General features: G+C 42.9%; 3 protein-coding genes across 9 annotated transcripts in view; 2 read left to right on the top strand and 1 right to left on the bottom strand.

The window, feature by feature from the left end:
- Positions 1-3,033, top strand: part of LOC139406130 (uncharacterized) — a 6,590-nt gene extending 3,557 nt beyond the window's left edge. Inside the window, exon 5 of the mRNA XM_071148615.1 lies at positions 2,420-3,033. Within this exon, the coding sequence (XP_071004716.1) occupies positions 2,420-2,530 (111 nt within the window). The 3' untranslated portion in view covers positions 2,531-3,033. The remainder of the gene's footprint in view (positions 1-2,419) is intronic.
- A 12,410-nt stretch (positions 3,034-15,443) lies between these two features.
- On the bottom strand, positions 15,444-17,054 carry LOC139406129 (gap junction alpha-8 protein-like). Of its 6 annotated transcripts, XM_071148613.1 has the most exons (3): positions 16,137-17,048; positions 15,918-16,049; positions 15,444-15,695 (listed from the first exon to the last, which is right to left on the bottom strand). In XM_071148613.1, exons 1-3 carry the CDS (start codon positions 17,046-17,048, stop codon positions 15,549-15,551), a joined length of 1,191 nt encoding a protein of 396 aa, XP_071004714.1. In that variant the 3' UTR covers positions 15,444-15,548. The 6 variants fall into 6 exon arrangements, with proteins under 6 accessions (XP_071004714.1, XP_071004710.1, XP_071004712.1 ...); XM_071148609.1 differs by having other exon boundaries at positions 15,444-15,686; positions 15,915-17,054; XM_071148611.1 differs by having other exon boundaries at positions 15,918-17,048.
- A 33,536-nt stretch (positions 17,055-50,590) lies between these two features.
- Positions 50,591-71,522, top strand: LOC139403467 (gap junction alpha-5 protein-like). Of its 2 annotated transcripts, XM_071146951.1 has the most exons (3): positions 50,591-50,649; positions 52,083-52,327; positions 68,639-71,522. In XM_071146951.1, exon 3 carries the CDS (start codon positions 68,671-68,673, stop codon positions 69,847-69,849), a length of 1,179 nt encoding a protein of 392 aa, XP_071003052.1. In that variant the 5' UTR covers positions 50,591-50,649; positions 52,083-52,327; positions 68,639-68,670; the 3' UTR covers positions 69,850-71,522. The 2 variants fall into 2 exon arrangements, with proteins under 2 accessions (XP_071003052.1, XP_071003054.1); XM_071146953.1 differs by lacking the exons at positions 50,591-50,649; positions 52,083-52,327 and adding an exon at positions 67,374-67,484.
- The last annotated feature ends 567 nt before the right edge of the window (positions 71,523-72,089 follow it).

The following is a 72,089-nucleotide window of genomic DNA, read 5'->3' as shown; positions in this document are numbered from 1 at the left end:
TCAGGAAAATTCACCTTACACCATAACATATATTTTGTATCCCTCATTTACATTCCCTAAATTTAAGTATTTCCTTTATTTTGGAAGTTAGCGGTGTGCCTACAGTCAGGATGGACGCAGTTTGGGCAGCATGTGCACCAAATATACAGCTTGTTGCATTGTGTCCATAGACATATAATCCATTGAAGGGTTTTGGAAACTCTTACCCTGGCAATTTGACTGTTAAACTCATGGGTACACTAGCAATAATGGCTGCCAGTCTTGACTTGATGGGGAACACCAGGCCTATGATTTCTTAATCTGGCCCTGAGTGTGTGTAGTTGTCAGCATTACTGTGGTGACCTTGTTCAGAGCCTGCAAAGTTAATGGCTTACTCTTTAGACACGCAAACTTGATTACTAACTAAGTCTACAACTGTGATTATGTACTTAAAGTCGGGAAGCAAGTTCAGGGAATGAATACATTTAATAAATAAAAGAACAAAACAAGAAACACGAACAGCGCACCGACATAGAACAGGAACAATGACGACTGTGGAAGAAACGAATGAGTGAAAAAAAAGGGCAGGTAATCAAGGAGGTGATGGAGTCCAGGTGAATGTCATTATGCGCCTAACGCTGGTGACAGGTGTGCGCCCTAACGAGTAGCCTGATGACTTAGAGGTTGGAGAGGAAGCACAGGTGACAACTTAATTCACATTACCTAAACTCAGCAGGACAGTGTTGTGTTTGTTCTGCAGAAATATAAAAACACACAAAAATGAACCTAAGATTAGACTACCCTTCTTGAGAATGAATACTCAAGACTGTCCTGAAATAACATTCTTCTCTCCCTGCTCTTAGTATACTGTGTATTGAGCAGGTAAATAACTTTGTACAACCATCCGGAAGGCTTGTGAGGTTACATTCTGTTTTGGTGCACAGCAGTAATCAGTCTGGTAATTACCAGGCTAAGAGATAGAACCCTGGCAGTAAAAATGTAAGTTAATGAAGTTATAAATTGCATGAGTACTTACTTACTTAGTCCTCTTTGTCCCGGGTGGTATATATGGCTGCAGCAATCTTCTGCCGCTGGAGTCTGTCTTTGGCCACAGCTAGCGTCCTGTCACATGAGAGACCGCTCGGCGCTTTCTTTATGTCAGGATATGTGAGCTTGTTGATGTCAAAGACTTTCTGCCCTTGCTGTATGACGTGTGGATCGCAGCGTCAGCCTAACCTGGCCGATTAGCAGGTAGTGGTCGCTGTTGCCCCACGGTGGACCATGACTTACACAGAGTCCTTTGCCATTTCTTGTTGATAATGATGTGGTTGATGGTGTGACCATCTGGGGATCTCCATGTTATCTTATGGATGTGTTTGTGAGGGAAGAGTGTTCCACCAATCATACAGCTGTTACTGAGGCAGAAGTTGACAAGCCTTTCACCGTTGTTATTGATGGTACCACAGCAGTGTTACCACAGCCTGTTCACAATCTCCGTTATCGGCTCCAACCTTGGCATTCAAATGTCCCGTTATCATGATCACATCATGTTGTGGGACCTTGGATACTGTTTGCTGTAGCTGCTCCTCCCAGTCATGCTTGTCCACCTCCTCTGCCTCATTGGTGGGGTCATAGCATTGCAGGTTGGTGAACTTGCAGTTCATGGAGTCAAGTCCTGCTTAATGATGGGTTCCCATTCCAAGAGTAATTTGGCAGTTGTTCTACTGATAATGAGGGCTACAACACTAGAATAATCCTTTCCTGAATAGAGTATTGTTGAGCCATCGCTTGTCACCTTGGGTCCAGAAGCAGTCCACTTGCTTTCTCTTTAACACAGGATGTCCATGTTGTACCTGTCCATGTCTCTGTAAACGTGAGCTGAGTTTGAAGGTTCAAACATGGTGGGGACTGTAGATTTGGTCCCTAGAAAGCTCCTGATTTCCCGGGTAGGGCTTTCATCTGAATCTGTCATAGTGCATATCGGTTGCCTGAAGTTTCCTGTTGAGTCCCTTGTTGTAGTTTTCAAAGTTGTTGCAGTTTCTGTAACAATGTGTGTTTTTTTGGTAGCCCCACACCCAACCCCCAACCAGGAGGGCCAGGTGCTGTATTTAGTCAGGCGTCTCACCTGGAACCTGCCAGGCATGGTTGAACCTGCCTGGGGCCAAAACCCCACCGGTATAGCTTTCAGGATCACTGAAACATGCAATCTTCCCCCAAAACGGCAAGGAAATGGCACTTGGAAGTGCTTTTACATGTAATTACCTTTTACTGTGTAATGGTTTGGCACAGGCATCTGTAGGTCTTCATTGGTCAGGTGAGGCACTTCATTATCCTGGGGCCAACTGAAACCAATGTTGAACCGAAGGAGTTCCCCAGTCTGCTCCCAGTCTCTTTATGTTGCATCTCTTGATAATGTCATTCACTTTTCTCGTTTTCTTAGGTGCAGCAGGAATGCAATGAAGAGATGATTTATGAAAACTGTCTAGCTACAGATGCTGCACAACGCTGTCAACATGGACCCACAACACTGAGAGAAAAGGCGGCACATTAAACAGGAGGAGAACAGAGAACGTGACTGAGGGGTGTGTGAGAAAATGTATAGCATTTCTATTTCAGACATTGACGACCTGATAACAACAGTGCTGAGGTGATGGAAATAATGTATATGGACATAATTTGTACCAGAGCATGAGAGACAGATACGTCTCTGTACTATATAGTCAAAAGGTGGTGCTCAGGGGTTTAGGACTGGTTAGACTGTTGTGGGCTAGGATTTGCATAGAAGATGGAAAGCTAAGCCTTGTTTACAGAAAAATAAAAAATAAAATTATTTTATCTATGGATCAAATGCAATGTATCTCAGAAAGTCACACGTTGTTTCTAGATTGCAGTGGCCTCCCTGCATTATTTTTTATATTCAGAAGAACATTGAAATAATGTATCCACCCAGTTGATATGTGTCCAGGCCCTGAAATAGACATAAAGCAACAAGAAGGCCTGGTAGTTGGGTGTAAGGAACTACATTGACATATTAACAGCAACAACAACAAAAAATTAAAATGATGTCTATTATGAAAAAACAATATGACTGATGGACAACTACTGTAAAGTGTACACATATAGAGAAACATGCTCACTGCAGCATGACAACTTAAGGCCACTGGTCACACCATGATGGGAGAAAGACAGTGGTATAGAGAGGCCTGGGAAAGAGTTGGTGCAGGTGTCAAACTTAAATAAATGTTATTTGTGAATACATGTGCAAATAAAAAAATTGTAACATTTCCTGCACTTGGTAAATAAAAACAAATTGTCATTATTTACATTAATCACAGCAGTACAGCTGCTCTTGCATTGTCTCTCCATTGTGTACTAAGAAAGTAGTGAGCAGAGGGACACAGTTCATTGTTTCACAGCAATAAAGCCATGCGAGGTTGAGGCACTGGTTGAGGCACAGTGTTGAGGCACTAATCTACTGTGCCATTTCCATAGGGATCATGTCACGGGCCTTTCCATCACAGCCACTACTCCATATTAGGTTGCATATTAGGGTCAATTCTCTGAGTAACAGCATATTAATCCAGTTAGGAACCTGGCCGGAGGCTTAGCATTCAGTTCAGAATCTGGTGTAGATGGCGGAGGCTTAGCTACTAGCATTCAGTTCAGAATATGGTGTTGGGTGCGAAGGCTTAGCTACTAGCATTCAGTTCTGAATCTGGTGTAGAGGGCGGAGGCTTAGCTAATAGCATTCAGTTCTGAATATGGTGTTGAGGGCGAAGGCTTAGCTACTAGCATTCAGTTCAGAATCTGGTGTAGAGGGCGGAGGCTTAGCTACTAGCATTCAGTTCAGAATCTAGTGTAGATGGCGGAGGCTTAGCTACTAGCATTCAGTTCAGAATATGGTGTAGAGGGTGGAGGCTTGGCTACTAGCTTCAGTTCTGAATCTGGTGTTGAGGGCGAAGGCTTAGCTACTAGCATTCAGTTCTGAATCTGGTGTAGAGGGCGGAGGCTTAGCTACTAGCATTCAGTTCAGAATCTGGTGTTGAGTGTGGAGGCTTGTAAAACAGTGACTTCCCTGAGAGAAAGAAGACCGCTTCAATGTGTGTTCTCTGATATCTCTTTCTTGTGATAGAGAACTAGCAAAATAACTATCACCCCCCCCCCCCCATCTCTGGGGAACAGAGTCATGTGAGGAAGTCACATGTTTTTGCTGTGTCTGCACTGTACTGTTGAATTCTATGTGGTTTGTATTGTATTTACTGCTGTATTATTTAATATTTTTCTTGAACAGGTCTCCCTTTTCTGGTCTCATTTCTCATTTCTGGTCTCATTGGTCTCAATGGGACTTCCTGGTTGAATAAAAATATGATAAAAATAGCAATTATTTCCATTCTGCACACGACACTGCTTTGCTTTATCTTGGCCAGGTCGCAGTTGTAAATGAGAACTTGTTCTCAACTAGCCTACCTGGTTAAATAAAGGTGAACTATTATTTATTTATTTATTTTTAAACTGGTGATTGGCCATGATTAAACTCCTGGGATATAGTCCCCCCAAAATATAATATGAACTTGAACCAACTCAAAAAAACAAAAAAAAAATCATTCATTTTTTTGACAAAGCTAAATTCTGTTTATAATATTACAGTAGTTGACATTACCAAGGAAACTGTCCGTATTTGCACCGATACCATACAAGTGAAGAAGCAGCAGACATAGAATGACAACGAGTAGAACCCAACAGGCAGCAGAGGTCTCTGTGAGGAGAGAGGAGATACAGTTAATATAAGAAACAGTCTGTATTTATAATTACATGTAATCTTGTTGCCCAAGCAACCATCATGGCTTTGATGCAAACACTTTCCTTCAGAAAGCAAAGAGATAGTAGTAGGTGATAAGAAGTGTATGTTTGAAGTAAGAGAAGAGTATATCATGACAATCTTAGTTAGTGCTTATACCCTCCTGTAGAGTGGGGAATTAGGACATAAGTCTAATACTAACACATGCCGTGAAAGATAAGTGAGCCTCTGGCTCAGCTTTGTTATCCATGCTACATCACATTTCTCATAACCTCATATACAATGCTGCTTGAAAGTATGTGAACCCTACAGGGCTGGTCATTATTTTGCTATAAAATATAAAAATAAATATATACAAATCCTTTTTTAAGCCCCAATTTGTTAGAAAGACATTCCAAGTAAATGACAGAAACAAAAATATGATATGTTCATTGTTTATTTAAAAAATTGGTTTATTTAACAGAAACTCATATTTGATGTGTGCAAAAATATGTGAACCTCTTCAGTCAACAGCTTGTGGCACCTCCATAATAAGCGATAACTTGGAGTAAATGTCTCCTATAGCCAGTAATCAGTCTATGACATTTGTTTTGATGGAGATTTGCCCACTCCTCCTTACAGAATTCAGCCAACTGAGTGAGGTTTGAGGGTTGTCTGGCATGAACTGCCCGATTCAGGTCCTGCCACAGCATCTCGATTGGATTTAGGTCAGAACTTCGACTTGGCCAATCCAAAACACAAATCTTCTTTCTCCTGAGCCATTCTTTGGTAGATTTGTTTGATTGCTTTGGGTGGATGTCTTGTTGGAAGAACCATTTTCATCCCAGCTTAGCTTCTTGACTGATGGCCTTACGTTCTGTTCCAGAATCTCCTGGTATACCTCAGATTTCATGGTTCCCTTAATGAGTTCTCCAGGTTCAGAGGAGGAAAAGCAGCCCCAGATCTTGACATTCCCACCACCATGCTTGACTGTTGGGATAAGGTCCTTTTGGTGGTAGACAGTGTTGGGTTTTCGCCAAACATAGCAGTGTTGATTGTGACCAACAAGGTCAATTTCAGACTCATCGGTGAAGTGAATATACTTCCAGAAACCTTCAGGTTTGTCCAGGTGGTCTCTGGCAAAGTTAAGATGGGCAGTTTGGTATTTGTTTGACAGCAGAGGCTTCTTCCTAGCAACCCTCCCATGGATGGCATTTTGATTTAGTGCTCTTCTTATTGTTGAAGCATGCAGTTACCTGAGATGCAGTACGGGAGGTCTACAAATCTCTAGATGTTATGTATGGGTTGGCTTTTACCTGATTTATTATTGTTCTTGTGGAGCTTGGTGATATTTTGGAAGCGTGTCCACTTCTAGGCCGAGTTGCTGTCATGTTAAATGCTGTCCATTTGTAAATTATTTGCCTCACAGTGGATTGATGGAGCTAGAGAGAGAAAGAGAGAGAGAGAGAGAGAGAGAGAGAGAGAGAGAGAGAGAGAGAAATGCTATAGATGGAAGGAAAGTAGTGTGGAAACTTCCTAAAAAAAAACAATTAGGCAACAACAAATTCAATCCCTTTTATACAACTTCTGGGACAAAACGTTCCACTGTAATAGCAAAGGTGTAAACTTGGCAGTAGAAAACCTAAACAGTATATTTGACCTCGCAGCTACCCTATCAAATCTACAAATTTCAAACAGAAAACCAAAGGAAATTAACAACAATGACAAATGGTTTGATGAAGAAATTGAAAAACCTATCCAACCAAAAACATAGAGACCCAGAAAACCTGAGCCAACGCCTTCACTATGGTGAATCACAAAAAAAAAGCACAGCACATCAGAAATCAGTTCAATGTAATTGAAGAATCCATAGACTAACCATTTCTGGGAAAATTGAAAAACACTGAACAAACAACAACACAAAGAGTTATCTATCCAAAACTAAGATGTATGGGTAAACCACTTCTCCAATCTTTTTGGCCCTATAACAAAGAACAACCATCAAAAAAGACTAAAGACTACCAGAACCCACTGGATTCTCCAATTACCTTGAATGAACTACAGGACAAAATACAAACCCTCCAACCCCAAAAGGCCCGTGGTGTTGATGGTATCCTCAGTGAAATGATAAAATATACATACCACAAATTCCAATTGGCTATACTTAAACTCTTTAACTTCTTAGGGCTAGGGGGCAGTATTTGGAAGTTTGGATGACTGACGTGCCCAAAGTAAACTGTCTGTTACTCAGGCCCAGAAGATAGGATATGAATATAATTAGTAGTATTGGATAGAAAGCACTCTGAAGTTTCTAAAACTGTTAAAATAATGTCTGTGAGTATAACAGAACTTATATAGCAGGTGAAAACACTAGGAGAATCCATCCGGAAATAGTTTTTTTTTAGGTCACCACCTATTCAAACACTATGGGATATTCAAAGGAAATCCTCCCAGATTGCAGTTCCTATGGCTTCCACTAGATGTCAACAGTCTTTAGAAAGGGTTTCAGGCTTGTTTTTTGGGGATATAAAGAAGGACTTTATTGAACAAAACGACCATTTGTTGTGTAGCTGGGACGTGTAGATCTTCAAAGTTAAGTGATTTATTTATCGTTATTTCTGACTTTTGTGACGCCTCTGCTGGTTTGTAAAATGTTTTTAATGATTTTGTATGCGGTGCGCAGTCCTCAGATAATTGCATGGTTTTTTTAATTGCATAAAGCCTTTTTGAAATCTGACAAAGCGGCTGGATCAACAAGAAGTTAAGCTTTTAAAAATATGTATGACACTTGTATTTTCATGAATATTTAATATTAAGATTTTTGAATTTTGAATTTCAAGCTCTGCAATTTCACTGGATGTTGTCAAAATGGGTCGCTAGCGTCCCACCTAGCCTTACGAAGTTTTAAACATCATCCTTAGCTCTGGCATCTTCCCCAACATTTGGAACCAAGGACTGATCACCACAATAACTACGGTGGGATATGCGTCAACAACAGACTTGGGAAAATCCTCAGCAATATCATTAACAGCAGGCTAGTTCATTTCCTCAGTAAAAACAATATACTGAGCAAATGTCAAATTGGCTTTTTACCAAATTATCGTACGACAATTAAGTAAAATGTCTAAGCTTTGCTAATGATTTGGTGCTTCTGTCACCAACCAAGGAGGGCCTACAGCAGCACCTAGATCTTCTGCACAGATTCTGTCAGACCTGGACTCTGACAGTAAATCTCAGTAAGACAAAAATAATGTTGTTCCAAAAAAGGTCCAGTCACCAGGCCCACAAATACAAATTCCATCTAGACACCGTTGCCCCAGAGCACACAAAAAAACGACATACCTCGGCCTAAACATCAGCCTAAACATCAGCGCCACAGGTAACTTCCACAAAGCTGTGAACAAGCTGAGAGGCAAGACGGGCATTCTATTCCATCAAAAGAAACATATAATTTGACATACCAATTAGGATCTAGCTAAAAAGACTTGAATCAGTTATAGAGCCCATTGCCCTTTATGGTTGTGAGGTCTGGGGTCTGCTCACCAACCAAGAATTTACAAAATGGGACAACAACCAAATTGAAACTCTGCATGCAGAATTCTGCAAAAATATCCTCTGTGTACAACGTAGAACACCTAATAATGCATGCAGAGCAGAATTAGGCCGATACACACTAATTATCAAAATCCAGAAAAGAGCCGTTAAATTCTATAACCACCTAAAAGGAAGCGATTCCCAAACCTTCCATAACAAAGCCATCACCTACAGAGAGATGAACCTGGAGAAGAGTCCCCTAAGCAAGCTGGTCCTGGGGCTCTGTTCACAAACAGGCCCCACAGAGACCCAGGACAGCAACACAATTAGACCCAACCAAATCATGAGAAAACAATAATAAAGTTCCTTTCAATGTGTCAAGTAATTAACAAAAAAAATAGAACGCTATTTGGCCCTAAACAGAGAGTACACACTGGCCCAAACTTAATGAAAGCTTTGACTATGTACAGACTAGGTGAGCATTGCCTTGCTATTGAGAAAGACCGCCATAGGCAGACCTGGCTCTCAAGAGAAGACAGGTTATGTGCACACTTTCCACAAAATGAGTTGGATACTAAGCTGCACTTCCTAACCTCCTGTCAAATGTATGACCATATTAGAGACACATATTTCCCTCAGATTGCACAGATATACAAAGGCCTACCTTCAAACTCAGTGCCTCTTTGCTTGACTTTATGGGAAAATGAAAATAAATCAGCCAAGACCTCAGAATAAAAATTGTAGACCTCCACAAGTCTGATTCATCCTTGGGAGCAATTTCCAAACACCTGAAGGTACCACATTCATCTGTACATACAAAAGTACGCAAGTATAAACACCATGCGACCGCGCAGCCGTCATAACGCTCAGGAAGGAGACGCGTTCTGTCTCCTAGAGATGAACGTACTTTTGTCCGAAAAGTGCAAATCCATCCCAGAACAACAGCAAAGGACCTTGTGTAGATGCTGGAGGAAACAGGTACAAAAGTATCTATATCCACAATAAAACGATTCCTATATCAACATAACCTTAAAGGCCACTCAGCAAGGAAGAAGCCACTGCTCTAAAACTGCTATAAAAAAAGCAAGACTATGGTTTGCAACTGCATATGGGGACAAAGATCAAAAAGTCCTCTGGTCTGATGAAACAAAAATAGAACTGTTTGGCTATAATGACCATCATTATGTTTGGAGGAAAAAGGGGGAGGCTTGCAAGCTGAAGAACACCATCCCAACCGTGAAGCACCGTGAAGCACGGGGGTGGCAGCATCATGTTGTAGGGGTGCTTAAACTATTCTATATATTTTAATCATGAACCTTTAATACAACATAATAACATTTTCATGACATGTACCACCACCAATTTGTGACAGTGTTTAAATGCATGAAAGTATATTACATCATTAGAAAGACAATAACCAGGTTTCCATCCAACCTCTTTATGCGAGTACATGTTTTATATTCTTTATTTTTATGACAGCAAATGTTCAAATGTCAACAAAACAAAGCATGCAAGTATGCATGATCTTTTTTGTTGAGTTTTGATATGTCGCAGGCGTGTTAAGTAGTACAGACGTAGCTTATCCAAGGGTAATGAGTAAAAACATTTCTGGTTGTGGCGCTGTGGGGCCATAGGGCTTGAACCCCGCCATGGCTGCATGCAACTATGTTATTATTTCATTCTTAGTGTACGTTTGAGTCTGATTCATTGGCCAGAGGAGAGAGTAGTTTTTTCCAAACTCCTCATTAACATCCACAAAGTATGGTCTGTATGAGGTAGGTAAATTCACATGAAGGTTAGTCATTATTATATTATTGGTAATCCCCTGGAGTAACCCGTTCAGTTCTAATAACAAACCTGGCTGTGAAGTTTTAGTTTTATTTTACCATTATTTTACCAGGTAAGTTGACTGAGAACACGTTCTCATTTAAAGCAACGACCTGGGGAATAGTTACAGGGGAGAGGAGGGGGATGAATAAGCCAAATGTAAACTGGGGATGATTAGGTGACCATGATGGTATGACACACAGCTTGGGAATTTAGCCAGGACACCGGGGTTAACACTCCTACTCTTACAATAACTAGTGGGATCTTTAATGACCTCAGAGAGTCAGGACACCCGTTTAACGTCCCATCCAAAAGACAGCACCCAACACAGAGCAATGTCCCCAATCACTGCCCTGGGGCATTGGGATATTTTTTAGACCTGAAGAAATAGTGCCTCCTACGGGCCCTCCAACACCACTTCCAGCAGCATCTGGTCTCCCATCCAGGGGCTGACCAGGACCAACTCTGCTTAGCTTCAGATGCAAGCCAGCAGTGGGATGCAGGGTGGTATGCTGCTGAAGTCATCAAATGAACACAACCATTTCTAAATCAAGGACATGTAATTTCCCTCTATCCAGGACATGCTGCTTAAATCAAACTCACGTCTATCTAGAAACCCACTATACAATTAATTGAACACTGGCCTATGTTATTAACCACAGATATACAATGAACCGTAAATGTTGTGGAACTGTTGTAACACGCTTAATAAGAAAACATGAAGTTTAATCTTGTGAAGGATCAAATGTTTGATTGTTGTCTTTCACAATACTTTGCTCTTGTTGTATGTTAAAAACTAACTGATTTTGATTATCTTGTTTGATTAGCATCTGTCCATAGACTGAGTTGAGTCTTTTGAGTATTGACTCTGCTGGCGTTGTTGTCTTCAGACAGTGTGATCATGAGACTGGGCATTGCTCTCCTGTAGGGGAGAGAAGAGAGGGGAGTAGAAGAGAGGAATGGAGAGAAGAGAGAGGAGCACTAGAGAAGTATGAACACAGTGCATTCAGAAAGTATTCTGACCCCTTGACTTTTCCAAATTTTGTTGTTACATTACAGCCTTATTATAAAATAGATAGAATTGTTATTTTTCCTTTTAAATCTACACACAATACCCCATAATGGCAAAGCAAAACGTTTTTTGTAATTTTTGCAAATGTATTAAAAATAAAAAACTGAAATATGTTTTTACATAAAGATTCAGACCCTTTGCTATGCAACTCGAACTTGAGCTCAGGTGCATCCTGCTTCCTTTGATCGTCATTTATGTTTCTTCAATTTGATTGGAGTCCAGCTGTGGTAAAATAAATAGATTGGACATGAGTTGGCAAGGCTCACACCTATCTATATAAAGGTCCCACAGTTGACAGTGCACGTCAGGGACCTTAACATATAATTGTATGTGTGGGGTACAGAGATGGGTTAGTCATTCAAAAATCATGCTAAGCACTGTTATTGATCATGGAATGAGTCCATGCAACTTCCTATGTGATTTGTTAAACATGTTTTTTTACTTCTGAACTAATTTAGGCTTGCCATAACAAAGGGGTTGAATACATACTGACTCAAGACATTTCAGCTTTTAATTTTGTTATTAATTTTTTTTAAATTTATAAAACCAAGTTTGACCTTGACATTATGGGGGTATTGTGTGTAGATCAGTGACACAAACTCCAAATGTTATCCATTTTAAATTCAGGCTGTAACAAAATGTATAAGTAAAGGAGTGTGAATACTTTCTGATGGCACTGTAGGTACAGTAGTACAAACCAGTTCACACTTGTGAGGTGTGACTTAGCAGGATTTCCTCTGTTCCATTTGAGTTTTTATGGAGAGTTTTGTCAGTATTTTAGTACACTATTGACACTTAAAATGTATATTCAACATGTGACCGGGTATGAGTTTGGTCTATACAGATCAGTCACTTTTGATGTATTCATCAATCTCGTCAACTAATGTATTAAAGTAAGCTGATAACCAGTATATAAACACTCAGCAGGGCTTATTGTTTAGTATTTAGTGAAGCTGTTTCTAACGAAAATGACTGAGTCACTATCTTTACCAACAGAGGGCAGTAGATACTCACTAATACTTGATACAAGTTTAACCATGTACATTTAGAATACTCTGGATACTAATGTACTGTGGCAATAGGCTGCAAAGCATCAGATGTCAACATAGTGTGTGTGTGTGTGTGTGTGCGCGTGCGTGCGTGCGTGTAGTTTGTATAGATACGATGACACAATACTGACCACATGTGACCTTTTATTGCCTTGGTTCACTTTCGAAAAGATGATACTGCCACACAACTAGGAGCATAAGGACTACAGGTTAGTAAAAACACAACTAGGAGCATAAGGGCTACAGGTTAGTAAAAACACAACTAGGAGCATAAGGACTACAGGTTAGTAAAAACACAACTAGGAGCATAAGGACTACAGGTTAGTAAAAACACAACTAGGAGCATAAGGACTACAGGTTAGTAAAAACACAACTAGGAGCATAAGGACTACAGGTTAGTAAAAACACAACTAGGAGCATAAGGACTACAGGTTAGTAAAAACACAACTAGGAGCATAAGGACTACAGGTTAGTAAAAACACAACTAGGAGCATAAGGACTACAGGTTAGTAAAAACACAACTAGGAGCATAAGGACTACAGGTTAGTAAAAACACAACTAGGAGCATAAGGACTACAGGTTAGTAAAAACACAACTAGGAGCATAAGGACTACAGGTTAGTAAAAACACAACTAGGAGCATAAGGACTACAGGTTAGTAAAAACACAACTAGGAGCATAAGGACTACAGGTTAGTAAAAACACAACTAGGAGCATAAGGACTACAGGTTAGTAAAAACACAACTAGGAGAATAAGGACTACAGGTTAGTAAAAACACAACTAGGAGCATAAGGACTACAGGTTAGTAAAAACACAACTAGGAGCATAAGGACTACAGGTTAGTAAAAACACAACTAGGAGCATAAGGACTACAGGTTAGTAAAAACACAACTAGGAGCATAAGGACTACAGGTTAGTAAAAATTGTTATTTTCTTTCCAAAGATGAATCAAAAGTTTTTTAGAACAATAAAGCAAGGTTAACTGTTTTAAATCAAAAACGAACCTGCCCCAGTTTTGGAATATATTTTACAGTGTTGAAATGTGCTAAACTATTCTGCAATTGTGAAATGCCTGTGAAATGCCTGCAATTGTGAAATGCCTGTCTCATTCACAAGGTTGTCACAGCTTTGACTTATGGGAGGCAAAGGAGTGTCTGGGGATCACAAAGGGGTCAAAGCTGCCTTTCTGTCAGAGTTTGTCTAGAGCCATTTGATCATACCCCCAAAACCAACACAGGAAGTGTGTTACGTTTGCATGCACGTGTGTATGCATGTGTGTGTGTGTATGCATGTGTGCATGTGTGTGAGTGTGTGTCTCTGTGTGTGGCTTTTCTGCGCCATTTTAAAATCTGTGTCACTGTATAAACACACTGCTGCATAGAACAACCCAATGCTTTGCTTTAAGGCACAGCACTGACTGAGAAGCAAGTACACTTGTTTGCAGACATACATCCCCCCCAAATGAAGGGTGATGTTGCATACAGTACACAAAGGATTATTTGAATGCTAAAGAAAAATATCTCAAACATGACATTAAAAACATGACATTCACAGTTTTCCCAGAGTTATGTAAGCACTTTAACCTTTACAAAGACATTTGAGAATGTACATTACAGATAAAGCACTGAAAAAATATACACTAGAAAGCAACATAGCCAAGCAATTTAAATAAAGCAGAGAGCGCAAGAGAGAAAAATAGATAAATATTTGGTTGTACTTTAAAGCATCCCTTTCACAGGGCATTGTTTTTGTTAGATTTTTTAAAGTACTTGTAAGATAAACTTCTGCTCTTGTACAACTTAATAATACTAAAAATAGAACATCTCTGGGACAGAGAGAAGACAAGTCAAAAGGTTCTGAAATGCTAGTCTTTGGTAATTATGGAAATAATGCTCAGGTTTTGAAAGGCACTTATTAATTTTCCCTACTGAAACAGTGACTGTAGCAGAGTTATGGAAGTTTTTTCTAGTGTTTAAATAAATAACTGGTAGTTTCTCTATTGGATAAATGAACGATTGTCATCATAGTAATAATAATTTAGCTATAGATTATATCAGAATTTAAACTAAGTGTTCTCAACATAATGTTTGCTATTAGACATCAGATACAATTATACTTTATGTACAATAAGATTCTCCTTTTATATATATTTTTTAGAAAATGTTGTAAACATTGCCCTAACTACTTCATATTTCTACAGGGGAAAGGCCCATCAAGGGCAAATAAAATCAAGTAAAACGATTTCCCCCACAACAATGTCAAGGATGCTTGTTTTCATATATGAGTGGTTTCTTTTATTGTCTGTGGCTCAACAATACTTTGTGCTGATCGTGCGTGATCTTTATCGCCCTGACGCCGGTTTGTACAGCGCTAAAAGAGAGGATTTGGCCTGAGGTTGTTACTATGGTCCAGTCTGTGATCGGGCAAAACCAGCACTCCTCTCTTTTCACAGTGCCCACTTATTATACAGGCAACGAAAGATATAAGCAATCCAAAAGATCAGATGTAGAATCACATTGAAAAGAGACCATTAACATCTGGTCCTTTTTTGGTTTGTTTTTCTCTACTACTCTGCTTTTTGGCTGTACTACTCTGTATGTAGACATGAAAAGGACAGATATGCTCTTGTACTTCATTGCCAATCTGCCTTCAATTGAAAGAAGAGTAAATCGATGCGTAGTTGAGGTGATATGAGGCCTTGCACAGTTCTATATCCTCGAAGAAATGTGTGCAAAAATAACTATTTTCAATCCAAAAATGGACTATCAACTTGGTGTTAAAGAGTCATATGTTTTCTGTGCAACGGACTTGGTGTGCAACAGCCTTTCCACCTGCAACATATTTCCAGCTACATATGAAAGTGATTGCCTGCCTACAGTAATTTTACTGCTTTGCAGACACACAAGAATATATGATCAATCTCTTCCCTCTACCCATTCAACCCCCCAGAATATGTAAACATTAGTAATCTTTCATTGGTTATTGTTGAAAGTCTTTCAATAGAAAAAGGTCGACAGCATGGATTTTCATCAAGTAAAAAATATTTTCCCCTCTTTGCATGTTTGTCCTTTCTACATTTGGTTTCATCTAACATGCTTAATAAAATACATCTATCCCTCCTCTCTTAAAACACAACCTTTTAAAATATTCACTTATCTCACAAATAAGCACAGATCTTTTTGTTGCCTTATTGAGTGATGTTACCCACGTACTAATGGTAATAAGTGTTTGTTGTCTTGAGCTAGGTGTGTGTGTTCTCCTGTGTTCAGTGTTTGTGTGCGTGTAAGTTTGTGTGTGTTCTCTCACAGGTTCATACGGTGAGATCGTCTGATCTGGCCCTGCTGCTGGCTTTGCTCAATCTGCTCAGTGGTCTTGTGTCCTCTATCGTATCCATCACCTCCATCCCCACCTTGGTTGAAGGTCCCTCGTCCCCATCCACCACTTCCTCCTCCACCACCTCCCCCACCTTCTCAACAACTTCCTCCACTACATCCTCCTCCTCCTCCTCACACTCCTCTGCCTCTTTCTTCCTTTCCACCCCCCCATCTACCACATCCTCTACCACTCCATCCACCACATCCTCCACCACCCCATCCACCACATCCTCTTCCGCCACTCCATCCACCACATCCTCTTCCGTCACTCCATCCACCACATCCTCCACCACCCCATCCACCACATCCTCCTCCACCACCTCCTCCTCTTCATCCTCCACCTCCTCCTCCTGCTGCTGCTGCTCCTCCTCCTCTTGGTGTAGTGGTAGTGTGTCCTCCCCTATCTCTGTGGTCTGGGCGTAGGAAGGCAAGGTCCCATCGTACACCTTTGAAATGTCCTCCATGTGCCCCAGTTCCTCCGCTTTCTCCTCCTTGCACTGAAAGGGCGGGGCCAGAGGGATTAGCCTCCCTGCCTCCATGCATGCCTCCGCCAGGGGGTAGTGGTGGGTCTCCTCCTCCAGCAGCCTGTAGCCTTTTGCCCTCTGGAAGGAAGGCACGGCCAGGGGGGGCAGGCTCTTGAGGACCCCACCTGGAGTGGGCAGGGAGCTTGGGCACTCACCCTGGGCTGGCCCTGGGGCTGGCTTGCAGAAGACAAAGCGTATCTTCTTCAGGCTCAGGTGACTAATCTCCACGAAGTTGAGGAAGAGGGAGACGCAGGCCACGGCCAGCATGAATATGATGAAGATAGTCTTCTCTGTGGGGCGCGACACGAAGCAGTCCACGGTGTTGGGGCAGGGCCAGCGGCTGCACTTGTACAGCGGCAGGATGCGGAAGCCGTACAGGAAGTACTGGCCCACCACGAAGCCAACCTCAAACAGCGTCTTGAAGATTATGTGGCAGATGTATGTCCTCAGCAGGGTGCCTTCCAGCCTGAACTTCTTGCTGCCCTTGGTGCTGGTCTCCTTGGTGGTGCGCACACTGCCCTGGTCGGGTGCTAGAGGCAGCCGCTCCTCACTCAGCGCCTGCTGGCGACTCAGCTCAACCTCCTCACGCTCTTTGCGTTTCTCCTCCATGTGGACGTGGTGCACGGCATGGCCTACGTACACCAGAGATGGCGTGGACACGAAGATGATCTGCAAAACCCACAGGCGAATGTGGGAGATGGGGAAGGCCTCGTCGTAACACACATTCTCGCAACCGGGCTGCTGCGTGTTACAGACGTAGTCCGACTGCTCGTCACCCCACACAAACTCTGCCGCCGTACCCAGGATGAGAATGCGGAAGATGAAGAGGACCGTGAGCCACACCCGGCCGATCACCGTTGAGTGCTCATTCACTTCCTCTAAAATATTACCCAGAAAGCTCCAGTCCCCCATGATGGGTCCGTAGCGCTGTAGATAATGAATGGATGGATGCAGGGGGACAGGGAGGGTGGAGGAAACAGAGAGCGAGAGAGAGAGAGAGAGAGAGAGAGAGAGAGAGAGAGAGAGATGCAGGGGGACAGGGAAGGTGGAGGAAAGAGAGAGAGAGAGATGCAGGGAGGACAAGGAGTGTGGAGGAAACTGAGAAAGAGAGATGCAGGGGGGACAGGGAGGGTGGAGGAAACAGAGAGAGAAAGAGAGAGAGAGTGTGAGAGAGAGAGAGAGAGAGAGAGAGACAGAGAGAGAGAGAGAGAGAGAGAGAGAGAGAGAGAGAGAGAGAGAGAGAGAGAGAGAGACAGAGAGACAGAGAGAGAGAGAGACAGAGAGAGAGAGAGAGAGAGAGAGAGAGAGAGAGACAGAGAGAGAGAGAGAGAGAGAGAGAGAGAGAGAGAGAGAGAGAGAGACAGAGAGAGAGAGAGAGAGAGAGAGAGAGAGAGACAGAGAGAGAGAGAGAGACAGAGAGAGAGAGAGAGAGAGAGAGAGAGAGAGAGAGACAGAGAGACAGAGAGACAGAGAGAGAGAGAGAGAGAGAGAGAGACAGAGAGAGAGAGAAAAGTGTTAAAAACAGATGGGTGGAAAGAAGCAAAACTTCAAAAAAGTCCTGCCCCTCACCACACAGTTATCACAATGTTTTAATTTCAGCTGAAAAGCTGTTGCATGTCTAAATCTAAATAATGCCAACAGAACAGCCAGCCATCATGGTAAAGTTAATTTACAGTCCATACACAAGGTCTGTACAGTACACAAGGTACACAGCTTAAAAATGAACCCGCCTTTTAGAACTTTGTATTCTGCATGTTCCCCTTTATTATCCATAATAATCAAACGCCATAGCACAACAGAAACACAAAGCAAAATGGTCTTGCTGTTGTCTCGCTAAAGCACTGTTCCACTAGCCACCAAATGCTACCTAATCAACCATCCATGAAAACTAGCAACAACACACCCATAACCCAAATGTTGACATCTGTAAGGTATGATGGTTAAACTTTATCAAATGGGCAACTTGCCACCGCTGCGGCTCCAGTGAACTTGTAGTGTCCTGTCCTGTTCTCTTGGTACCCGGGGAAATGTGAACTTTATTCTGCCCTCTTTCCCACCTAAAGCCCTGTCCTTGTCGCTCCACTGAGCAGATGAGAATGAATCAGCTCTGATGGTTGGTTTTTAGTTTGCTGCAATATTGAAGCTTGGAGCCAGACAGCCTTTATTCACCGGGTGAGGCGTGGTGACGCAGGAGACAATAGGATCAACAGACCCAGAGAGGGGCTGTATGGGAGACCGGCCTGAGGCTCCCAAAGTGACATGGACGCCGCAGAGCCAGGGCACAGGGTACAGGGCACATCGCCTCTGCACCCTGCCTCACTGCAGCCCTCCACACAGAGAGAGAGAGTTAGAGAGAGAGACAAAACAGCCACAGCAGCTGACCTACCACTGGCCACTGTCCTACTATCAACCTGCAGAGACAGAGTCAAGCTTTAACTCTGTGAGAAGTGCAGGGAGGGGGCAGAATGTCCTCATGGACCTACACTGGGTTTTTGGTTGATGTCTTTTCATCAATGGTCATATGGCTCTATTTTACAGCTGAGTGGGGATGCATTGTCATTGTTGTGCTGTTCATTGCGTAACCTGAGTGGTAACCTGGTGTTATAGTCTAGTGTGCAGCAAAAGTATTTTCTCTAGGCATACTTTTTGCAAATAACTTAAATTAGGACCATTCATATTCTTATACAATTGACAGTATATTATTTGTGGCATGCATGAGATTGACTTTGGAATAGTAAACTTAATATCTTCAGAAAAATATAGTTAATAATGAATTTAGTGGTCATTAAAAAAGTGTATTTACAGGTATGCTCACATTTTAGAAGGACCCAAGTCAGGAAGCAGAGTGACAACACAGTGTGACATCGTAGTAGACAGGAAGGCTATAGATGGTAAGTACGAAAACAATACTGTAATGAGGATTCCCAGTTTTCGTCTACATTACTTTGGTGCATGTGTGACTGTTTATGAACTGAATAAGAATCATGTCATGTGTATGTTCTACACATACCATAGCTCTAGTCAGTGTCATAGGTTGCAATTATCTGTCTGGAACGTGAAGAATTTCAACTATTGAGTGAAAGGGTGTGTAGACAGGACTCATCTTTCCAGGAATAGGTAACACAAATTTTTATCTTTCGATCTACAGTTTAACTTGTCTTGCAGATGATGTAATGTCTACAACATCATGACATCATATGCTATATTTTTATTTTTTATGTATGAGTGCTGTAACATATTTGCAACAGATTTGTCAAATTAAATGACATTCTTTCATGGAATGCTTTTAAGGTCAAAACATAAAAAGGATATGCATTCTCCACAACATGCTCTTACAGTGTATTTATCTCAACCCAGTACCTGGCACAGGAAGATAAATACAATTACAATACAACACATAAACAATTGCCTTGAGCTTCAAACAGTCTATCTCAAACACCACCCACTCATTCATAACAAAGCAACTTTTCTCCCACTCTGCGTGTTTCTGTGACTCTGTTGTTGACATGATTCAGGAGCTCAGCTATAGAGCAGGTGACAAGAGCAGTAAGAGAGGCCAGAGCGTCATCATTCTGAAGGTGATACAGCCTGTCTCAATGGAATGTTTATCACCTGTCACACACACGCAGGCACAAACACACACACATACACACAGACACACACACACACACACACACACACACACACACACACACACACACACACACACACACACACACACACACACACACACATACAAACAGGCACAAACACACACACACACATACAAACAGGCACAAACACACACACACACACATACAAACAGACACACACACACATGCACACACACACACACACACACACAAACAGACACACACACATACAAACACACACACACACATACAAACAGACACACACACACACATGCACACACACACAAACACACAAACAGATACACACACATACAAACATGCACACACACAGACACACACCGACACACACATGCAACCAAACACACACACATGCATACACACACATTCCCATGCTCACAGACTGGTATACACTAAAATATTAGATTATCAGTGGCTAATAGAGAGATATATTAGTGACTTGTCAGTGGCTAATAAAGAGATATATTAGTGACTTGTCAGTGGCTAATAGAGAGATATATAAGTGACTTGTCAGTGGCTAATAGAAAGATATATTAATGACTTGTCAGTGGCTAATAGAGAGATATATTAATGACTTGTCAGTGGCTAATAGAAATATATATTAATGACTTGTCAGTGGCTAATAGAGAGATATATTAATGACTTGTCAGTGGCTAATAGAGAGATATATTAATGACTTGTCAGTGGCTAATAGAGAGATATATTAATGACTTGTCAGTGGCTAATAGAGAGATATATTAGTGACTTGTCAGTGGCTAATAGAAATATATATTAGTGACTTGTCAGTGGTTAATAGAGAGATATATTAATGACTTGTCAGTGGCTAATAGAGAGATATATTAATGACTTGTCAGTGGCTAATAGAGAGATATATTAGTGACTTGTCAGTGGCTAATAGAGATATATTTTAATGACTAGTCAGTGGCTAATTTAATGATATATTAATGACTACTCAGTGGCTAATAGAGAGATATATTATTGACTTGTTAGTGGCTAATAGAGAGGTATATTAGTGACTAGTCTGTGGCTAATTTAATGATATATTAGTGACTTGTCAGTGGCTAATAGAGAGATATATTAGTGACTTGTCAGTGGCTAATAGAGATATATTAGTGACTTGTCAGTGGCTAATAGAGAGATATATTAGTGACTTGTCAGTGGCTAATAGAGATATATTAGTGACTTGTCAGTGGCTAATAGAGATATATATTAGTGACTTGTCAGTGGCTAATAGAGAGATATATAAGTGACTTGTCAGTGGCTAATAGAGAGACATATTAGTGACTTGTCAGTGGCTAATATAGATATATATTAGTGACTAGTCTGTGGCTATTTTAATGATATATTAGTGACTTGTCATTGGCTAATAGAGAGATATATTATTGACTTGTCAGTGGCTAATAGAGAGATATATTAGTGACTTGTCAGTGGCTAATAGAGAGATATATTAGTGACTTGTCAGTGGCTAATAGAAAGATATATTAGTGACTTGTCAGTGGCTAATAGAGAGATATATTAATGACTTGTCAGTGGCTAATAGAGAGATATATAAATGACTTGTCAGTGGCTAATAGAGAGATATATTAGTGACTTGTCAGTGGCTAATAGAGATATATATTAGTGACTTGTCAGTGGCTAATAGAGAGATATATTAGTGGCTTGTCAGTGGCTAATAGAGAGATATATTAGTGACTTGTCAGTGGCTAATAGAGAGATATATTAGTGACTTGTCAGTGGCTAATAGAGAGATATATTAGTGTTATAAACATGAGTATTTCAGTGGAGTCACTTTTTATGATCACAAATATGTGACTGCATATTTTAATTTTGAACTTAGATCAATTCTACACTTAGACCGTGAGTGTCCTCCAACTTGGAAACCACAATCCTACTTCTCACAGCGCAAAGACTTGAGACAGCAGATACAGTACATACAAACCACACTCAGAAGTGGGAGAGGTTTATTTGAAGAAAATAAGTGTTTGTCTGTTATCTAAACTGTTGAAATATTGTGATCCAGAGGGAGCTGTTGATGCATCGATTCAAAGGAAGGGAAAAGTGGTTATGTCGCAGTCAATGTTTCATGCAACCTAGACAGAACATTTATTTAAATTTGTAAAATGTATTTCCTCTGCACAATCTCATTCTCATGACCCAGAGTCGCTCCATGTAGTCAACAAGAGAGTTACTGTATATTACTGTACATTTAGGGTAAAGTTTTTCCATTGTAGTTTAACCCCATACAATATTACAAGCTAAACAAAGATTTTCCTGCAACCACACACTTGTAAGGAAAGATAGAATTGACAAATTTGAGGAATAATTAGATAACAACAATACTTTATTGGGCCTTAAACGGATTGTCTTACTCAGTACCGTTAAAGCCCTAGTAAATAGTGGAGACAAGCCACAACACCTTTCTACACCACTACATCTCCTGTCTTGTTTTACTAAGCCCTCCACTGGGATTTCCTCCCACCAGTAAATGATTATGCCCTGTGTGACATCATTGGTTTGTGGACTGGACCCCACAACCTGGGTCTTCTGTCTCTGGGGTGTCAATGAGTTAGGTATTTGGTCTCAAAGTCTGTATAGCAAGAGCAAACTGCCTGGAACAACAGTACAGCAGTAACCAGAATGGTTTTGACCCAAGAATAATGGCTATTTCCGGACAAAACCAAGACAAAGAATGAATCCTGGTCTTCCTTTATCACATAGTGTTATTACTTATCAAATTATTACATCCACTTGGTACTGGTTCTCCCTGTATATAGTCATGTTATTGTTATTCGTTATTCACTGTGTATTAATTCCTTGTGTCACTATTTTAAAAAATGTTTCTTTAACTCTGTATTGTTGGAAAAGGGCTCGTAGGTAAGCTTTTCACTGTTAGTCTACACTTGTTGTTTACGAAGCATGTGACAAATAATATTTGATTTGATTTGATTCTTTGTCTATGTTACTGATGAGACTTCCAGAACATCAGGTGTCAAGTTAGTGGATATTTTAGGAAATAGTTTTCTGTGCTTCCAGAATTAGGAGGCTAGTCGTGATGTGCCTGCCACTCATCCTCAGATGGGAATATCATTGAAAAATCCCAAGCAAAAGGTTATGATGCACATTTCCTCTCCACCAACCCCAGGAGAACAACACCCTAAAGGAGTTCACTGCAGACCAGCAACCCCAGGAGAACAACCCACTAAAGGAGATAACTGCAGACCAGCAACCCCAGGAGAACAACCCACTAAAGGAGATCACTGCAGACCACCAACCCCAGGAGAACAACCCACTAAAGGAGATCACTGCAGACCACCAATCCCAGGAGAACAACCCACTAAAGGAGATCACTGCAGACCAGCAACCCCAGGAGAACAACACCCTAAATGAGATCAATGCAGAATACACAGGTGTGGTGGAGACCAGGGAGTGTGACCAGAGCAGATGAGCCCATGGTGAGGAAGGGAGTCATGCTGTATACTCAGAGGGCAGGGTAGCTGGGGGACTGGGGGACTCCCTTTAAAGCGCTGTGTGTTGGTATGGTGGCCGCTGGCATTCTGAGCCCTGCAGTGGGCCCGTGAATGGCGCTCGGATTTCACACAAAGACATGGTATCGTGATGGAGGGCACAAACTCTATTGAGCATGTGCGGTGAGGCGTGAGGCAAGATTAGATCCCTGCGGCAGGGCACTAAACGGCCGCTAATCAGAATGCTAACACGCTAACAAACCTATTGTACGGCGATCTGCCAATGCACCACGCACTTCCTGCTTCCAGGTTAGCCTGTTCCAAAAGAGGGAAGGAGAGAGAGAGAGAGAGAGAGAGAGAGAGAGAGAGAGAGAGAGAGAGAGAGAGAGAGAGAGAGTAAATACAGTACGGATAGTAAATAGAGTAAATACAGTGAGTATGGTAAACATAGCAGATACAGTGAGGAGAGTAAACAGAGTAAATACAGCAAGTATGGTAACCAGAGTAAATGCAGTGAGGAGAGGAGACAGAGTAAATACAGTAAGGATAGTAAATAGAGTAAATACAGTGAGTATGGTAAATAGCAGAGTAAATACAGTAAGGAGAGTAAACACAACATAAGGGTTCATGTCATTTGTCATCTAATGGTTTTCATTATGTTATGATGACCTTATGTATGATGGCCAAACAATGCCGACTCCCCTTTTACACACATACCTGTGCACACAAACACATACACACCCCACCCTGACCAGAAAACGACCTCTCGGGTTTCTATGGTTACTACATTATCTTCCATCATTAGTCATTGACCTTGCTGACAGTTGTGAACTCTGCAGCAATACCATTAAGTAAACTATCTCTCTCAATGACTCCACATACATTTACCCAAAGTTAAGAATCTTAAACAACCAGTTCTATGTATTGAGAACTTATAAGACCAATGAGTTAAATCAAATACATGTCATATTAATGCTGTGCTTACAGCTGCAGCCCATAAGACTGACTGAAGATTTCCTTTATTCTCAATGCGATTTACAAACACCGGATTTAAGCCTGACCACTGCTGTAAGTAATACAGTTAATTTACTCAGTTTGTTAGAAATGAAAGATTATATTGGGTTTGCCTTGAGGATGGCATAAATGGGCAGAACATATCCCAGTAGTCACAACAGTCCTGCATATCCCAAGAGAGATTCATCTCCCTTGAATAACGAACCCATGGCTAAGTCTCAGCCTGTCTACTCCTCCTCCTCCTCGCCACATGAGGCAAAAGGAAGGAATGAAACAAGTCTCATAGAACAGATACAGGATGAGTGTCATGAGAGGGGGATGAAAAAGGAGAGCAAAGAAAGAGAGTGATAGAGATGAGTATAAAAATAAGACTGAAAGCCCTGGGCTTGATCCTGTGAGCTTGTTGTTGTCCTAAGATAGCCTACTCACACACTTGAATACTTGATTAGGATCCTTATGGAACATTGTGCATGTAACAACCTACACTTTTCATACAGTACATGTCAGGTGAGGTATCAGTTCTTTATAAGAGGTCTACACAAAGCATCCTCTTTTCCATACAGACAAATGTGGAATTTCTACATCTGAACACACACACACCACATGATCATACATAACTGTGTGGTTAGCACATGCAAGTCTCATCTGTAAGAAACATTAATGGGTTGAAAATCCCAAATTGTTTGCATAGTCAACTTACACACAGCTCTGACACACACACTTATTCCACCAGACATGCCACCAGGGGTCTTTTCATAGTCCCCAAATCCAGAACAAATTCAAGAAAACGTACAGTATTATATAGAGCCCTTATTGCATGGAACCATCTCATATTGCTCAAATAAACAGCAAACCTGGTTTCAAAAAACAGATAAAGCAACACCTCTCCCCTCACAACGCCTCTCCCCTATTTGACCTAGATAGTTTGTGTGTATATATTTATATGTATGCCTTTTAAAAATGTATCTACACACATACCCCATAACGACAAAGCAAAAACAGGTTTTTAGAAATGTTGGCAAATGTATTAAAAATGAAATATCAAATGTACATAAGTATTCAGAACCTTTATCAGTACTTTGTTGAATCACCATTGGAAACGATTACAGGCTCGCGTCTTCTTGGGTTATGAAGCAGTGGTGTAAAATACTTAAGTAAAAATACTTTAAAACACTACTTAAGTATTTTGGGGGGTATCTGTACTTTATTTTACTATTTATGTTTTTGGCAAATTTTACTTTTACTTCACTACATTCCGAAAGAAAATAAGGGCGGCTCTGGCGCCTCTGGACTGACGGGCGGCTCTGGCGCCTCTGGACTGACGGGCGGCTCTGGCAGCTCCGGACTGACGGGCGGCTCTGGCAGTTCCGGACTGACGGGCAGCTCTGGCATCTCTGGACTGACGGGCGGCTCTGGCAGCTCAGGACTGACGGGCGGCTCTGGCAGCTCCGGACAGACGGGCGGCTCTGGCAGCTCCGGACAGACGGGCGGCTCTGGCATCTCTGGACTGACAGGTGGCTCTGGCAGCTCAGGACTGACGGGCGGCTCTGGCAGCTCCGGACAGACGGGCGGCTCTGGCAGCTCCGGACAGACGGGCGGCTCTGGCAGCTCCGGACAGACGGGCGGCTCTGGCAGCTCCGGACAGACGGGCGGCTCTGGCAGCTCCGGACAGACGGGCGGCTCTGGCAGCTCCGGACAGGAGGGCGGCTCTGGCAGCTCTGGACAGGAGGGCGGCTCTTGCAGCTCCGGACAGGAGGGCGGCTCTGGCAGCTCCGGACAGGAGGGCGGCTCTGGCAGCTCTGGACAGGAGGGCGGTTCTGGCAGCTACGGACGGCTGGGAGACTTGGTTCTGGGAGCAGGCACAGGACTCCCCAGGCTGGGGAGACATACGGGTGATCTCTTCAGGTGACCTCTTCCTTGGCCGAGGCACCGGATACACAGGGCCGTGGAGGCGCACTGGCGTTCTCGACCGCATAGCTGCCCAACCCCGTTCTGGCTGGATGCCAGCTTCCACACGGCAAATGCGGGACGCTGGCACCGAGCACACCGGCCTGTGAATACTCGGCCGAGACACAGTGCGCATCACCCCATAGCACGGGGCCCGACCTGTCACCTTCTCGCCCCAGTAAGCACGGGGAGTGGGCTCAGGTCTCCAACCTGACTGCGCCACACTCCCCGTGTGCCCTCCCAAAAAGTTTTTGGGGGCTGCCTCTCGGGCTTCAGTGACCGGGTCTTGTCCTCTACCATTCTCTCCTCCCCGGTCCAACTCCTCCTGCAGGTTGGCACACGCTGGCTTGGTATTCTTGTGGTGGGTAATTCTGTCACGGCCGTTGGTGGAAGAAGGTGAGGACCAAAGCGCTGCGTGGTACATGTTCGTCATGTTTATTCGAAACTGAACACTAAAATGCAAAACAACAAAGAGACAACCGAAACAGCTCCGTCAGAAATTAACTACCCACACCACACAGGTGGGAAAAGGCTACCTAAGTATGGTTCTCAATCAGAGACAACGATAGACAGCTGCCTCTGATTGAGAACCACACCCGGCCAAACAACACAGAAATCCCAAACATAGAAAATGAACATAGAATGCCCACCCTAGTCACACCCTGGCCTAACCAAAATAGAGAATAAAAAGCCTCTCTATGGCCAGGGCGTGACATTTATGAAGGATGGGTACCAGTCTCTCTGGAGCTGTGGGATCCTGGGGCTCGGGGGTGGTCTGCCGGGCATTGGGATGACAACCTAACTCGGGATGAGGAGGGGTTTTAGCAGGTGGAATAGTGGGGACCAATTGGAGGTTAACTTAGTGGCTATGCAATATCATGGTACAGCTATATAGACACTCAATCATCATGTTACTTTTTAATGGTACGTTTACAAACATATATTTTGATAAATAGAATTGGAATTGTGTCTCATTATGTTAAGTGGTGAAATAAGTATAGCCAGTTATAATTGTAATGGCTTAGCAGATAATAAGAAAAGATCATCAGTATTTACCTGGCTGAAAGAGAAGGAATATAATATCTATTGTTTACAGGAAACCCATTCAACAGTTTTAGATGATGTTTTGTGGGAAAAGGACTGGGAGGACAAAATATATTTCTCCCATAGGCAAAGAAATTCAAAAGGGGTGATGATATTAATTAACAGTCATTTTGATCCAAATGTGCAAATTGTCCAAACAGATCATCAAGGTAGATGGACTATTTTAAATATGTTATTGGACAATAAACAGATATGGCTTATTAACCTATACGGTCCAAATAATGATGATCCAAGCTTATTTGAAAATATATATAAGAATTTATCAACTCTACAAGCAACACTAGACTCTATTAATATGTTTAGGGATTTGAATACGGTTTTAAATATCTCTATGGACAGGAAAGGAAATCACACTACAAACAATCACCCTCAGGCACTTAAGGACATCATGAATGTCATGGATATTCTGGAATTAGTGGCTATATGGAGGCTTAAATACCCTGACCTAGTGAGACGTTATAAAATGCCAAGAGGAGTAAAACAAGGTTGTCCACTAACGGCATATCTATTTATTATTGCCATCAAAATGTTAGCTCTTAAAATTAGATCCAACAATAATGCTAAGGGATTAGAAATCTGTGGCTTAAAAACAAAGGTGTCATTGTACGCTGATGATTCATGTTTTCTTTTAAAACCATAATTAGACTCCCTCCACAGCCTCATAGAGGATCTAGACACTTTTGCTAACCTCTCTGGATTAAAATCAAATTATGATAAGTAATATTACATATTGGATCACAAAAAAATGCTACTTTTGTATTACCTTGAAGTTTACCAATAAAATGGTCTGACGGGGATGTAGACATACTCGGTATACAAATCCCAAAAGAAAGAAATCTCACTCCAATAAATTTTTATAGAAAGTTAGCAAAAATAGATAAGATCTTGCTACCATGGAAAGTAAAATACCTGTCTATTTGTGGAAAAACTCTTTAGTAACTCTTTAGTCATATCACAGTTCACCTATTTGTTTATGGATTTGCCTACACCAAGGGACCAGCTTTTTAAATGATATGAACAAAAACGATAAAATTTTACTTGGAATGGCAAGCCAGAGAAAATTTAAAGGGCCTATTTATATAACGAATATGAATTCGGGGGCAGACGTTATTAAATATTAAAGCATTAGACCTCTCACTAAAGGCATAGAATGTGTCTGTAAAATGTGTATTATATGTATAAACAGAAGGTAGAAGCCTAAATGTTATTGTTTATTAATTTACTCTATTGGGGGAGGGGTGGTAGGGTTTGCAGGGAATAATAAAGGTATATTCAAAAAAAGAAGTGTGTACAGTCGTTGCAAAAAGTTTTGAGAATGACACAAATATACATTTTCACAAAGTCTGCTGACTCAGTTTGTATGATGGCAATTTGCATATAATCCAGAATGTTAAGAAGAGTGATCAGATGAATTGCAATTAATTGCAAAGTCCCTCTTTACAATGCAAATGAACTGAATCCCCCCAAAAAACATTTCCACTGCATTTCAGCCCTGCCACAAAGGGACCAGCTGACTTTATGTCAGTGATTCTCTCGTTAACACAGGTGTGAGTGTTGATGAGGACAAGGCTGGAGATCACTCTGTCATGCTGATTGAGTTCGAATAACAGACTGGAAGCTTCAATCATGGTTACCTGCAAGGAAATACGTGCCATCATCATTGCTTTGCGCAAAAAGGGCTTCACAGGAAAGGATATTGCTGCCAGTAAGATTGCACTTTATCGGATCATCAAGAACAGGGTGCCCAAGAAAGTCCAGCAAGCACCAGGACCGTCTCCTAAAGTTGATTCAGCTGCGGGATGGGGGCACCACCAGTACAGAGCTTGCTCAAGAATGGCAGCAGGCAGGTGTGAGTGCATCTGCACGCACAGTGAGGCGCAGACTTTTGGAGGATTGCCTGGTGTCAAGAAGGGCAGCAAAGGAGCCACTTCTCTCCAGGAAAAACATCAGGGACAGACTCTTGTTCTGAAAAAGGTACAGGGATTGGACTACTGAGGACTGGGATAAAGTCATTGTCTCTGATGAATCCCCTTTCCGATTGTTTGGGGCATCCGTTAAAAAGCTTGTCCGGAGAAGACAAGGTGAGCGCTACCATCAGTCCTGTGTCATGCCAACAGTAAAGCATCCTGAGACCATTCATGTGTGGGGTTGCTTCTCAGCCAAGGGAGTGGGCTCACTCACAACTTTGCCTAAGAACACAGCCATGAATAAAGATTGGTACCAACACATCCTCCTAGAGCAACTTCTCACAGCCATCCAGGAACAGTTTGGTGACGAACAATGCCTTTTCCAACATGATGGAGAACCTTGCCATAAGGCAAATTGATAACTAAGTGGCTCGGGGAACAAAACATCGATATTTTGTTTCCATGGCCAGGAAACTCTCCAGACCTTAATCCCATTGAGAACGTGTGGTCAATCCTCAAAAGGCGGTGGACAAACAAAACCCCACAAATTCTGACAAACTCCAAGCATTAGTTATGCAAGAATGTGCGGCCATCAGTCAGGATGGGGCCCAGAAGTTAATTGACAGCATGCCAGGGCAGATTGCAGAGGTCATGAAAAAGAAGGGGCAACACTGCAAATATTGACTCTTTGAATCAACTTCATGTAATTGTCAATAAAAGACTTTGACACTTATGAAATGCTTGTAATTATGCTTCAGTATTCCATAGCAACATCTGACAAAAATATCTAAAGACACTGAAGCAGCAAACTTGATGGAAAATAATATTTGTGTCATTCTCAAAACTTTTGGCCACTGTAGGTATGTATGTATAGTTGAATTCGGAAGCTCACATACACTTAGGTTGGAGTCATTAAAACTCGTTCTACTTTGTGCATGACACAAGTCATTTTTCCAACAATTGTTTACAGACAGATTATTTCACTTATAATTCACCGTATCACAATTCCAGCGGGTCAGAAGCTTACATACACTATTTGACTGTGCCTTTAAACAGCTTGGAAAATTCCAGAAAATTATGTAATGGCTTTAGAAGCTTCTGATAGGCTAATTGACATAATTTGAGTATATTGGAAGTGTACCTGTGGATGTATTTCAAAGCCTACCTTCAAAGTCAGTGCCTCTTTGCTTGACATCGTGGGAAAATCAAAAAGAAATCAACCAAGACCTCAGAAAATAAATTGTAGACCTACACAAGTCTGGTTCATCCTTGGGAGCAATTTCCAAACACCTGATAGTACGCAAGTGTAAACACCATGGGAACACGCAGCCATCATACCGCTCTGGAAGGAGACACGTTCTGTCTCCTAGAGATGAACGTACTTTGGTGGGAAAAATGCAAATCAATCCCAGAACAACAGCAAAGGACCTTGTGAAGATGCTGGAAGAAACAGGTACAAAAGTATCTATATCCACAGTAAAATGAGTCCTATGTCGAAATAACCTGAAAGGCCGCTCCGCAATGAAGCCACTGCTCCAAAACCGCCATAAAAAAAGCCAGACTGCAGTTTGCAACTACACATGGGGACAAAGATAGTACTTTTTGGAGTGTCCTCTGGTCTGATGAAACAAAAATACAACGGCCATAATGACCATCGTTATGTTTGGAGGAAAAAGGAGGAGGCTTGCAAGCAGAAAAATACCATTCCAACCATGAAGCACGGGGGTGGTAGCATCATGTTGTGGGGGTGCTCTGCTGCAGGAGGGTCTGGTGCACTTCACAAAATAGATGGCATCATGAGGAAGTAAAATTATGTGGATATATTGAAGCAACATCTCAAGACATCAGTCAGGAAGTTAAAACTTGGTCGCAAATGGGTCTTCCAAATGGACAATGGCCCCAAGTATACTTCCAAAGTTGTGGCAAAATGAGTTAAGAACAACAAAGCCACGGTATTGAAGTGGCCATTACAAAGCCCTGACCTCATTCCTGTAGAAAATTTGTGGGCAAATCAAATCAAATCAAATGTATTTATATAGCCCTTCGTACATCAGCTGATATCTCAAAGTGCTGTACAGAAACCCAGCCTAAAACCCCAAACAGCAAGCAATGCAGGTGTAGAAGCACTGAAAAAGCGTGTGCGAGCAAGGAGGCCTACAAACCTGACTCGGTGACACCTGCTCTGTCAGGAGGAATGGGCCAAAATTCCCCCAACTTATTGTGGGAAGCTTGTGGAAGGCTGCCTGATACATTTGACCCAAGTTAAACAATTTAAAGGCAATGCTATCAAATACTAATTGAGTGTATGTAAACTTCTGACCCACTGGGAATGTGACGAAAGAAATTAAAGCTGAAATAAATCATTCTCTCTACTATTATTCTGACATCTCACATTCTTAAAATAAAGTGGTGATCCTAACTGACCTAAGACATTGAATTGAATTGTGAAAAAGTGAGTTTAAATGTATTTAGCTAAGGTGTATGTAAACTTCCGACTTCAAATGTATATATGTATGTGTATATGTGTATATGTAGGAATATATATACTGTATATATATATATATATATATAGTTATGTATGCGTATATGTGTATATGTAGGAATATATATACTGTATATATATATATATATATATATAGTTATGTATGTGTATGTATGTATATGTAGGAATATATATACTGTATATATATATATATATATAGTTATGTATGTGTATATGTGTATATGTAGGAATATATATACTGTATATATATATATATATATATAGTTATGTATGTGTATGTATGTATATGGATATATTTATTTACCCAAAATATATGGGGGATTGGAAATGATGCAGACAATTACATTGATGAAAGCAACAATCTGTCTGCAATATTAAAGCCGATCCACAAATAAAAAATATAAAAATAAAAAAGCTAAACAAAATAAAAAATAATTATGTCTGGCTATCCATCAATAAAAAATATAAAAAAATAATTGTGCCATCTGGTTTGCTTAATATAAGGAATTTGAAATTATTTATACTTTTACTTTTGAAACTTAAGTATTTTTAAAACCAAATACTTTTACACTTTTACTAAAGGTGTATTTTACTGGGTGACTTTTAATTTTATTTGACTCATTTTCTGTTGAGGTATCTTTACATGTACTCAAGTATGACAATTGAGTACTTTTTCCACCACTGGTATGAAGCTACAAGCTTGAGACATCTGTATTCGGGGAGTTTCTCCCATTCTTCTCTGTAGATCCGCTGAAGCTCTGATGCTCTGCCAGGTTGGATGGGGAGCGTCGCTGCACACCTATTTTCAGGTCTCTCCAGAAATGTTAGATCGGGTTCAAGTCCAGGCTCTGGCTGGGCCACTCAAGGACATTCAAGTCCCGAAGCCACTCATGCATTGTCTTGACAGTGTGCTTAGGGTCATTGTCCTGTTGGAAGGTTAACCTTCACCCCAGTCTGAGCGCTCTGGTCCTGAGGTCCTGAGCGCTCTGGAACAGGTTTTCAACAAGAATCTCTCTGTACTTTGCTCCGTTCATCTTTCCCTCGATGCTGACTAGTCTGCCACCACCATGCTTCACCGTAGGGATGGTACCAGGTTTCCTCCAGCCTTGACGCTTCACATTCAAGCCAAAGAGTTCAATCTTGGTTTCATCAGACTAGAGAATCTTGTTTCTCGTGGTCTGAGAGTCCTTTAGGTGCCTTTTGACAAACTCCAAGTGGGTTGTCATGTCCCTTTTACTGAGGAGTGGCTTCCGCCTGGCCACTCTACCATTAAGGCCTGATTGGTGGAGTGCTGCAGAGATGGTTGTCTGTCTGGAAGGTTCTCCCATCTCCACAGAGGAACTCTGGAGATCTGTCAGAGTGACCATCAGGTTCTTGGTCACCTCCCTGACCAAGGCCCTTCTCTCCCGATTGCTCAGTTTGGCCGGGCGGTCAGCTCTAGGAAGAGTCTTGGTGGTTCCAAACTTCTTCCATTTAAGAACGATGGACGCCACTGTGTTCTTGGGACCTTCAATGCTGCAGACATATTTTTGTACCCGTCCCCAGATCTGTGCCTCGACACAATCCTGTCTCAGAGCTATGTGGACAATAGCTTTGTTTTTGCTCTGACATGCACTGTCAACGGTGAGACCTTATATAGACAGGTGTGTGCCTTTTCAAATCATGTCCAATCAAATGAATTTACCGCAGGTGGACTCCAATCAAGTTGTATGGAATGGGATGCACCTGAGCTCAATTTCGAGTCCCATAGCAAAGGGTCTGAATTTTTATGTAAATAAGGTATTTCTGTTTTTTGCCAATATGGGGTATTCTGTGTAGATTGATGAGGGGAAAAAATAATGTAATCAATTTTAGCATAAGGCTGTAATGTAACAAACTTTAGAAAATGTCAAGGGTTCTGAATACTTTCCGAATGCACTGTAGATTCAGTTTGCTCCTAGAAGAACTTCGGCTAGGGGAAGCGAACGCCCGTGCTTGTACACTCCCTAAAGTGTACAAAAAATCTTCAATATTACTGTTATTTGTCCCCCTTGAGCCACGGTAGCAAAAACATAACCAGTACATTCAATATAACCGGAATTAATCGAAGATAAATAAAGAAATATGTTGACGTTTTTTCCAAGGAGGTCTTAGTCGTGCAATTTTACATCTACAGTGGGAGAAAAAGTATTTGATACATTGCCAATTTTGCAGGTTTTCCTACTTACAAAGCATGTAGAGGTCTGTAATTTTTTATCATAGGTACACTTCAACTGTGAGAGATGGAATCTAAAACAAAATTATTATTATTATTATTTTTTTTTAAAGTAATTAATTAGCATTTTATTGCATGACATAAGTATTTGATCACCTACCAACCAGTAAGAATTCCGGCTCTCACAGACCTGTTAGTTTTCCTGTTCTCCACTCATTACCTGTATTAACTGCACCTGTTTGAACTCGTTACCTGTATAAAAGACACCTGTCCACACACTCAATCAAACAAACTCCAAACTCACCACAATGGCTTGGATGGGCTACAGGACAATAGGCAAGCAGCTTGGTGAGTAGGCAACAACTGTTGGCGCAATTATTAGAAAATGGAAGAAGTTCAAGATGACAGTCAATCACCCTCGGTCTGGGGCTCCATGCAATATCTCACCACGTGGGACATAAATGATCATGAGGAAGGTGAGGCATCAGTCCAGAACTACACGACAGGACCTGGTCAATGACCTGAAGAGAGCTGGGACCACAGTCTCAAAGAAAACCATTAGTAACACACTATGCCGTCATGGATTAAAATCCTGCAGCAAACGCAAGGTCCCCCTGCTCAAGCCAGTACATGTCCAGGCCCATCTGAAGTTTGCCAAAGACCATCTGGATGATCCAGAGGAGGAATAGGAGAAGGTCATGTGGTCTGATGAGACAAAAATAGAGCTTTATGGTCTAAACTCCACTCGCCGTGTTTGGAGGAAGAAGAAGGATGAGTACCACCCCAAGAACACCATCCCAACCGTGAAGCATGGAGGTGGAAACATCATTCTCTGGGGATGCTTTTCTGCAAAGGGGACAGGACGACTGCACCGTATTGAGGGGAGGATGGATGGGGCCATGTATCGCGAGATCTTGGCCAACAACCTCCTTCCCTCAGTAAGAGCATTGAAGATGGGTCGTGGCTGGGTCTTCCAGCATGACAACGACCTGAAACACACAGCCAGGGCAACTAAGAAGTGACTCCGTAAGAAGCATCTCAAGATCCTGGAGTGGCCTAGCCAGTCTCCAGACCTGAACCCAATAGAAAATCTTTGGAGGGAGCTGAATGTCCGTATTGCCCAGCGACAGCCCCGAAACCTGAAGGATCTGGAGAAGGTCTGTATGGAGGAGTGGGCCAAAATCCATGCTGCAGTGTGTGCAAACCTGGTCAAGGACTACAGGAAACGTATGATCTCTGTAATTGCAAACAAAGGTTTCTGTACCAAATATTAAGTTCTGCTTTTCTGATGTATCAAATACTTATGTCATGCAATAAACACCTCCCTCTGCAACTGGATCCTGGACTTCCTGACGGGCCACCCCCAGGTGGTGAGGGTAGGTAGCAACACATCTGCCACACTGATCCTCAACACTGGAGCTCCCCAGGGGTGCATGCTCAGTCCCCTCCTGTACTCCCAGTTCACTCACGACTGCATGGCCAGGCACGACTCCAACACCATCATTAAGTTTGCAGACGACACAACAGTGGTAGTAGGCCTGATCACCGACAACAACGAGACAGCCTATAGGGAGGAAGACAGAGACCTGGCCAGGTGGTGCCAGAATTTCAACCTATCCCTCAACTAAGGAGATGACTAAGGAGATTATTGTGGACTACAGGAAAAGGAGGACCGAGCAGGTCCCCATTCTCATCGACAGGGCTGTAGTGGAGCAGGTTGAGAGCGTCAAGTTCCTTGGTGTCCACATCAACAACAAACTAGAGTGGTCGAAACACACCAAGACAGTCGTGAAGAGGGCACAACAAAGCCTATTCCCCCTCAGGAAACTAAAAAGATTTGGCATGCATCCTGAGATCCTCAAAAGGTTCTACAGCTGCAAAATCGAGAGCATCCTAACTGGTTGCATCACTGCCTGGTACGGCAACTGCTCGGCCTCTGACCGCAAGGCACTACAGAGGGTGGTGCGTACGGCCCAGTACATCACTGGGGCTAAGCTGTCTGCCATCCAGGACCTCTACACCAGGCGGTGTCAGAGGAAGGCCCTAAAAATTGTCAAAGACCCCAGCCACCCCAGTAATAGACTGTTCTCTCTACTACCGCATAGCAAGTGGTACCGGAGTGCCAAGTCTAGGACAAAAAGGCTTCTCAACAGTTTTTACCCCAAAGCCATAAGACTCCTGAACAGGTAATCAAATGGATACACGGACAATTTGCATTGTGTGCCCCCCCCAACCCCTCTTTTTATGCTGCTGCTACTCTCTGTTTGTCATATATGCATAGTCACTTTAACTATGCATTCATGTACATACTACCTCAATTGGGCCGACCAACCAGTGCTCCCACACAGTGGCTAACCGGGCTATCTGCATTGTGTGTCGCCCACCACCCTCCAACCACTCTTTTACGCTACTGCTACTCTCATATATGCATAGTCACTTTAACCATATCTACATGTCCATACTACCTCAATCAGCCTGACTAACCAGTGTCTGTATGTAGCCTCGCTACTTTTATAGCCTCGCTACTTTTATAGCCTCTCTACTGTATATAGCCTGTCTTTTTACTGTTGTTTTATTTCTTTACCTACCTATTGTTCACCTAATACCTTTTTTTTGCACTATTGGTTAGATCCTGTAAGTAAGCATTTCACTGTAAGGTCTACACCTGTTGTATTCAGCGCACGTGACAAATAAACTTTGATTTGATTTGAACATAAAAAGTAAGAAACCAAGTAGAATTCTTTTTGACACAAATTGACACAAATTGACACAAAAAACCCAGCTGATGCTACAAAGGACAAGGACCTACAGAATGGTCAAGAAAGTTAATGTTTCCATCATTTTCGGACCACTCAACAACTATTGATTTGGAACTACGGAGTAACCACAAGTCACAAAGAAAACAGGAGCTGCTTCCACTATTCCAGCACCATTTCAAATTCAGAATTTTAACATCATCAAATCACCTATGCTTAGTCTAAATCAGTACCAACTAAAAGATACCAAAAACTATTCAGTCCAATCAACATAAGCTAAAAAGACAGAACTGTTTCGGTTGTTTCTTTACTGTTTGTTATTCAGTTTTTTCATTAAATAAGATGAACACTTACCACGCTGCGCTTTGGTCCTCACCTTCTTTGTGAGTGTTTGTTTGTGTTGCACTGCTTTGCTTTATCTTGGCCAGGTCACAGTTGTAAATGAGAACTTGTTCTCAACTAGCTTACCTGGTTAAATAAAGGTGAAATTAAAATTTTTAAAAATACAGTCGTTTTGGCAATGATGTGACAGGGGTAGGATGTATCTGTCAGTATGTCTGTTTCAGCCTGTGTCAGTGTGTCTGTGTCAAAACAATGTGATACTCTTTTGGATCAGACAGTTTCAGATAGACGGCCTACACGTATAAAGACAGACAGAGGGGCGCTGTTTTGCTCGTTCGGATGCTTTATCTGGTGAGATTCATTCCACCTCTTGCGAACTGAAGCAAAATTTGTATATTACATTTCTTCTTGGTCAATTTTTGAGAGAAGCCTGGCTTCCATTGGCATCCATGAATACACACTACTGCATAGCACACAATCATGACCAATACAGCAGTAAGATTACTATACACTGAAATTATGCACTAAAGGGTCATGTGACATCTGATTTTAACTTACGAAGAACCTATGTACACTAGCAGTCAAAATATTTAGAACACCTACTCATTCAAGGGTTTTTCTTTATTTTTCTATTTTCTACATTGCAGAATAATGGTGAAGACATCAAAACTATGTAATAACACACAGAATAATGTAGTAGCCAAAAAAGTGTTACACAAATATATTTGAGATTTCAGGTTCTTCAAATAGCCACCCGTTGCCTTGATCATAGCTTTGAACACGCTTGGCATTCTCTCAACCAGCTTCACCTGGAATGCTTTTCCAACAGTTCCCACATATGCTGAGCACTTGTGCTTTTCCTTCAGTCTGCGGTCCGACTCATCCCAAACTATTTCAATTTGGTTGAGTTTGGGGGATTGTGGAGGCCAGGTCATCTGATGAAGCACGACATCACTGTCCTTGGTAAAATAGCCCTTACACAGCCTGGAGGTGTGTTGGGTTATTGTTCTGTTGAAAACAAATGATAGTCCCACTAAGCCCAAACCAGATCGGATGGCATATCGCTGCAGAATGCTGTGGTAGAAATGCTGATTAAGTGTGCCTTGAATTCTAAATACATCACAGACAGTGTCACCAGCAAAACACCCCACACCATAACACCTCCTCCTCCATGCTTTACAGTGAGAAATACACATGCGGAGATCACCCTTTCACCCACAACACGTCTCACAAAGACACGGAGGTTGGAACAAAAATTCTCCAGTTTGATCTCCAGACCAAAGGACAAGTTTCCACCATTCTAATGTCCATTGCTCATGTTTTGTGGCCCAAGCAAGTCTCTTCTTCTTATTGGTGTCCTTTAGTAGTGGTTTCTTTGCAGCAATTCGACCATGAAGGCCTGATTCACACAGTCTCCTCTGAACAGTTGATGTTGAGATGTGTCTGTTACTTGAACTCTGTGAAGCATTTATTTGTCGCTGCAATTTCTGCGGCTGGTAACTCTAATGAACTTATCATCTGCAGCAGAGGTAACTAAAGGTCTTCCTGCCTCATGAGATATGTTCCATAATATGTTCCATATTGACTGACCTTCATGTCATGATGGACTGTTGCTTCTCTTTGCTTATTTGGGCTGTTCTTGCCATAATATGGACTTGGTCTTTTACCAAATAGGGCCATCTTCTGTATACCACCCCTACCTTGTCACAACACAACTGATTGGCTCAAACGCATTAAGAAGGGAAGAAATTCCACAAATTAACTTTTAAGAAGGCACATCTATTAATTGAAATGTATTCCGGGTGACCACCTCATGAAGCTGGTTGAGAGAATGCCAAGAGTGTGCAAAGCTGTCTTCAAGGCAAAGGGTGGCTATTTGAAGAATCTCAAATATAAAGTATATTTTGATTTGTTTAACACTTTTTTGGTTACTACATGATTCCATGTGTTATTTCATAGTTTTGATGTCTTCACTATTATTCTACAATGTATAAAATAGTAAACATAAAGAAAAACCCTTGAATGAGTAGGTGTTCTAAAGCTTTTGACCGGTAGTGTATGTATCTTTATTAAGGGTCTTAGAAGGCTTCATTTACAAGTAAAATCATGCTACGGGCAGAGAGTTTTATATGGTCATGGCAGATCTAACCTGTCTCACACCTCTGTGAGAACAAATCACCTCTCTCTAACCCTGAGCAATTTCGTGTTTCCTCTAAGAACCCAATAATCATTACTTTCCAAAAATTGTTTTTAAGATTGAACAGACCACACAAAGGCATTTCCGAAACTTCATACTCACCAAAGCAAACAGAGCCAACTGTTTGTACATAGAGAGAACTGGCATCAATGTCGGCCACGTCAAACTGGTGATAAGACTTTTCAATCTCACTGTTTGAACTGAAACCCCATTTGGACCAAGCTCCTATGCCAGATAAGCAGGAGGGGTACACACACAAACCCACACACACACACACAGCTTGGGTTATGAAAGGTCTTGTAGCTCTTCAGCTGGTCACGGACCATACCTTTGTGTTTAAGAGTGTGGATCTGTTGTTGCCCAGTTGGACTTGGGAGGTCAGGTTTGTTGGGTTTGGACGAGCACTCTGTCCCTCCTTCTACTGGAGCAGGCCTGGTTGATATCCTCACTGGACCTGCTGACATAAATCAGACAGGGCATAAGCCAAGGCCATCACACACACACACACAATTACACACATACAAACCAAGCATCCTTCCTTTTAAGTGTTGTATTAGAGCCAAGCAAAACAAGGAAATTAATCTCACAAGCTAATCCTTATCGTTTAGCCATTGATAAATATTTGTGCTGACCATCGTTACATGGTTTGTTAGAGAGTTAAATACTGCTAGATTGCTTGTTAGATTGTAAAAATTGTCAGATAGTGTTAGATGGTGAGAGGGTTGGGTTGTTTGGGCTCACTTGTGTTTGTGCTCGAGGCTTTCCTTCCCATGTCCTGCCACAATGCGAACACAATGCTAACACAAACCACACTGGGTGTTTGTGAGTGGACAGAGTTCCTGTACCTAACGCCCAGAGTGTCGAGAAGGCCTCTATTGTCCTCAGTGTGTGTTAACTGTGTTACTTCCACCCCAGACAAGTATGTTTAGGATCTCTAGTGGTTTATTGGTCCCCATGGGACATACTCAAGGCTGCTGGGCAAAAGCTTACTTTAGACCAGGGCCTGCTTCCTGCCATGTACACACGTGCATTTAGAGGTAGCTATGTAGAGGAGAACTTACCTAAGCAGGGGACACAAGCAGGCAAGGCAGGGAAAACACTGGACTTTGTGTCCATGCATAATCTAGGCTACATTCCTCAAATGTTCACACTTAGTGAGGGCTCAGTCCTGGTCCTGGAGCCAGGAAGGATGAGTGAGTCATAGTCCTGTGGTCAGCCCTCACTGCAGGTTCACAAGACCAAACCCTGCTTCAGGAAGACTGAAAATTAAATTATGCCATTAAAAGGAATTCCAGCTAATACTCACAGGCCTAAGGAGGGAGAAAGATGAAGAGAATGAGTAGAGGAAGAGAGAGTGAAAGAGAGAAAGAGAGGGATTGAGTGTTCTCAACATTCTGACAGGAGGTGGAAGGACAGCTTCCTCTCTGCGTACCGCCGGGCCCATTGGGACAGAGAGGAGGATCGACACACAATAGAGGAGAGCAAGAGGGCGAGTAGGACGGGGTGGAAGAGAGGTGAGCAGGTTCAGTGTGTGATAAGATGATAAGGAGGGAAAGAGAATAGAGGGTAGGGAAAATAAGACACAGAAATCCATTGCTGATGCATTTGAGGAGTTGGGGTGCAGGGAAGAATGCATAAGTGTAGGGTTAAAATTAGGTATTGGGGTGACCACAGATTATCAAGCAATCTTTTTAGATTTGGACATATATTATTTGTTAACCCAACACAGGATGAATACAGTATTTGTGGCACAGGTACAGAACATGGGTGGAGAAGTGAGAGGGTGTGGGATACGAGTGAGTAAAGGTTTCTGAGAAATGCAGAGGAGGAGCAGAGGGATGTAGGGGGGTGAAGGTGGATGTAGGGGGGAGCAGTCAGATGCAGGGGGATGTAGGGGGGTGCAGAAGGATGTAGGGGGAGTATGGAGATGTAAGGGGATGTAAGGGGAGCAGAGGGATGTGGGGGGAACATAGGAATGTAGGGGGAGAAAGGGGATGCAGGGGGATGTAGGAGAATAAGAGGGATGTATTGGAGAAGGGGGGAGCAGAGGGATGCAGGGGGAGCAGAGTTTGTAGGGGGAGGGGAAAAGGAAGATATACAGGGAAAAGGGAGCTGTAGAGGGGAGTAGGTGGACGTAGGGGGGAGCAGAGGCATGTAGGGGGGAGAAGGGGGATGTAGGGGGAGCAGAGCGATGTCGTGGAGAATAGAGGAATGTAGGGGGAGCAGAGGGACATAGGTGGATGTAGGGGGCATGTAGGGGGATAAGGTGGATGTAGGGGGATTTGGGGAATAGGTAGATGTAGGGGGAGAAGAGGGATGTAGGGGGTGAAATGGGGATGCAGGGGGTGTAGGGGGTAGCAAAGGAATGTAGGGGGAGCAGGGGGATGTAGGGAGATTTGGGGGAGAAGGTTGATATAGTGGGAGAAGGGGGGTGAAGAGGGATGTAGGGAGGGCAGAGGGATGTAGGTGGAGAAGGGGATGTCGGGGGGAGAAGGGGGATGCAAATTGATGTAGGGGGGAGATGGGGACGTAGGGGGAAGAAGGGGGACGTAGAGGGGAACAGAGGAATCTTGGGGAGGAGAAGGGGGATGCAGGGGACGGTAGGGTCGAGCAGGGAATGTAGGGGGAATTAAAGAGATGTAGGGAGGAACAGAGGGATCTGGGGGAGAAGGGGATGTATGAGGGAGAAGGGGATGTAGGAGGGAGAAGGGGAAGGCAGGGGGATGAAGGGGGGACCAAGGTATATAGGGGAGAAGGGTGGAGAAGGGAGATGTTGGGGAGAAGGGGTATGTAGGGAGAGAAAGGTGATGCAGGGGGAGAAGGGAATTTGGAAGGAGCAGAGGGGAGGGATGTAGCGGGAGAAGGGAGATGTAAAAGGAGTAGGGGGGAGCAGAGGGATGTAATATATGTAAGGGGAGGGGAGAAGGGAGATGTAGGGGTAAAATCTAATCATTTATTTGTCACATGCGCTGATTACAACAGGTGTAGACATTAACGTGAAATGCTTATTTACAAGCCCTTATCCAACAATGCAGTTCAAGGAAGAGTTAAGTTAAGTTAGTTAAGAAAATATTTACCAAATAAACTAAAATGGTAATAAACAGCAAGTAGCAGCAGTGTAAAAACAAATGGGGGGGTCAATGTAAATAGTCCAGATGTCCATTTGATGAATTGCTCAGCAGTCTTATGGCTTGGGTTAGAAGCTGTTAAGGAGCCTTTTGGTCCTAGACTTGGCAATCTGGTACCGCTTGTCGTGTGGTAGCAGAGAGAACAGTCTATGACTTGGGTGACTGGAGTCTGACATTTTTTTGAGCTTTCCTCTGACACCACCTAGTATGTAAATTCTGGATGGCAGGAAGCTTGGCACCAGTGATGTACTGGCCCGTACGCACTATACTCTGTAGTGCCTTACGGTCAGATGCCGAGCAGTTGCCATACCATGTGGTAATGCGACCGGTCAGGATGCTCTCGATGGTGCAGCTGTAGATGTTTTTTAGAATCTGGGTACTCATGCCAAATCTTTTCAGTGTCCTCAGGGGGAAAAAGTGTTGTCGTTCCCTCTTCCCGAGGTGTGTTTTGACCATGATAGTTTGTTGGTGACGTGGACACCAAGGAACTTGAAACTCTTGACCCCCTCCACTATAGCCCCTTCGATGTTAATGGGGTCCGCCTTTTCCTGTAGTCCACGGTCAGCTCCTTTGTCTTGCTCACATTGAGGGAGAGGTTGTTGTCCTGGCACCACACTACCAGTTCTCTGACCTCCCTATTGGCTGTCTAATCATTGTCGGTAATCAGGCCTACCACTGTTGTGTTGTCAGCAAACTTAATGGTGTTGGGGTCGTGTTTGGCCCCGCAGTCGTGGGTGAACAGGGAGTACAGGAGGAGACTAAGCACGCACCGCTGAGGGGCCCCAGTGTTGAGGATCAGCGTGGCAGATGTGTTGTTGCCTACCCTTACCACCTGGGGGTGGCCCGTCAGGAAGTCCAGGATCCAATTGCAGAGGGAGGTGTTTAATCCCAGGGTCCTCAGCTTAGTGATGAGCTTTATGGGCATTATTGTGTTGAACACTGAGCTGTAGTCAATGAACTGCATTCTCACATAGGTGTTCCTTTTGTCCAGGTGAGAAAGGGCGGTGTGGCGTGAGATTGAGATTGAGATTGCCTTATTTGTGGATCTGTTGGGGCGGTATGAGAATTGGAGTGGGTCTAGAGTATCCGGGATGATGCTGTTGATGTGAGCCATGGCCAGCCATTCAAAGCACTTCATGGCTACCGACGTGAGTGCTACAGGGCGATAATCATCAAAGCGGAAGCTCTAGCCTTTAGCTCGATGCGGATGTTGCCTGTAATCCATGGCTACTGGTTGGGATATGTACATACGGTCACTGTGGGGATGACGCTGTTGATGCACTTATTGATGAATCTGATGATTGAGGTGGTATACTCCTCAATGCCATTGGATGAATCCCGGAACATATTCCGGTCTGTGCTAGCAAAACAGTCCTGTAGTGTAGCATCCGTGTCATCTGACCACTTCCATATTGAGCGAGTCACTGGTACTTCCTGCTTTAGTTTGGTGGCTTTAGGGGGAGCAGGTGGACATAGGGTGGAGCAGAGGGATGTAAGGGGTAGAAGGGGAAGGCAGGGGGATGTAAGGGGGAACAGAGGGATGTAGGAGGGAGTAGGGTATAAGGGAGGGGGAAGGGGGATGTAGGGGTGAGAAGGGGGATCTAGGGGGGCTTGTCGGGCTTGTGCAAAAGGTACATAGTGTAGTAGTAAGTGAAGGGTAACACCCTTTCCCTGTCCTATCTGAGGAACACACGTCATCCAGGGTAGTATTTCATCCCTGCTGGTGCCTTCAGCCAGGCAGACAGACAGCCAGCAGCCCAACACAATGTTATCAGCGGATACGAGTGTGTGGACACACAGTTACAAGCCTCCCGTTCCCCTCACACACACGCCCGTACACACATTCTCACAAACGTGTACAGCGTGTAATAAAACGTGTTCATTACTGTTCGTATTTCCTGAAATGCGACTGAGCCACTTTAGAAGACCCAAGTTGAAGTTAATAAAACATCACCACATGTACAAGAAACAGCATGTCAATGCAACACAAAACACATAATAAGACTAGCAACAACAAGCTCTTTCTGTTAATAGTATCCTATGAGACATGTATCAATCTAATCCATCATTAACCCGTGTGGTCAATTACTTAAGGTGGTGAAATTTCTGGAAAAGCCCCAATTCATGAATCTTCAGTCAACCCCTATGTCAGTGACTGGGTATTGTGCGTTGCGTGATGCAGTGTATGTTTATTGGACACGTTGATGAGCGATGCCCTCCTCTCCTCTGTTTTCATGGACGTATAGCAAACACACACACACACAATACACACCCTTTTCTGTCTTCAATAACAAAAGGAGCCATGTCTGTCCACACACACATACACGCAAACACACACACAGTGCATGTTTCTCCGCATATCTGAGGTAGTTGCCTTGGGCGAGGGAGTCTTGTAGATACACCTCTTCCTGCGTTTGTTATCCCTCTCCTACTCTATATGGTGAAACTGAAGCTTCAAGCTCGATGGAGATAAATATAGCATTTGAGCCCAAATTACCTCCTGCTTTCCCTCAACCTTGGTTGCCTTGTTCTCATGGAGGTACCGACAGGGGCCAATTTACATTCCTGCTTGTTTTGATTTGACTAAAAGTCCAGTCAGTTATGTTGGGAAAACTCATGTAGGTCAGAAAAGTCATGGAACATTTTAATAAGATCTGAATTTCTATAGCAATGACCCAGCAATGTACGATATACATTTTTCATCAATGACTGATGAAAGAGACATTCCTAAGAAGCACGCTAATTGTAATATATTGGTACAACCTATAGCTGTTGGATATCAATATCATGGTTATTTTCATAACAACTTAAAGGGGAAATCCACTCAAAAACTAGATTTTGGTATTTTGGTTTTGGTATCTTCATAAATCCACTGTTGATACAACAGTGCCAAAATGTCTTGCATGTCAGCAGTCAAGTTTTCAAGATGTTGGACTTTCAAGAAGCAAAGTGTTACCGGACACATCATCATCATTTTCTATATGGAAAAAGTCTAGAATGGTCGTTGAGAGGCTGAAAGGAAAACACACACACACATAAACAGGATGAGCTGTCTCCAGTGTTTAGCGGCAATGTGAGAGAGGTGAAGGGATGGGGTTGGAGGGGGAAACTGCCAGTCAACCTTGACACACATTATAAGACTCAAATGACCCACATATTCTTTCCATCCCTCAGGTCTGGGATAACAACACTATAATGAGTACAGAGGTCAGAGTTCACTGTGTAAGAATAGCAGGATCAGTCTAAAAATGAATGGTCCAGTAGACAGATCTGAGCAACGGCCACGTGTCTGGTCGACAAGGAGAGAGACGGCAAAGTGCGGCCCGCTGTGACATTGTCACCAATCACCTCCATCCCTGTCATCTGGTCTGACTGGTCACCTGCACCTCACCTGCTCTGACAGTGTCACCATGGTGCAAACAAACAATGCATTGACTAATTTACTGTTAGCAACGCAGACAGTGTTATCTAGATAGAGTGGCTGTCAGTATGTGCATTAAGGTAAGCTCTAACCAAAAGCACCCGTGACTTATCAGACACTTACTCTGACATACACAGACTTGTAATCAGCACACACTCCATCTAAAGACTGATTGTGTCCTTTGTTCATGTCAACAATAACACTCCCCTACTAAGTAGGTCATGTTACTGGTGACACAAAGAAAGAGAAAGCAACAGGGCCCATGCAGGAATAGGAGCAACATTCTGTATTCTCTCCAGGTGTGGCTGTGGAGTGACAGAGAGAGAGAGAGGCTACAGTAGAACAACATCGTTAACAGGATGCCTACTCAGGTCACTATGTGGTCTACAGTATGTGAGGTAAGGTGTGTGAAGTTGGTGTGTGACCCCACATGGGAGAAGAAAGCAGTACACCCTGGCAAATCACTCAGCGCACACTTAAATAGAGCACTTATTTCACCTACATACAGTCTGTGTGAACACATATGCATGCACACACATTAACACACATGTGCAAGGTTTGGTGATTGTATCATTGTGTATCACAGCATATCACTGTTCGTGTCACTTAAAAACCATAGTCAGGTCAGCTCATGGCAGTTGTGCAAATTGTGTGTGTTGTACTGAACGTTTGTCTGTCTGTGTGCCTTAGATGTTCCACAGTGGTGTAACCTAGGCCTACAGTGGTGTGAGAGGGAGTTTTGGGGGCATTTTGGAGGGTGACTGGGGATGAGGTGCGTTTAGGAGACACAGAGAGTGTCCATCAAGTCTGGTTTTCCTCAGATACGGGTGCAGCAGGGCTGATATCGGGTCGGGTCACAAGCAGGGGTGGTAGGTGGAGGGGTTGTGTGGTTATGTTAATACGATCTGGCAGGTTGTTTTTTCCCACACACACATACACATACACAAACAGAGACACACACACACTCTTCCACACACACAGCCCACACCCTGGCAGTGCTGTTATGTTGTAAATGGTGAGATTAAGTTAAGTTGTGGAGCGTCACCTCTCTGTTCCAGATCACTTGATGCTGTTTGACTGAGTAAACAAACTGTGCTCTGACCATAATCCTGCCTGATGAACACTAAAGAGGGGAAAGACAGGGTTGAATATCCCTTAGAATGAAAAGAGGGTGATTAGGAATTAACTACATCTTTTCTTTCCTTGAAGATTTCCATTAAGAGTATTACTGATTGATTGAGCCTCAAGAAGCTAAAGGGAAGATTTGTTAAGTTTTTACAGTAATAGAGACTTAGCTCTGATTGGCTCTGAATTTGCTTTGGGGTTATACTGGAGTTACATTAGGTGAAAGTCAAATACTGTATATCATTATTTTCTGTGTGTGTGTGTGCGTGCGTGTGCCTGTCCATGCATGAAGACAGCTACAGTGCATTCGGAAAGCATTCAGATGTCACGACTGGCTGAAGGACTGGACCAAGGTGCAGCATGGTAAGTGTACATTTGAACTGTATTTAAAAATCACGCCGACAAAACGAAGAACAAAAAAACAACCGTGAAGCTTTGGGCCCTGAACAACTACAAAGTTAACTTCCCACAAAACAGGTGGGGGAAAAGGGTACCTAAGTATGGTTCTCTATCAGAGACAACGATAGACAGATGCCTCTGATTGAGAACCACACCCGGCCAAACACTTAGAAATAGAAAATCATAGAACATAGAACATAGACTGCCCACCCAAATCACACCCTGACCTAACCAAAATAGAGAATAAAAAGCCTCTCTATGGCCAGGGAGTCACATCACAGCTCTTGACTCTTTCCACATTTTGTTACCTTACAGCCTTATTCTAAAATGTATCAAATCATTTTTTTCCCTCATCAATCTACACACAATACCCCATAATGACAAAGCAAAAACTGTTTTTTATACATTTTACCAAATAGAAATACCTTATTTATATAAGTATTCAGACCCTTTGCAATGAGACTCTGAGGTGAGGTGCATCCTGTTTCCATTGATCATCCTTGAGATGTTTCTACAACTTGATTGGAGTCCACCTGTGGTATATTCAATTGATTGGACATGATTTGGAAAGGCACATAACTGTCTATATAAGGACCCACAGTTGACAGTGCATGTCAGAGCAAAAACCAAGACATGAGGTCGAAGGAATTGTCCGTAGAGCTCCGACACAAGATCGGGTACCAAAAAATGTATGCAGCATTGAAGGTCCCCAAGAACGCAGTGGCCTCCATCATTCTTAAATCGAAGAAGTTTGGAACCACCAAGACTCTTCCTAGAGCTGGCCACCCGGCCAAACGGAGCTATAGGGGGAGACACAGACACTGACACAGACACACTGACACAGGCTGAAACAGATATACAGACAGATATATCCTACCCCTGTCACCTCATTGCCAAAACTACTGTATTTTTTTCACCTTTATTTAACCAGGTAAGCTAGTTGAGAACAAGTTCTCATTTACAACTGTGACCTGGTCAAGATAAAGCAAAGCAGTGCGACACAAACAACAACACAGAGTTACACATGGAATAAACAAGCGTACAGTCAATAACACAATAGAAAAAAAGAAAGACTATATACAGTGTGTGCAAATGGCGTGAGGAGGTGAGGCAATAAATAGGCCATAGTAGTAAAGTAATTACAATTTAGCAAATAACACTGGAGTGATAGATGTGCAGATGATGATGTGCAAGTAGAAATACTGGTGTGCAAAAGAGAGGAAAAGTAAATAAAAACAATATGGGGATGAGGTAGGTAGATTGGGTGGGCTATTTACAGATGGACTATGTACAGCTGCAGCGATCGGTTAGCTGCTCAGATAGCTGATGTTTAAAGTTAGTGAGGGAAATATAATTCTCCAGCTTCAGCGATTTTTGCAATTTGTTCCAGTCATTGGCAGCAGAGAACTGGAAGGAAAGGCGGCCAAAGGAGGCGTTGGCTTTGGGGATGACCAGTGAGCTATACCTTCTGGAGCGCGTGCTGTTATCGTGACCAGTGAGCTGAGATAAGGCGGAGCTTTACCTAGCAAAGACTTATAGATGACCTGGAGCCAGTGGGTCTGGCGACGCATATGTAGCGAGGGCCAGCCGACTAGAGCATACAGGTCGCAGTGGTGGCTGGTATATGGGGCTTTGGTGACAAAACGGATGGCACTGTGATAGACTGCATCCAGTTTGCTGAGTTGAGTGTTGGAGACTATTTTGTAAATGCCATTATGTACAGTATATCTTACCTTATACCCTCTCTCTGTAAGCTATGGTGTCATTTGTTATCATATCTTCATTCCTAAGATGGAAGATGATCAAAAAGATGCAGATAGCAGACCTGAAGAGGAACACATTGAGGAGAAGAGAAAAAGAAAGGGAGAGAGATCCAGGAGTGCTGATGTCACAGGGTCACGAGGAGCCTAGCATGGCTGGGGGGCACGGCATGAGATCTGCATCATGAACTAGTTTCCCAGATATATATATACACACAGAGGCATTATCTACAGGCTGCCATCAAAGACACACTTGTTACAGGGAGAACGGGAGACAACAGGCTCTTTTAGATGGTCCATAAGACTGTGACATTAGCATGACTCTGCAGATCTTACCCACAGAGATCTGGCTGATCTGGGACTAGCACAGACAGCACCTACTGTAGGGAGCAGTATAGTCTCTGGGGCCAGCACAGACAGCACCTACTGTGTAGAGCAGTATAGTCTCTGAGGCCAGCACAGACAGCACCTACTGTGTAGAGCAGTATAGTCTCCGAGGCCAGCACAGACAGCACCTACTGTAGGGAGCAGTATAGTCTCTGAAGCCAGCACAGACAGCACCTACTGTAGGGAGCAGTATAGTCTCTGGGGCCAGCACAGACAGCACCTACTGTAGGGAGCAGTATAGTCTCTGGGGCCAGCACAAACAGCACCTACTGTAGGGAGCAGTATAGTCTCTGGGGCCAGCACAGACAGCACCTACTGTAGGGAGCAGTATAGTCTCTGAAGCCAGCACAGACAGCACCTACTGTAGGGAGCAGTATAGTCTCTGGGGCCAGCACAGGCAGCAGCTACTGTAGAGAGCAGTATAGTCTCTGGGATGATATGAACTAAATGGCAAAAAAAATATTGATATATTACTTGACTAAACTAACCATACATGGGAAAAGTGAGTGAGGGGAAGTCCAGGTGGCCTAAACCGTTATTGCCTTTAGGAGGCTAATCAATGGTAGATTAGAGCTGGCAAGAAAGATGGAAGGTGATAACACCCACCTAGCATTTTCCATGTGTGCATGTGTGTTGTCGGGACAAGGTATTTTTCCATGTCTCCTCTCACTCCTCTCATTGTAGATGAAAACAGAGTTCCCACAAGGTGATGGAAAGCAATGTCACATTCGACAGAGGTGCCCCTGCCACTAAATTAACATTGTCATGATGTATGTGCGTGTACTGTGTGTGCATGCGTGACCATGTACACGTGTGCACACTTGTGCATGTGTGGCATTCGGTGTGTGTGACATTCAGTGTGTGTGTGTGACATTCAGTGTGTGTGTGCCCCCACCACATAATTACAGTTATTTGAACAGGCTGCATTTGTGCACACTCGAGCCCTGCAGCAAGGAGGAATCACAACATAAAAGATTGCCATTATATAATGTTGTCATATATCTGCGGGCTCATACATCTACAACAGTGGAACCAGCCAGGCCAGACACTGGCTCTGTGTACAGGACAGGAGGAGAGAAAAAAGAGAGAGGAGGAGGAGGAAGAGGGTGAAGAGGAGTATCGGCCGGTATCCCAAACTTTGTCTCCTGACTCGAGAGCAGGACCGTGTTTGACAGCAAGGGAGGAGGGAGAGAAGACAAGACATGACCAAAACAGGTATTCTCACCACAGAGTGGAAGGGGTCGATTGTTGTTGGCATCTGTGGGGCATACTGTATTATACAGTAGGAAAGATATGCTTGTAATATCGCTGACTTCATGTTTACAGAGTAGTTGAACAAGGGTGAGGTATCCGATTCTGGCTCATTTAAAATGGTTATTGAATTCTGATCAGCGTTCATATTTTTTAAAGTTTGTTACCTATTAATCATAATCAATATTTTTTTTGTAAATGTGTCATAAACATTCAACCTGTTTCAAATATAACAATGACATTATCTACTGCAAATAACACACTTGAAACTTTGCAACGCTAAACATTTTCCACAAAACTTTTTTAAAGCTCGAAGACACAATATTTCATAACTACTTGCAGTCATCTGAAATCCTATTTATTTCCCAGTAGAGTGATTCTACTACGTATATTCCTTGACATAACTACTCATGTTACCTACACATTTCACAACTGAAAAATTGCAGTAGTTATATAGTAAGCTGGGACAGAATGTATTGCTGTCTGAGGTTTATGCTGACTGCCACATACAGACTATACTCTTGATGGTAGTAAACAACAAAAAAACACAATAAAAACTAAATAATGCAGCTGGAATCTTTGTCAGAACGGAATTCCTATTGATCCCTGAACACAATTATACTTTCCTTCCTGATGTTAAGGAATTCTTCCCACCAAAATACTGTTAAGTGGCAGGAAGCCAACCAGGGAATCTGGGAGAGGGATGTAGCTTGAGGAGACTGGGAGGGAAGTAAGGAAAGAAAGAGGAGGAGGATATGGAGGAGGAGAGAGAGGGAGGAGGGCAGAGAGGAAACGCTCTCTCGTGATGCCCCTGCTTTTCTTCCCATGCCCCCTGCGCAGGCTAGCATTCTCACCCTGGGACGGCACAGTGCTCCAGCACTACTACACTCTACTCTATAAAGATACTACTCAACTCTACTCTACTCTATTCTACTCTACTCTACTCTACTCTACTCTACAAAGATCCTACTCTACTCTACTCCGATCCTATCCTAATCTACTCTACTCTATTCTACTCTACTCAGATCCTATCCTATCTACTCTACTCAGATCCTATTCTATCTACTCTATTCAGATCCTATCTAATCTACTCTAATCTACTCTACTCAGATCCTATCCTATCTACTCGACTCAGATCCTATCCTATCTACTCTACTCAGATCCTATCCTATCTACTCTACTCAGATCCTATTCTATCTACTCTATTCAGATCCTATCTAATCTACTCTAATCTACTCTACTCAGATCCTATCCTATCTACTTGACTCAGATCCTATCCTATCTACTCTACTCAGATCCTATCCTATTTACTCAACTCAGATCCTATCCTATCTACTCTAATCTACTCAGATCCTACTATACTCTGCACAGATCTTACTCTACACTACTTTACCCAGCTCCTTTTGATGACATCTGATGCTGTCTGCAAGAGGTACGACTCAGCATCACTGACCTCCACCAACCTCTGTCCTCCAAGCCAGCACATCTCCACTCATCCGACCAGGTCACCACTCCTCTACGTCCCGGTCCCATCCTCCATCCTCCACTCCATCCATCTCTGAGGGGAAGACATTGCTAAGAAGCAGCTCCAAGGACCCTCTTCCTCAGTGTTGACAGCCATCACCATCTGCAGCAAGAACAGGTAAATATCACCACATCACCTTCGATCGTGCATACAAACATAAGGGGGACACTTCAAAGGAGATAAAGGAACCTCAGCCCACTGGGCACTGACGTCATTTCAACATCTAGTTGTGATTTACATTTGGTTGAGTTGTCAACTACTGTGAATTCAATGTGAAATGAACTAAACATTTCACCATGTCATTGAATTTAGGTTAAAGGTTGGGGAAAAGAAGTCACACTTCCCTTACGTTGAAGACTTCTTGCAAATCCAATCAGTTTTCCATGTTGATTCAACATCATCACGTAGATTTATTTTGTTGATAATGATGTGAAAACAACAATGTTGATTCAACCAGTTTTTGCCCAGTGGGAGGGAAAGAGTCTCTTTTCTTAGGTGCACTCCACAGGCATCATACAGGTGTCACTCAGTGAGTGTGTGTGAGGGTTGTAAAGAGGCATCCTAAATAACTTCTGTCTCTTTTATTAATTCTGTATTGTTGCTGTGCCACTAAAGCATCATACGCAGTGTCTCTGTCAGTTACTATTTGAGACAGAGCATTTACAGGGCGCTGGTCCATAGCCGTGAAGTCTCTGTCACAGACAAGAGTGTAGGGACAATTTCTAGGGGTTCTGGTGTGCATTAGTAGCTCTATTGTCCCAGAAACACTGTTACTCTCAGTCCCTCTCCTCCCGGTCTCCCGTTCTCTTTTTCTCTTTCTTTCTATCTCTCTCGCTCTCTCTCCCTTTCACTTTTTAGTCTCTCTCTCTCCCTCACTCAAACTCTTTGCTGTGTTTCTCTGTGACACCAGCTCCAGTCATATACCTCTCCTCCAGAGTATAATTCATCCAGCCAGCAGCTCAAGAGGCAAATATACTTTAACAATGTATTGACCTGCTGTTTTCGACTCTCTCTCTCTACCGCACTTGCTGTCTCTAACATTGAATGCTCGGTTATGAAAAGCCAACTGACATTTACTCCTGAGGTGCTGACCTGTTACACCCTCTACAACCACTGCGATTATTATTATTTGACCCTGCTGGTCATCTATGAACGTTTGAACATCTTGGCCATGTGCTGTTATAATCTCTACCGGGCACAGCCAGAAGAGGACTGGCCACCCCTCAGAGCCTGGTTCCGCTCTAGGTTTATTACTAGATTCCTGCTGTTCTAGTGAGTTTTTCCTAGCCGCCGTGCGTCTACATCTGCATTGCTTGCTGTTTGGGGATTCAGGCTGGGTTTCTGTACAGCACTTTGTGACATCAGCTGATGTAAAAAGGGCTTTATAAATGCATTTGATTGGAATTTGATTGAACAAACTACTTCAACGTTCAGCTGTGTAAAATGACACAGCTGAAATATCAAACCTTACACTGAGTGTACAAAACATCTTTCCATGACATAGACTGACCATGTGAATCCAAGTAAAAGCTACAGTATGATCCCTTATTGATGTCACTTGTTAAATCCACTTCAGTCAGAGTTGATGAAGGGGAGGAGACAGGTTAAAGAATGATTTTTAAGCTTTGAGACAATTGAGACATGGATTGTGTGTGTGCCATTCAGAGGGTGAATGTGCAAGACAAAAAATATAAGTGCCTTTAAACAGGGTATGGTAGTAGGTGCCAGGCTCACTGGTTTGTGTCAAGAACTGCAACGCTGTTGGGTTTTTCATGCTCAACAGTTTTCTGTGCGTATCAAGAAGGGTCCAGAAGGGGGGGGGGGGTATTCTTAATGTTTTGTACACTCAGTGTATATTACAAAAGGTTTCTTTCTTGTGTTTATCAGTATGCTGCTGACAATGAGGGATATTCATACAGCTATACCACCATTAAAAATCGACAAGAAATTATCCATTGTCATCAAATAAGTAAACTAAAAAGGCATGAAATATCATGAAATATCAAAACGGCATCATTAACAAATACAAGACACATACCAATTTGGCATTAAAGAGTACCCATATGTTCTACAGCTTAGGTGACAGATGTCTACCTTTTTCAGTGATGTAGCTATAGCTCTTTGTTTACCTCGTAGACGCACATAGTCTCATGACACGACACAGCACCTTGTCATTAGAGTTTATATAGAAGCCAGGCAGAGATGGGCAATCTTCACTTCCTATCATTTCTAAACACAAGAGAGAAAACTGACACAGTAAATGATCACAAGCATGCATTTCAGTGCAGATGGAAATACTGATGCTATTGATAAGAAAGAGCATTATAATAGTGTTAATGTATGGCACAAACATTCCATGGTCTGACACAACCCTGTTCACTAGAAGAACCTTTGGAAACGGAGTGATAACAGTAAAACATCTGAAGTAACACTTGGTCTCTGTTCTGTATGCTACTGACATTGTCTCACTCTCTACCCTCTTTTCCATGAAAACAAACTAGTGACATAAAAACAAGTAAATTATGGATTTAATTCAATTTGATAATCCTGATAACCACAGAAAATATGAACCTCAACTTTATAATCAAACTAGAAATATGTGCAATAACAGAACATTTCCTTTCAAAACTTAACTTAAATAAAGGTACTTGATAATCAAACATCAAATAGATAAGATCAACTGTCTTCCCCTCTGGCAACAGGCTGGTGGTGTCTGGTCTGAGCGACCCAGTAACACTATGCAGTTAAAACAATAGCTCATGTGGGTCTGTACAGTTAGTGGGCAGATGAGAAGGCAGACCTCCATGTAAGGTAGCAGATCATCTGGCTAGCTGTGTGGTGTCTGGAGGGGTGAGACTGTGACTGATTTATGGCTTCCCAATCCCCATGACCTGCTGGTGGCTCACTGCTCTGTAAGTAGCAGTCATGTGGCCCCCCTGTCACCCTCTATCCCCACCCATTCATGATTAAACGAATAGTCAATGTTAATCCAGGGGATGCTCCCGGTGCTTAGAGAGGAGGGTCACTCAGACCTCAAACAGTTTCCATCTCATACATATACAGTACCAGTCAAAAGTTTGGACACACCTACTCATTCAAGGGTTTTTATTTATTTTTACTATTTTCTACATTGTAGAATAATAGTGAAGACATCAAAACTATGAAATAACACAAATGTAGTAACCAAAAAGGTTAAACAAATCAAAATATATTTTATATTTGATATTCTTCCAAGTAACCACCCTTTGCCTTGATGACAGCTTTGCACACTCTTGGCATTCTCTCAACTAGCTTAATCTGGAATGCTTTTTCAACAGTCTTGAAGGAGTTCCCACATATGCTGAGCACGTTGACTGCTTTTCCGTCACTCTGCGGTCCAATTCATCCCAAACCATCTCAATTGGGTTGAAGTCGGGTGGAGGCCAGGTCTGATGAGGCACTCCATCAATCTCCTTGTTGGGTCATTATCCTGTTGAAGAACAAATGATAGTCCCACTAAGCCCAAACCAGATGGGATGGTGTATCGCTGCAGAATGCTGTGGTAGCCATGCTGGTTAAGTGTGCTTTGAAGTCTAAATAAATCACTGACAGTGTCACCAGCAAAGCACCCCCACACCATCACACCTCCTCCTCCGTGCTTCACGTTGGGAACCACACATGCAGATATCATCTGTTCACCTACTCTGCGTCTCACAAAGACACGGCAGTTGGAACCAAAAATCTCAAATTTGGACTCATTAGACCAAAGGACAGATTTCCACCGGTCTAATGTCCATAGCTTGTGTTTCTTGGCCTAAGCAAATCTCTTCTTATTATTGGTGTCCTTTAGTAGTGGTTTATTTGCAGCAATTCACGCAGTCTCCTCTGAACAATTGATGTTGATTTCTGAGGCTGGTAACTCTAATGAACTTGTCCTCTACAGCAGAGGTAACTCTGGGTCTTCCTTTCCTGTGATGGTCCTCATGAGAGCAAGTTTCATCATTGCGCTTGATGGTTTTTGTGACTGCACTTGATGAAACTTTCAAAGTTCTTGAAATTTTACGCATTGACTGACCTTCATGTCTTAAAGTAATGATGGACTGTCGTTTCTCTTTGCTTATTTGAGCTGTTCTTGCCATAATATGGACTTAGTCTTTTACCCTTACCTTGTCACAACACAACTGATTGGCTCAAATGCATTAAGAAGGAAAGAAATTCCACAAATAATTTTTAACAAGGCACAATTGCTAATTGAAATGCATTCCAGGTGACTACTTCATCAAGCTGGTTGAAAGAATGCCAAGAATGTGCAAAGCTGTCATCGAGGCAAAGGGTGGTTACTTTGAAGAATTCCAAATATAAAATATAATTTGATTTGTTTAACACTTTTTTGGTTACTACATGATTCCATGTGTGTTATTTCATAGTTTTGATGTCTTCACTAATATTCTGCAGTGCAGAAAATAGTAAAAATAAAGAAAACCCTTTTTACTGGTACTGTCTGTTAAAACCAAAACAACGATTGGGCACCTGGTTTATTTCAGGGTGAGTGTGGCATCCTTATCCAACATCTTTGTTCTCTAATGGTACACCAAGCAGTGCACTGGGACTTCAAAGAGAAAGGTGGGAGGAGGGGGATTTGAAGTTTTCTTAATATTTCCCTGAGGTTGTGCCGCTGTTGCTATGCTGTCACTGCACAGTACATGCAAGCGGGACTGTTATTAGTTGGGATATTTCAGTTTCAAAGCGTCGTTGGCAGAGGTTTGTATACATCTACTTAAAGTGCAAACTGTGGCATACAGTGACATGGTATGCTTTGTTTCTACAGTGGTATAGATAGACCTTAAAACATCCAGGTCAAGGACTACATAAAAATAATAAAGAAAACTGTGTTAATGGCCATGGGTGTTTAGTTCAGTATGTTACCAGATTTGTCAATGTCTTCCATCTTAAACAGGCACATGCAGTAACATGGATACAGGACATTACAATCCTTGGTCTAGCAACCAGACATACAGTAACATATACCATCTGACAAAACGGGCCCTTTCAGCCATTCATAATGGCACTAATACATACTTAATGGACAAGGCATATTGCTTCTTTGCTAGGCGTTTCATTTGAACATATAGCATTGCATGGAATCTCCCAGTGTAAACCTATGGCCCTTAAAGTGAGGGGCTAAATGTTTTTAAGATGCCGTGGTAGTCAAATTGTTGTTCTATATATTGATGTTATATACTGTATATTGTTGTTCTATATATTGTTGTTCTTTATATTGATGTTATATATATTGTTGTTATATATATAGTTGTTCTATTTACTGTATATTGATGTTCTTTATATTGTTTTTCTATATTTTGTTGTTCCATATATTGTTGTATAGTATTGTTGTTCTACAGTGCATTCGGAAGTATTCAGACCCATTGACTTTTTCCACATTTTGTTACGCTACAGGCTAATTCTAGAATTGATTAAATAAATACAAATCCCATCAATCTACACACAATAACCCATAATGACAAAGCGAAAACAGGTCTTTAGACATTTTTGCATATATAATAAAAATAAAAAACAGAACACAGTGGCCTCCATCATTGTCACGACTTCTACCGAAGGTAGCTCCTGTCCCTGTTCGGGCGGCGCTCGCCGGTCTACTAGCCATCACCGATCCCTTTTTCCTTTTCTGTTTGTTTTGTCTTTGGTTCTTTTTCACACCTGGTTTCATTTGCGTTAATTTCTGTGTGTATATATGTACCCTGTTGCCTGCCTAGTTTGTGCGGGATTGGTCTTTCATTGTGATGTGCTCGGTGAGGTTATACCGTTATTTGTTTTCACATATTCTTAAGTGTGTGATTGTCGAAACTTTGTTTGTTCCTCCGTGCATTTGTATGGGTTCTCTGTTGTCGAGGGCGTTGTAACTTTTTCGATTGTGCCATTCCTGTGTTGGTGGACTTTCTTATTAAAACACGCTTCTCAGACATCCTTGCTCTCCTGCGTCTGACTCCTACACCTACCACCTAGACGCAACCTTATCACAATCATTCTCTCCATCACTTCATCCAAGATGGCGTAGCAGTCAGACGTCCTTTGTCCTCGTCGTGTCCCGTGTATATATATTTTCTTTCTAAAAACGTAACTTCAAAACACTCTCCTGCAACCCGCCTCACCAAATGTGGTGCGAATCAGTTTGTTTCTTTTAAAAGTATTATTCACCTCAAATCTGAAATCCACACAGAAGCTAGCCGGAAGTTAGCCAGTTCACTAGCTAACGTTAGTATTCAGCTAACCATGGCTAGCAGTCATCAGCTATCCTTAGCTCAGAAAGCTATCGCCAGTCTTGTACAACGCGACTCAGACCAGAGCATACCGGACCTATTTTCTCTCCATATACCCTGATTCCTACCGCAAGCTCTGGACATTTTCACCTGGAGCTTGCAAATAGCAATTATCCTGGAGTTAGCCAGCTGAAGAGTTCCATCAGCCACTCCTGGGCTTCAATAACCTAGCCGGACCCGTTTTACTGCCGATGCGGAGCCCCACCGGGCCTTCACGACTGGACTACCAACGTTATCTGCCCGAGGGAGTTATTCAACTGGCCCCTCCGTCGTGACATAACCTGAACGTCCATCTGCTAACTGTGGCCCATAATTCGTTAGCTGTCTTGAGCATATTGGCTGCTAGCTGAATAGGTCTATGGGACAATTTTTCTGGGTCACTATAACTATAACTATTTTGCCAATTGGATTGGTCCCCTCTACCACACGGAACCCCACTAATCTACCAACGGAAACACACAAGGTGGCAAAAACAGACCTCCATCTTATGCTAGCTTGCTACCCATGGCCCAGCTAGCTGTCTGAATCGCCCGTGACCCCAAACAACCTCACTACTCACTGAACCCTTATGATCACTCGGCTAAGCAGGCCTCTTCTTAATGTCAATATGCCTTGTCCATTGCTGTTCTGGTTAGTGTTTATTGGCTTATTTCACTGTAGAGCCTCTAGCCCTGCTCAATATACCTTATCCAACCCTTCAGCTCCACCACCCACATATGCGATGACATCACCTGGTTTCAATGATGTTTCTAGAGACAATATCTCTCTCATCATCACTCAATGCCTAGGTTTACCTTCACTATATTCACATCCTACCATACCTCTGTCTGTACATTATACCTTGAATCTATTTTATCGACCCAGAAACCTGCTCCTTTTACTCTCTGTTCCGGACGTCCTAGACAACCAATTCTCATAGCTTTTAGCCGTACCCTTATCCTACTCCTCCTCGATTCCTCTGGCGATGTAGAGGTTAATCCAGGCCCTGCAGTGCCTAGCTCCACTCCTATTCCCCGGGCGCTCCCTTTTGTTGACTTCTGTAACCGTAAAAGCCTTGGTTTCATGCATGCTAACATTAGAAGCCTCCTTCCTAAGTTTGTTTTATTCACTGCTTTAGCACACTCTGCCAACCCAGATGTCCTAGCCGTGTCTGAATCCTGGCTTAGGAAGACCACCAAAAACTCTGAAATCTCCATCCCTAACTACAACATTTTCAAACAAGATAGAACGGCCAAAGGGGGCGGTGTTGCAATCTACTTCAGAGATAAACTGCAGAGTTCTGTCCTACTATCCAGGTCTATGCGCAAACAATTTGAACTTCTACTTTTAAAAATCCACCTCTCTAAAAACAAGTCTCTCACCGTTGCAACTTGCTATAGACCATCCTATGCCCCCAGCTGTGCTCTGAACACCATATGTGAACTGATTGCCCCCCCATCTATCTTCAGAGACTGTGCTGCTAGGTGACCTAAACTGGGACATGCTTTAACACCACGGCCATCCTACAAGCTAAGCTTGTTGCCCTCAATCTCACACAAATTATCAATGAACCTACCAGGTACCTCCCCAAAGCCGTAAACACGGGCACCCTTATAGATATCATCCTAACCAACTTGCCCTCTAAATACACCTCTGCTGTTTTCAACCAAGATCTCAGCGATCACTGCCTCATTGCCTGTATCCTTACTGGTTCAGCGGTCAAACGACCTCCACTCATCACTGTCAAATGCTCCCTGAAACACTTCAGCGAGCAGGCCTTTCTAATCGAGCTCATTCCGTCAGTAGAGGATGCCTGGTTATTCTTTACAAATGCCTTCCTCACCATCTTAAATAAGCATGCCATATTCAAGAAATTTAGAACAAGGAACAGATAGAGCCCGTGGTTCTCTCCAGACCTGACTGCCCTTAACCAGCACAAAAACATCCTGAGGCATTCTGCATTAGCATTGAACAGCCCCTGTGATATGCAACTTTTCAGGGCAGTTAGAAACCAATATACACAAGCTGTTAGAAAAGCCAAGGCTAGCTTTTTCAAGCAGAAATTTGCTACCTGCAACACAAACTCAAAAAAGGTCTGGGACACTGTAAAGTCCATGGAGAATAAGAGCACCTCCTCCCAGCTGCCCACTGCACTGAGGATAGGAAACTCTGTCACCACCGATAAATCCACTATAATTGAGAATTTCAAGAAGCATTTTTCTACGGCTTGCTTTCCACCTGGCTACACCTACCCCCACCCCGGTCAACAGCACTGCACCCCCCACAGCAACTCGCCCAACCCTTCCCCATTTCTCCTTCTCCCAAATCCAGTCAGCTGATGTTCTGAAAGAGCTGGAAAAATCTGGACCTCTCAAAATCAGCTGGGCTAGACAATCTGGACCCTTTCTTTCTAAAATTATCTGCCAAAATTGTTGCAACCCCTATTACTAGCCTGTTCAACCTCTCTTTCGTGTCGTCTGAGATTCCCAAAGATTGGAAAGCAGCTGCGGTCATCCCCCTTTTCAAAGGGGGGGACACTCTTGACCAAAACTGCTACAGACCTATATCTATCCTACCCTGCCTTTCTAAGGTCTTCGAAAGCCAAGTCAACAAACAGATTACCGACCATTTCGAATCCCACCGTACCTTCTCTGCTATGCAATCTGGTTTCAGAGCTGGTCATGGGTGCACCTCAGCCAGCGTATTCATTGACCTGGCCAAGGCTTTCGACTCTGTCAATCACCACATCCTCATCAGTAGACTCAACAGCCTCGGTTTCTCAAATGATTGCCTCGCCTGGTTCACCAACTACTTTTCCGATAGAGTTCAGTGTGTCAAATCGGAGGGCCTGTTGTCTGGGCCTCTGGCAGTCTCTATGGGGGTGCCACAGGGTTAAATTCTTGGGCCAACTCTTTTCTCTGTATACATCAATGATGTCGCTCTTGCTGCTGGTGAGTCTCTGATCCATCTCCACGCAGACGACACCATTCTGTATACTTCTGGCCCTTCTTTGGACACTGTGTTAACTACCCTCCAGACGAGCTTCAATGCCATACAACTCTCCTTCCGTAGCCTCCAACTGCTCTTAAATACAAGTATAACTAAATGCATGCTCTTCAACTGATCGCTGCCTTCACCTGCCCGCCCGCCCAGCATCACTACTCTGGACGGTTCTGACTTAAAATATGTGGACAACTACAAAAACCTGCAGTCTATCACAGTGCCATCCGTTTTGTCACCAAAGCCCCATATACTACCCACCACTGCGACCTGTACACTCTTGTTGGCTGGCCCTTGCTTCATACTCGTCGCCAAACTCACTGGGTCCAGGTCATCTACAAGCTCGCTAGTCACCATAGCAGCACCCACCCGTATCACGCGCTCCAGCAGGTGTATTTCACTGGTCACCCCCAGGGCCAATTCCTCCTATGGCCGCCTCTCCTTCCAGTTCTCTGCTGCCAATGACTGGAACGAATTACAAAAATCTCTGAAACTGGAAACACTTATCTCCCTCACCAGATGTAAACACCAGCTGTCAGAGCAGCTCACAGATCACTGCATCTGTACATAGCCCATCTATAAATAGCCCAACAATTTCCTCATCCCCTACTCTATTTTTTTTATTTTTTATTTTGCTCCCTTGCACCCCAGTATTTCTACATTGCGCATTCACCGTGGCTTTTTTATTGCCTTTACCTCCCTTATCTCACCTCATTTGCTCACATTGTATATAGACTTGTTTTTGTACTGTATTATTGACTGTATGTTTGTTTTACTCCATGTGTAACTCTGTGTTGTTGTATGTGTCGAACTGCTTTGCTTTATCTTGGCCAGGTTGCAGTTGTAAATGAGAACTTGTTCTCAAATTGCCTACCTGGTTAAACAAAGGCAAATATATATATAATAATCTTAAATTGAAGAAATTTGGAACCACCAAGACTCTTCCTAGAGCTGGCCGTCCGGCCAAACTGAGCAATCGGGGGAGAAGGGCCTTTGTCAGGGAGGTGACCAAGAACCGATGGTCACTCTGACAGAGCTCCAGAGTTCCTCTGTGGAGATGGGAGAACCTTTCAGAAGGACAACCATCTCTGCAGCACTCCACCAATCAGACGTTTATGGTAGAGTGGCCAGACGGAAGCCACTCCTGAGTAAAAGTCACATCACAGCCCGCTTGGAGTTTGCCAAAAGGCACTAAAATGACTTTCAGACCATGAGCAACTTGATTCACTGGTCTAATGAAACCAAGATTGAACTTTTTGTCCTAAATTCCAAGTTTCACGTCTGGAGGAAACCTGGCACCATCCCTACGGTGAAGCATGGTGGTGGCAGCATCATGCTTTGGGGATGTTTTTCAACGTCAGGGACTGGGAGACTAGTCAGCATCGAAGAAAAGATGAATGGAACAAAGTACAGAGAGATCCTTGATGAAAATCTGCTCCAGAGCGCTCAGAATGGGGCGAAAGTTTACCTTCCAACAAGACAATTACCCCAAGCACACAGCCAAGACAACGCAGGAGTGGCTTCGGGATAAGTCTCTGAATGTCCTTGAGTGGCTCAGCCAGAGCCCGGACTTGAACCCGATCGAACATCTCTGGAGAGACCTGAAAATAGTTGTGCAGCAACGCTCCCCATCCAACCTGATAGAGGTTGAGATGATCTGCAGAGAAGAATGGGAGAAACTCCCCAAATACAGGTATGCCAAGCTTGTAGCTTCATACCCAACAAGACTCGAGGCTGTAATCGCTGCCAAAGGTGCTTCAACAAAGGACTGAGTAAAGGGTCTGAATACTTATGTAAATGTCATATTTCAGTTTGTATTTTTTATAAATTTGCAAAAATCTCTAAAAACCTGTTTTTACTTTGTCCTTGTGGGGTATTGTGTGTAGATTGATGAGGGAAAAAACAATTTCATACATTTTAGAATAAGGCTGTAATGTAACACAATGTGGAAAGAGTCAAGGGGTCTGAATACTTTCTATATATTGTTGTTCTATATATTGTTGTTACATATAATGTTGTTATATACTGTATATTGTTGTTATATACTGTATATTGTTGTGTTATATATTGTTGTTCTGTATATTGTTGTTATATATATATTTGTTATAAACAGTACCAGTCAAAAGTTTGGACATCCCTACTCATTTAAGGGTTTTTCTTTATTTAGACTATTTTCTACATTGTAAAATAATAGTGAAGGCATCAACACTATGAAATAACACATATGGAATCATGTAGATACCAAAAAAGTGTTAAACAAATCTAAATATATTCAACCCATGATTCCATATATGTTATTTCATAGTTTTGATGTCTTCACTATTATTCTACAAAGTAGAAAATAGTAAAAAGAAAAACCCATGCATGAATAGATGTGTCCCAACTTTTGAATGGTACTGTACATTGTTGGTCTATTTATTGTTGTTAAATACTGTATATTGTTGTTCTATATTTTGATGTTCTACATATTGTTGTTCTATATATTGTTGTTATATACTGTATATTGTTGTTATATATATTGTTGTTCTATATGTTGTTGTTCTATATATTGTTGTTCTATATATTGTTGTTTTTCCTATATATTGTTATTCCTTGATATTCTATTCTTTCGGGTAGACTAGTAGTTAGAGCATTGGACTAGTAACCAGAAGGTTGCAAGTTCAAACCCCTGACCTGACAAGATACAAATCTGTCATTCTGCCCCTGAACATGCAGTTAACCCACTGTTCCTAGGTCGTCATTGAAAATAAGAATTTGTTCTTCAACTGACTAGTTAAATAAATATATTGTTGTTATCTATATTGTTGTTATATACTGGATATTGTTGTTATATATATTATTGTTATATATATTTTTGTTGTATATATTGCTGTTATATACTGTTTGTTGTTGTTATATATAGTGTTGTCCTCTATGAGAACAGAAAAGGTGCACGTCAGTGGGTCAGACTACTGATAGCATTAAAGGGAGTATGTGTATAAATCAACCCTGCCCCCTGTTGTTCTCATCTGGTGGATACATGAGAGGAGGGAGAGATTGGGGATGATGGGTGGGAGAGATTGGGAGGGAGAACAGGGTTGTGATGGGAAGGGGTTGGAAAGAATAGGGGATGGAGGGGGGTGGCTGTTTTGTAGCAAGACTGATTTCTCTCAACAAGCCTGTGTAAAGTTTTCTAATTGACTTGTCGGTGTGAGGGAATCACTTTTCTCTCATATTGTTCAGTAAGGTAGACTGACCAGTTCTGATAGTACTCTTGCGGGAGTCTATATACCTGTGGTAAGCAAAGATAGAGCATTGAAGACTTGATAGAGGACTAACTGGGGTTGTGGGTTAGGGTTTTCAAGTGAGTCATCACTTGTTAAACGTCACTTGTTAGCGCAGAAAAAAGTCTTACACTCAGCGTTTGGAGTGGTGGCTCTCCAGCTGGAGAAGGACTAACTGCCCTCTAAGGCAATGCTTTGAGCCCAGGCAGAGAGGAGAGGCGTCAGACAGGATTTATTGTTGTTGTGTTGCTGCCTGCCCTGCCCTGCCCTGCATGGAGAGAACACACTGCATTCATTCCAATGGCTTTGTTAGCCCTGCTGCTGCTGCTGGGTCTGTAGCTGCACTGCAATGGAACAGGAGTCACCAACACACACTAGCAATGCAGTTTGCTAGCCATTTCATCTCTAAGGAATACAGCCTGGCTGCTCTCCAGCCTAGGTCAACTCAATGTCCATGTATGTATAAACGGCTGTAAATACCAGCCAAGATTCTACCTCTACTATATTGGACCACAGGTTGTCCACATCACTCTGTGTGTCTCTCTTGTTATTTCCTGATCCACTCTCTGTCTATAGGCTGCTCCACTACAGGTCCCTATGGTAAGATTTAAGTCATGACACCCACTTTTCCAATCCTCTGTAGCCCTCCGTTTACAGTGTGTTCACTAAATGAAGTGCAACCTCACTCAATGCAAAGTGTGTAGGCCTACTGTCCAACCACAACCCCATCCCTCCATCTCTAAACATGCAGGATTATCTTACTCTCTTTTATTGACAATAACTCTGTTTCTCTATACAGTACAATACAGACCACAGACTCTCTCCATGCCGACGCAGCCTATTGGCTCATCTGCCTACCTGCTCTGTAACGTCCCCTGTGCTCTGATCAATGTCAAAGAGACGTAGCTGAGTGATGTGCAATACCCAGTGTGCTCAGTGTTACATACCTCATAGCCCATTACTCGGAGACAGATATTATAAACCAATACGACAGCTATGACAGTGTACAGATGATCCATGGTGCTACCAGTGTATTACAGTAAATCCCTATTTATTACTGGGCATCTAGGAATGGAACAATCTCAGATGTGACGGCAAAGATGGGAAGATACCAGGTGGTGCTATGTATACATCAGGACAAATGACTGGAACTTCTCTTTTGACTAGTAATAACACATACGTAAAACTTGTCATTTTTGTTAACATATTTTTCAATGCAGTGCATCCCTCCCCATTGTATTTAAACAAAACCGTCTTACCTTCAGCCAACCACTTTCTAAAAAACAATACCTCCTCTCATCCAGCTCCACCACTCCTCCTTTTCCATTCATATCAAATAAGCTCTCTTCTCAACTACGAGTTATTAAGAGGGAGGTTTCCTTTTAAGTGGCTTGTCTTTAGGAAATCATATTGTTTTGGATTGCTTCCTCTGAGAATAAGAACAGGAAGTAAAATAAAGGAGGGAGACACTGAGACCGCTCGGGCCTACTCCAACCGATTGAGATATCCGCTCTGTCCCCGTTTCTCAGTGTAGCTAAGATTCCGTTCCCACCACTCTACTGCCGGTGTGTATGTGTGTTTGTCCAGACAGACTGACAGACTAATACTTGCTCCAGTGACAGGTCTGTGCCCCCAGTGCCTGTGCTTCTACCTCTCACCCCTCTTACCCTCCTCTGACTGACCATGCCAACTCTGTCTGGGAACAAAAAATCATTAAAATCAAGTCTGAGAAATAGACATAGTCAGAAATATCAAGAGTGACTCTTAAGGGTGCGGGTCTAAAGCTTACTGGAATGCTCAAGACACAGAATGAAGAACAATAACAAAAGACGACCTCACCACTTTGAGCAAACTTTGTCTGAACATACCATAACTTACTTCAACTAACTAAGCACAACATTCGTCTATAGGAGTCTATGTATACTTCTGACTTCATAATGGTCCTAATAATGTAGCTAATGTTGACTAGCAAGGCTAGACAGCCTGTAGGTTGTGTTGTAAACTTGTGAGGAAACCCGTTGTCAGTCCAGCCTGGTAGCAACATGACTGTTTTAACTCCTACCTCCTGCTATTGTTAAGGCCAGGCTCTCACTCCCTTCCTCTTGTCTAGGCTAGCTACACCTCTGTTTTTTGTGGCTTGCTGTACACACATTATCTAATGCCAAGAAAGCATTATAGCTAGCCAAAGCTGTGTTGATTTGATAGTTGGATATTGAGAGTTTTTTTAAAGACCCTGTGGCGAATTCAATTACTTTGCAAGCATTTAGGGAGCATGGAATTTAAGGGTTCTAGCTTAGCTAACTCTCCTACATATCAGTTCTGAGCTCAAGGCATGGATGGACACCGCTAACATTTCCCCTCTCCTGTTCTCATAGTGGTACTTTTTCCAGTGTTCCAGTCTCATTGAACCTCTCCCCTCCCCTCCCCTCCCCTCCTCACCCCTCTCCCCTCCCTGAAACGCAATCCGCCTGGGGGGATAAGAGCACTGACTCTGCTTGGAGCACCACCCGGTTTCCATCCTGCTGCCATAAACCAGGGAGAGAGAACTGCAAAACGTCTCATGGTCATGGTCACTTCACAGGGAGGGTGAGAGAGGCAGATAAGATGGAGCCAGTGTCCTACTCAACGTACAGGCTTAATCATGTTCTAAGAGAATTTCAACTAACATTTCAAACCAGCTTTATGGATAACTATCAATGGGATATGACACACACGGTAAGATATGTTTGTGTGTATTCGTATGCGTGTGTGGGTGGAGGTATTTGTAGTAAAGTATTTGCAGTAAAATTCAGATTAGTTCACTCAGTGAGTACTTAGTGGTACAAGTGAGTCTGAGGCTGAAATGGTGGAAAAAACCTCTCCGACTGTTCTACCGTCATCCTTTCTGCTCTAACTCGTTGTTATTAGTTACTCATTGCCATCCTAAATCGTGCTCTGGGTATATATTTAGACAGCTCTCTGTCTCTCTGATGTTTCCTGTTGAGGACTGATGGATTGGTTTAACCCTTGGATGATTGGGGCGTTTATGACACCCATAAAGCTGTCCACTGAGATGCCTTATAGGGGTATTAGACACACACCAGCCTGTCACTGCCATTTTGGGGTCTCACCCTAACTCTCACACTGAGGTCAAGGGGCAACATCACATGCACACGCACACACGCACACATACACACAGGCACACATATACACACACACACACGCACACACATATAAATCACAGGAGGAGTGGAACTTAGAGATGGAAAGTGTAGAGAGAGTGAAAAGCATTGACATCAAAGACGTCAATTAACCGGTTCAAACATGGTGACCGAGGACTGTTGCCAGGTGCTCTGGAGATGATGAAGATTGTCACATAATTCCATTTGTAGCATTAGGAACTATTAGCTCCTAGCCTTGTGCTGCCCTATGGTCCATCAATCGCTCTGTCTGTCATATATTATCTGGGTTATAATGGGTCAGTGTCAGGGATAGCAACAAAAACATCCAAATACAATTTCTCAGAAACGACCTCACTATTTACTTCGAAATGCCATAAAACATACATTGTGTTTGTGTGTGATGTGGGAAAGGTTCATTCTCAGGCCGTTGTGTCGTGTCCAAGTCTCCAGGTTGATCACAGGCTATTTATACCATGCCACACACACACTGGTCATTTTATCACCAGGATAAGGGGTCTCCAGGCTGTCATGGTCGATCATAATCTACATTTTGTCTCCTTTCTTTACTCTGCCCATTTTCTTTCTTCACTACCTATCTTTCTATCTCTTCTCCATTCTTTCCCTCCCTCCTTGACCCATTTCTCTCTCTCTCCTTTACCCATACCCTGCCCCTCTCTATCTTTCTCTCTCCCTCTCCTCCTCTCTCAGGTGTGCCAGTGACCAGTGACGAGTGAACAGACATGGGGGACTGGAGTCTTCTGGGGAACTTCCTGGAGGAAGTTCAGGAACATTCCACGTCGGTGGGGAAGGTGTGGCTCACCGTCCTCTTCATCTTCAGGATCCTGGTGCTGGGCACAGCCGCTGAGTCCTCATGGGGAGACGAACAGAGTGACTTCCTGTGCGACACCCAGCAGCCTGGTTGTACCAACGTCTGTTATGACCGGGCGTTTCCTATCGCACACATCCGCTACTGGGTCCTACAGATCGTCTTCGTGTCCACACCATCACTGATCTACATGGGTCACGCCATGCACATAGTGCGGAGGGATGAGAAACGAAAAAGGAGGGAGCAGGAGAAGACAGAGGGGATGGAGGAGGAGGAGGAGAAGGGAGAGGGGGGGAGCGTATCGGGGGAGAAGGTGTATCTCCAGCAGAGGGATTGTGGGAAGGTGCTGGAGGCATCTGGGCGAGTTCGCCTGCGGGGGGCACTGTTATCCACGTACATTCTGAGCATCCTGATTCGCACTGTGATGGAGGTGATCTTCATCGTGGTCCAGTACATGATCTATGGAGTCTTCCTCAGGGCTCTGTACCACTGCAAGGCCTGGCCCTGCCCCAACCCAGTCAACTGCTACATGTCCCGGCCCACAGAAAAGAACGTATTCATTGTCTTCATGCTGGTGGTGGCAGGTGTCTCCCTCCTCCTCTCTGTGGTCGAGCTCTACCACCTGGCCTACAGGCGGTACAGGAAGTGCAGACGCACTCGTGCCTCCCTCAAAAACACCACTCATAATGCTGTGGCAATCCCCTTCACCAGAGACGCCGACAACCCGACCAGTCACAACTCCCCAGGCTGCACCCCTCCCCCTGACTTCCGCCAGTGCTTGGTGTTGTCGGGGACAATGACCCCCTTGGCCCCTGTGAACCCCATGAACTCCATGCCTTCTCACCCCTTCAACAACAGAATGGCGCACCAGCAGAACTCCGTCAACATGGCCACCGAGCGTCACCATTCCCATGACGACCTGGAGGGAGAGAGAGGTTTCCTGAGGATGAACTACACCCAGGTGCCAGGGGAGATGCCCAGCGGGTGCTCTGCGCCACCCTTACTGCATACCGCGTACCTGAAGGACAAACAGAGTCTCAGTAAGATCAGCAGCACCAGCAGCCGGGTTCGACCAGACGACCTGGCCGTGTAGAACCAGACAGACGGAGAGAGAGAGACAGAGAGGGGCTTAGAAGGTGTGGAGGGAGAGGACTTTCAGACACACAGAGAGAGAAAGGCCCTGCTTAGAGGAGAGTGGAGCAGGCTGGGTCTATATACCCAGCCAGAGACAGAGAAGGGGAGCAGGCAAGGCAGACACTGGGGCTAAAGATGGATGTGTTAGCAAATTCCAAGTGAAGGGCTCCATTCAGCCCAAATCTGGGGGAACTGTGGAAGATTGCCTGGCCTAGGACTCCATGAGCACTACAGGAAGAAAGACATTGGGATCTGTAAGCTCCCTGGGAGTGGGTTGAATGGATCTTGAGAACTTCTGCATATTGGACTGAGCTTTGAGACTGTGACCGTTGGTGCTGGGAGAACTGGTTGTTTTTGTTAGAGCAACAAGTGGTTGGCCAAGCTTGAAACATGGACTTTCATAACGTTGATCAAATATTGACATGGAAGCAAAATATAAATATACCTTTTAAATCACTGTGTGGAAAAAGCCTTCAAATAAATAACAGATAATTGCATTGTATGTTTTTGATGTTTTAAAGTACCTTTAAAGTCTGAGAATATTGTACTTTAAACTTGCACATTCACTATGCTAAAAACTGTCCCACTGTCTGTCCAGCTGCCCATTATAATAACACAAACATTTACAAGCTTGCAAATGTAAACACGCATGCACAAAAACACACACATGCACACACTGCTGTCATAGGAGGACAAAACCCTATCCTCAGGGTCTGACCAAACAGTGTTGTCCCGATCCCTGGCATCCAGTGACTGAGGCTATTTGCAGCTGTCATGTTGTTTGGAAAGTGAAATTGTGACACACATCCCTGCAATGGAATCCATTGTGCATTATATCACCTTAAAATATAGCAGGAGCAACTGTTTTCTCTGTGTTTAATCCTGATGGCATACAAACAGAAACAAGGGACAGCTGTGCCAAAATAACTGATTTCTCTCCATTCAACAGACGCTTAGACCAATAATTACAGAGGGTTGTATGCACTCAGGTACAAATAATGAAGAGCTATGCAAAAGTGCCTACAAAATGTTCAAAGTCAAAGTCTTTTAGCTCCATATTAGATGTGTAAACATGTCCTGATATCATTTAAAAGTGTGTTCAAGAGCCATATACAGTATGTATACAAATAATTGACCTTCAATCGAGGCACAAGTTTGAAAAGTTGATCATCCTTCAGTATATTTCAGCGTTTCTTTTTTGTTAACCACTAGGTGGAGAAATTTCCCCTTGAACCTTTAAAATACAGTGTAGTTCATTCATTGTGACTGTGCAACTGTTGATTGTCACATTAGTAGTTATCCACCTCTCTTCCATATCTTTTCATCTTTGTTTAAATTTGATTTATTTTTGTTTAACTGTGTGAGGCTGGTCAGAAAATGACATGTCTAGGCCTATAGGCTAATAGAGAAGGCATAACCACAATCTGTGAAGTTCTCAACTGATTTTGCACTAGACTAGGCCTTGTGGGGTTTGGAATATAAAGACCCCTTTGTAATTACATGAATCATATTTTCTTTTTCTATAGAGAGCAACAACCAGTAATTTACAGTAATAGTATTTTGGAATGCCAAGAAACGGGTGACTGGTTGACGTTTCTCTGTGCACATTTCAATGTCATTGTGTTTTTGTAAAGTCTGCAATAAAACGAATATGTCAAATAAATTGTTCTCCCAGAAGTTAATGGGCTTTTTCGACATTGCAACCAACAGTGCAGGCGATCTGCTGACCGACTAATCTACAAATCCCCTTGCATCATAAATAACTACTTATTGTTATTTGTAGATCAGTCAATCACCATTTACCCACAAAGCATCATGGATGTGATGCTCCCGAACGAGGTCAATGTAACGCATACCTTCTCAGAAAAAGTCTACCACAGCCCAAACATTTGTCCTCAACAGACTGGTCCTAAAAATAGTTGCCCTCAAAGAAATACATTGGCATTGCAACCTCTACTCTTGCCTCCAGACAAGCTCTCATCTGGTTGTCCACAGTAGCAGACATACCATTAGGCAGAAGAGACAATTACCTCAGGCCTCACATCCTCAAAAGGCCTTGTGAGCTGTGCAACCCCCATAATAATGAATCCATAATAATTCCTAATAGATCAATTATGTATTTTCATACATATACATATATTTCATATAAATATGAATATAATCCAAGTATTTCTTATAATAGAAGTAACAAGTGAACTG

Source organism: Oncorhynchus clarkii, chromosome 3 (genome assembly GCF_045791955.1).
Source record: "Oncorhynchus clarkii lewisi isolate Uvic-CL-2024 chromosome 3, UVic_Ocla_1.0, whole genome shotgun sequence".
NCBI classification, from domain to species: Eukaryota; Metazoa; Chordata; class Actinopteri; order Salmoniformes; family Salmonidae; genus Oncorhynchus; species Oncorhynchus clarkii.
This window is presented reverse-complemented; position numbering and strand designations above follow the sequence as displayed.

Bases quoted from the DNA above. Each gene is read 5' to 3' on its own strand.
- LOC139406129 (XM_071148610.1), bottom strand. From the start codon at position 17,048: ATGGGGGACTGGAGCTTTCTGGGTAATATTTTAGAGGAAGTGAATGAG.
- LOC139403467 (XM_071146951.1), top strand. From the start codon at position 68,671: ATGGGGGACTGGAGTCTTCTGGGGAACTTCCTGGAGGAAGTTCAGGAA.